At 36.9% G+C, this 72,089-nt stretch overlaps 2 long non-coding RNA genes across 2 annotated transcripts; both read right to left on the bottom strand.

Annotated features, from left to right (window-relative positions):
* Positions 1-31,551: 31,551 nt before the first annotated feature.
* On the bottom strand, positions 31,552-34,354 carry LOC148766998 (uncharacterized). Its single transcript, XR_016034253.1, has 2 exons — positions 34,062-34,354; positions 31,552-31,807 (listed from the first exon to the last, which is right to left on the bottom strand). It is a non-coding gene; the product is annotated as an uncharacterized LOC148766998 (long non-coding RNA).
* Positions 34,355-38,103: 3,749 nt separating this feature from the next.
* Positions 38,104-40,918, bottom strand: LOC148766997 (uncharacterized). Its single transcript, XR_016034252.1, has 2 exons — positions 40,614-40,918; positions 38,104-38,359 (listed from the first exon to the last, which is right to left on the bottom strand). It is a non-coding gene; the product is annotated as an uncharacterized LOC148766997 (long non-coding RNA).
* Positions 40,919-72,089: the final 31,171 nt, after the last annotated feature.

Raw genomic sequence — 72,089 nt, 5'->3', positions numbered from 1 at the left:
GACAATAAATTAAACTATATTACTTTTAAACACAGTAATATTAACTATACTACAATTTAACACAATAATATAACCATATTAATCTCTAGCACATTAATATTAACACAACAAAAGTCATTATAATTGTGTAATATAGTAATATTAAGGGCACATGACAAGTATGCCCATGACAAGGGCTCTTAATTCAAAAAGGGACATCAAACTTTTTTGTCTTTCAAATATTTCCAGCTCATTCAAACTTATTTGCAAATAAGGAAAACCCTTTTATACATACCAAAATTACCCCCAATTCATTGAAACCCAATTCAACTCAAATTTCATGATTTTCACCAAATTTAGTCTAAAATTACCAATTAACCAATTTTGACCCGCCACCACTGGAGACCGTTGGTCTCCGGCCTTGATTTTTTTTTTTCTGAATTTTTTTTTCCAGTAGGTCAACCGCCGTTGACCGCCGAGTCTCCGGCGTTGACTTTTTTATTATTTTTTTTAATTCAATTTTTTGTTTTGTGTTTTCTGAAAAAAAATATTTTAATTAATATTACTGTCTTAGCTGCTAAATTACTTTCTCCAGCAGTTATTTACTGTCGGAGACAGTAACTTAACTGTTAATTGACTTTTTTTTTTCTTAAAAAATATTTTAATTAATATTACTGTCTTGGCTGCTAAATTATTGTCTCAAGCAGTTATTTAACTGCCGGAGACAGTAATTTAACTGTTAAATAACTGTTGGAGACAGTAATTTAGCAACGAATACAGTAATATTAATTAAAAATATTTTTTTAAGAATAAAAAAGTCAATTAACAGTTAAATTACTGTCTCAGATAGTTAAATGACAGCTGGAGACATTAATTTAGCAACGAATACAGTAATATTAATTAAAAATATTTTTTTTAAGAATAAAAAAGTTAATTAACAGTCAAATTACTGGTTCCGACAGTTAAATAACTGCTGGATACAGTAATTTAGCAACGAATACAGTAATATTAATTAAAATATTTTTGAAGAAAAAAAAAGGTCACTTTACAGTTAAATTACTGTCTCCGACAGTTAAATAATTGCCGGAGACAGTAATTTAGCAGCCAAGACAGTAATATAATTAAAATATTTTTTTAGGAAAAAACATAATTATGAAAAAAAAAGTCAACGACGGAGACCCGGCAGTCAACGGCAGTTGACCGGCCGGAAAAAAATTCTAGAAAAAACAAATTTCAAAAAAAAAAAAAAAAGTCAACGCCGAAGACCGACGGTCAACGCCGGTCAACGGCGGCAGCCGGCGGTCTCCGGTGGTGGCGGGTCAAAATTGAAATTATGGTTAAAATTGGGTAATTGATGAAATTGGGCTAAATTGGGGTGTAAATCATGAAATTGGAGTTGAATTGGGTTTCAATGAATTAGGGGTAATTTTGGTATATATAAAGGGATTTTTCTTATTTGCAAATAAGTTTGAATTGGCAGGATTTATTTGAAAAACAAAAAAGTTGGATGTCCCTCTTTTAATTAAGTGCCCTTGTCATGGGCCTATTTGCCATTTGCCTTACCAATATTGATCTTATATCTTAATAATAATCATAATTCTTATATTAATATTAATACTAATACTAATACTAATACTAATACATATCCTACTCCTAATTCTAATTCTAATTCTAATTTTAATCCTAATTCCAATCCTTATAATTGTTAGAGTAGGTGACCAGCAAGCCAACCTGTGGCTGTGGTCTTTCGTATTTATTATTGTAATAAACGAACCTTTATTCGTATTAATGATAAAACACATTGGCATTCTATATCTTTGTCCCTTTGTCACAAGCATAGATATAGTCCTTACAGTTATTACAAGTACTAGTAATTGATCGTTAGGATCGTGAGATATTTACTTAAGTATTATAACTGTTAAACGTGTTCCTAGTCGAAGGGTTACGCCACTAATGAGGATATCGGCCTTTCCCATTAAGACTAGCACTTAGTGTATGTGTACTGCATCTCATCAGTAAACGGTATTGTGATATCGGCATGCATAAGTGGGTGCTCGTAAGTTGACGAGTTCACTGAACTCCCTCACCCTAGAAATCTCTAAGTGGTTCCCAATAATCGAGTAGAGATATCTATGGTATAGTTGTACACCATTAGTCCTTATGACCTAGACATCACCGTGACTTCACTAGAGGACCAGCTGTATCGTGACCTGTCCCTGAGTTCCACCGAGGACCATCCCAAGGGCCAGTGTTCGTGCAGTCCGAAATCTAGTGGGAGGTCTGTGCATTGTAGTCGGGGATTCGATCGCTAGAATAGTCTTGGATGTCCTGTGTGTTCTGAAAGTTTGTAATCATTCTAAGTCTCTGGCCAGAGCTGACTAAGTGATGATTAGAGAATTCGATTCTCTAAGTCATGCACGTAAGGATTACAACACTTAGAACGATCGCACCGTCATCGAACATATAAAGAGGTCTCGATGAACCAATGCCTCTAGTTCGATCGGGACATATGAATCGAAGGGACCGTACTGTACGTTAACTATATCTGAAGGTTCTTGCAGGCACTTCATTTGTATCTAGGGAATCATGACGCGTAGTTGCTAGACGCCAATCTTGATTCGTTGGGTGGTTAAGTTGAAACGAGTTTCATCTTAATCGTAACTCTAAGGGGACGAGTTTTGACCACAAAGGGTTGTGGGCCCACGGCTAGCTTACACCTGAACCATCGAGGGTCACACTGCTCGTGCACATGAGATCTTTGAATAAACGGTCAGAGATAAAATGGTTTATCTTTGCATGATTGGAAGTCAATATGATTGGGTCCAACATTCGTAATTTGGAATTATGAATGAGAATAAGAAAAGGAAAAGAATAGGCGAAAGTTGTAGTGAACTTTCTAAATCGGGAAGTTTCCAAATTTAGAAAGTGCACTGAACTAGGGTTTCCACTTTTGGAAAGTTGGAAAATGAAAGATGGCACTCGTAATGACGAGGACATTATAATGAATCCGAATATGTAATTGTTACGATTTTCCGATCATTGAATTGAGAGAGACGAGCAAGTGAGGGAACTAACGAGCTTAAGCTGTTGGGCCCGGTCCAACTTAAGCCCGTTAGGGTTTTATGCAAGGGACTATAAATACATGATTTATAGGTCTTGCACAAACACACAACACGTCCAAAAACCCTAGCCGCTCCCTCTCTCACGCTCGGCCATCTCCCCTCGGCCACCGCGCCATCGTCGCCGGAAAATCGCCGGAATCGGCCATCCGTTGGCCGATCTCTTTCGGTATTCCTTTCCTTCTTTCATTTCTTCCGTTATTCTGACTATTACGTGTCTAGTGCCACGTGTTTAGTAGATCGAAGTATACGAGGTGAAATCCAAGAGGAGGAAGATTGAAGAATCGAAGATGCGAGAAGGCAATTCTGAAAAACTGCTCTCGGATTTTCTGCGCTGTCCAGCGAGAAAATTCGCCATAAATCAACCGGTGATCGGATGGACGTGAAATTTTGACAGAAGCTTCACGACTCATAAATCTACCATCGTCCAGAAGGAATTATTCATCCAGTAAATACGCATGGAGATACGGAAGTCGGAGCAAGGCTGTAATTTCAGATCAGCAAACAGATTGGATCAATAGGAGTGGGAAGAGCAGCTAGCCATCTTCTCTGCGCGTGAGATTCACGCGCCGCCGTGGCCGTCTCGCCGCTCTTGCCGCTGCACCGCTGCTGCCCCGATTGTACGGATTGGTTTCCGTAGCAATCTCGACTTGCTAAGTGCGCCTACCTCACGCTTCAAGAGGTAATGTTTCGAATCTATTGTCATTCGATTCGGTTACGTTTAAATTAATATATGCATGTTCGTTTTAATAAGAAACTTGTATGACTTTATGTGTCTACATGAAATTGGTTTTATTATTGCGAGCATGATTATTTGATTTAAACGCGAGCATGCTAATTGATTTAATTTCGATTAAGTAATCAAGCATGTTGTTGTTTTAATTTCGCTGGAAGCGCAAAGGTACGCAATTAATTGATTTAATTTGTCGGGCATGTGCTTATGTGCTTTAAAGTCGTTTAAATCGCATAAAATTTTTGTTTTCCGCTGCGTACACGTGCCCGAAACCCAACAGTGGTATCAGAGCTCGTTGCGCAATTAATTGCGTTTCGTTTTAATATGCATGTTTGATTTATTAAAGTAGCGATTGTCGTATTATGCAATTGGGAGTTTTCGTAAGTTTAAAATATTTTTGAAATATTGTTTAGAGTTTTTCCAGCTTTAAAATTGTTTAAAATTGGAAAATCGGATCTGAAATTGTTTTAAAAATGTCGGATTTTTAATTGTTCGGATCGAACCGGTCGAATCGACCGGTTCGATGGTTGTGTGCGATTTAGTTGACCGAATCCACGTGGATTCGGGTCGGTCAGACCGGTTCTCGGTCCGACTGACCCGGCCCACTGATTTGGGTCAGCTGGACCGGACAGAACCGGACCGCTTCGGTCCGAACCGGTCAGACCGGTTGGGCCGAACCGGTTCACTGAAAAAAAAAAAAAAAAAAAAAAAAAAAAAATTCAGATTTCTAAAATTAAACTTAAAACAAATTGATTTTAATTTTTGGAAAATTATTTTCAATTAATCCCAATTAGATAATTGGATCGACAATCATCTATTTTAGTAAATAGGTGTTAGATTAATTAAATTGATTTAAATTGTTAAATTGATTTCAATTAATAGAACACATATATAATGTTGATTATATATTCAACTTAATTAGTAGTACCTTAACATTATTTGAATGATTTATGCTAGTTGAGGTTCTATAATTATTTTGAAAACTCGATAATTAATTAATGTAATTAATTATGAAATTAGGTCGTATGTTCCTCTTAGGACAATATGCGCTTCCATATACCTTTAGAGAACATAGATGTAGGAATCACATAGACCAATCCAAAACCTTCTGATGAGATAAAACTTTTAAATAAAATCCCTCATTCTTAATTCAATTAAGAATCATTTCAAGCTATAAAGAAAAACCCAATCTGTTGAGTTATTTCTTTCCTTCTGCCAACGGTTGGATTATGTGTAGCCCTTTACTATAGTGCAGTAAGCCGTGTTAGCGGGGAGTGCTATGGTAGAGTAAGCTGTAATTCAATTGACATAATGATGAAGGTAGCCATAGAAAAGGGTTATGTTGGATTAACGTGGTCGGCTAGATTAACTAGGGACTGCATTAGTTTGGCATAATCAAGTTCTATGAGCATCTTTGATTGGTAGGTTAGACTTGACACACGACGATTTTGATATTCGCGAGATTAACTTAGGTCATTATCAAGTGTGAGGAAAATTAATTTAGGGTCATATTGTGGATATGATTGATTGTGATCTACCTTTGGGCAAATATAATCGGGCTAGATTAACTACGGGTTATATTTGTCTATTGGACCTAAAGCCCATTAAGAAAAATCAGTTTTCTCGTTCGTCTACTAGAGGGAAGTGGAACTCGATAAAATTAGTGGGAGAACAATTAAATAACATAAGTCCAAACATTTAATTGTAACAATCATTTAACGCGAATCTCTAATAATCCTCTTCTCTATATGTCTCAGATAATTATGTCTAAGAATCCCATAATGTCAATCCTCGACAATAAACTCAATGGCCCTAATTACCTAGATTGGTTGCGTAGTCTTAAGCTTGTGCTAACTGTTGAGGGGCGTCTCTATGTTTTGAACGAGAGACTTCCCGCCACTATACCTGCTACAGCGACTGATGCTGAAAAGGAAACTTATGAAGTTTGGAAGAAAGATGACACTCATGCTAGGTGCTATATGATAGCCGCCATGGAGCCCGCGCTTGCGAGGAAATATGAGTCTCATTTGCATGCTTTCGATATAAAGGCTCATCTCGATAGCATGTATAGTGAGAATATTAGGGCATCGAGGTACGCTGCTACAAAGGAGTTGATCACGGCGAGACTGCGCGAAGGGACTTCGGTCCACGAGCACTGTCTCAAAATGATCACTCTCCTTGAAAAGCTAGTGAATCTCGATGTCACCCTCCCGGCCAAGCTCTCGTTGGATTTGATCCTGTTGTCTCTTCCTAGTTCCTATGAATCGTTCATAGTGAACTTCAACATGAACAAACTAGATCCTCCCTTGGATGAGTTAATGAACATGTTGGTCAGTTTCGAGTCCACCATTAAGAATGAGAAGTTTGTTCTCATTGCTGCTACTTTTGGAAAGAAGAGTTCTTCCCAAAAGAAGATAAAGGAAAGAGTTCCCTTCCCAAACAGCAAGTTCGAAGTTGGTGAAGGTAGTGGGGGCCCCTAAGGCGAAAATCAGCAAAACGTAAGGAGATAGATCAAAACCCCGCACAACTTTGGCACGCTAGATTAGGTCATGTCTCTTTAAGAAGGATGAACGATTTTGTCAGTGAAGGATTGTTCTCTTTGGAGGACGTGAAATCACTACAAACTTGTGAATCTTGCCTTAAAGGGAAAATGACCAAGTCACCCTACAAAGGGAAAATGGAACGAGCCGAGGGTCTTTTGGATTTGATCCATACAGACGTATGTGGTCCACTAAGTGTTAGTGCGAAGGGTGGATATAACTACTTCGCCACCTTTACCGACGATTATTCTAGGTATGGGTATGTGTACTTGATGAAGTACAAGTCTGAAACATTTGAAAGGTTCAAAGATTTTAGGCATGAAGTAGAAAAGCAACTCGGACGAAGTATTAAGAAGCTGCGATCCGATCGTGGTGGAGAGTACTTGAGCATCGAGTTCATTGACTATCTAAAAGAAAATGGGATACAGTCCCAATGGACTCCACCGGGAACTCCTCAACTTAATGGAGTATCCGAACGTCGGAATCGAACTTTATTAGATATGGTTCGATCAATGATGGGGTTCACAAACTTACCGGCATACTTGTGGGGTCATGCACTCCGTACTGCCGCGTATTTGCTGAATAGAGTTAACACCAAAGCAGTTAAATCCACACCTTATGAACTTTGGCATTCCCGGAAACCCAAGTACAAACATATTAGGATATGGGGTTGTCTCGCTTATGTGAAGCGATTAGTGGGAGATAAGTTGGATAGTAAATCCGACTTGTGCTATTTTGTGGGGTATCCCGAAGACTCGATGGGATACGAGTTCTACTATGTCAAAGAAGCAAAGACGTTTGTTTCAAGAAATGCCACCTTTTTGGAAAGGGAGTTTCTATCCGATAGAAAGGGCAGCATGATAGAACTTGAAGTAGTTCAAGAACCACAAAGTGAAGTTCAAACGCAAGAACAAGTAATCGAACCAATACAACAAACCACTAATATACCTCCTGAACCTACGGTACGTAGATCCGAAAGAGTTCGGAAAATGCCGGATAGGTTATTCCTCCTCGAAAATGATGAAGATCATGTTGATCTTGGACAAGATCCAAGAACATACAATGAGGCCGTATCGGATGCGGACATGGGACATTGGCTAACTGCCATGAAATCCGAAATGGACTCCATGTACTCCAACAAGGTGTGGACCTTGGTAGATCCACCTAAGGGAATTGTTCCTATAGGCTGCAAGTGGATCTATAAGAACAAAATTGGAGTGGATGGAAAGGTATCAACCTATAAAGCTAGATTGGTAGCGAAAGGTTACACTCAAAGGCAAGGCGTTGACTATGAGGAAACTTTTTCGCCAGTCGCGATGCTGAAGTCCATTAGGATTTTGCTGGCCATAGCTGCGTGGTACGACTACGAGATATGGCAAATGGATGTGAAGACCGCCTTCCTTAATGGAGATATTGAGGAAGAAATTTACATGGCGCAGCCGGAAGGCTTCATATCTTCTGGAAGTGAGCAAAAGGTTTGCAAGCTCCAGCGATCCATTTATGGATTGAAGCAAGCATCCCGTAGTTGGAACATTAGGTTCGACTCAACTATCAAAGAGTTTGATTTTGAGAAGAATCCGGAGGAACCTTGTGTATACAAGAAGGTTAGTGGGAGGGCAGTAATATTTCTAGTGCTTTACGTTGATGACATTCTACTCATTGGGAATGACGTAGGAATGTTACAGCAAACGAAAGCATGGTTGTCCACACGTTTCTCAATGAAGGATTTGGGAGAAGCATCTTATGTATTAGGAATACGCATCTATAGAGATAGAGCAAGAAAGATGCTTGGCTTATCCCAAAGCCTGTACATAGACACCGTTATGAAACGGTTTAGCATGGAAGAATCCAAGAAGGGATTCTTGCCAATGTCCCATGGGGTTCGTCTCTCGAAATCTATGTGTCCCCAAACACCTAGTGAAATCGAGGAGATGAAAAGGACGCCCTATGCTTCTGCCATAGGAAGCATAATGTATGGCATGCTATGTACGAGACCCGATATTGCGTATGCTGTGAGTGTCACAAGCAGATATCAGTCTAACCCCGGCCCGGCTCACTGGAAAGCCGTGAAAGATATCCTCAAGTACTTGCGAAGGACTAAGGATATATTTTTGGTCAATGGGGGTGCCGAGTTGAAATTAGAGGGTTTCACTGACTCTAGTTTTCAATCGGACGTGGACGACTCAAAGTCGAATTCTGGATTTATATTCACGCTTAATGGTGGTGCCGTGTGTTGGAAGAGTTCCAAGAAAAGCACGACGGCCGATTCCACTACCGAAGCGGAATACATTGCAGCGTCCGAAGCTGCAAAAGATGGGACTTGGATAAGGAAGTTCATCCAAGAGTTGGGTGTCATTCCTAATGCTAGTGATCCAGTACCGTTGTACTGTGATAACACCGGAGCCTTGGCGCAAGCTAAGGAGCCGAGATCTCATCAGAAGTTGAAGCATATTCTGAGAAAGTATCATATGATCCGAGAGATCATTGATAAAGGTGAAGTTAAGGTAGAACGAGTCACCTCGGAAGAGAACGTTGCAGACCCCTTCACGAAGCCTTTACCAAGATCGGTCCATGAGAAACATCGAGAGTCGATGGGATTGCGGTTTATGGGTAGTTGGCTTTAGGTCAAGTGGGAGATTGTTAGAGTAGGTGACCAGCAAGCCAACCTGTGGCTGTGGTCTTTCGTATTTATTATTGTAATAAACGAACCTTTATTCGTATTAATGATAAAACACATTGGCATTCTATATCTTTGTCCCTTTGTCACAAGCATAGATATAGTCCTTACAGTTATTACAAGTACTAGTAATTGATCGTTAGGATCGTGAGATATTTACTTAAGTATTATAACTGTTAAACGTGTTCCTAGTCGAAGGGTTACGCCACTAATGAGGATATCGGCCTTTCCCATTAAGACTAGCACTTAGTGTATGTGTACTGCATCTCATCAGTAAACGGTATTGTGATATCGGCATGCATAAGTGGGTGCTCGTAAGTTGACGAGTTCACTGAACTCCCTCACCCTAGAAATCTCTAAGTGGTTCCCAATAATCGAGTAGAGATATCTATGGTATAGTTGTACACCATTAGTCCTTATGACCTAGACATCACCGTGACTTCACTAGAGGACCAGCTGTATCGTGACCTGTCCCTGAGTTCCACCGAGGACCATCCCAAGGGCCAGTGTTCGTGCAGTCCGAAATCTAGTGGGAGGTCTGTGCATTGTAGTCGGGGATTCGATCGCTAGAATAGTCTTGGATGTCCTGTGTGTTCTGAAAGTTTGTAATCATTCTAAGTCTCTGGCCAGAGCTGACTAAGTGATGATTAGAGAATTCGATTCTCTAAGTCATGCACGTAAGGATTACAACACTTAGAACGATCGCACCGTCATCGAACATATAAAGAGGTCTCGATGAACCAATGCCTCTAGTTCGATCGGGACATATGAATCGAAGGGACCGTACTGTACGTTAACTATATCTGAAGGTTCTTGCAGGCACTTCATTTGTATCTAGGGAATCATGACGCGTAGTTGCTAGACGCCAATCTTGATTCGTTGGGTGGTTAAGTTGAAACGAGTTTCATCTTAATCGTAACTCTAAGGGGACGAGTTTTGACCACAAAGGGTTGTGGGCCCACGGCTAGCTTACACCTGAACCATCGAGGGTCACACTGCTCGTGCACATGAGATCTTTGAATAAACGGTCAGAGATAAAATGGTTTATCTTTGCATGATTGGAAGTCAATATGATTGGGTCCAACATTCGTAATTTGGAATTATGAATGAGAATAAGAAAAGGAAAAGAATAGGCGAAAGTTGTAGTGAACTTTCTAAATCGGGAAGTTTCCAAATTTAGAAAGTGCACTGAACTAGGGTTTCCACTTTTGGAAAGTTGGAAAATGAAAGATGGCACTCGTAATGACGAGGACATTATAATGAATCCGAATATGTAATTGTTACGATTTTCCGATCATTGAATTGAGAGAGACGAGCAAGTGAGGGAACTAACGAGCTTAAGCTGTTGGGCCCGGTCCAACTTAAGCCCGTTAGGGTTTTATGCAAGGGACTATAAATACATGATTTATAGGTCTTGCACAAACACACAACACGTCCAAAAACCCTAGCCGCTCCCTCTCTCACGCTCGGCCATCTCCCCTCGGCCACCGCGCCATCGTCGCCGGAAAATCGCCGGAATCGGCCATCCGTTGGCCGATCTCTTTCGGTATTCCTTTCCTTCTTTCATTTCTTCCGTTATTCTGACTATTACGTGTCTAGTGCCACGTGTTTAGTAGATCGAAGTATACGAGGTGAAATCCAAGAGGAGGAAGATTGAAGAATCGAAGATGCGAGAAGGCAATTCTGAAAAACTGCTCTCGGATTTTCTGCGCTGTCCAGCGAGAAAATTCGCCATAAATCAACCGGTGATCGGATGGACGTGAAATTTTGACAGAAGCTTCACGACTCATAAATCTACCATCGTCCAGAAGGAATTATTCATCCAGTAAATACGAATGGAGATACGGAAGTCGGAGCAAGGCTGTAATTTCAGATCAGCAAACAGATTGGATCAATAGGAGTGGGAAGAGCAGCTAGCCATCTTCTCTGCGCGTGAGATTCACGCGCCGCCGTGGCCGTCTCGCCGCTCTTGCCGCTGCACCGCTGCTGCCCCGATTGTACGGATTGGTTTCCGTAGCAATCTCGACTTGCTAAGTGCGCCTACCTCACGCTTCAAGAGGTAATGTTTCGAATCTATTGTCATTCGATTCGGTTACGTTTAAATTAATATATGCATGTTCGTTTTAATAAGAAACTTGTATGACTTTATGTGTCTACATGAAATTGGTTTTATTATTGCGAGCATGATTATTTGATTTAAACGCGAGCATGCTAATTGATTTAATTTCGATTAAGTAATCAAGCATGTTGTTGTTTTAATTTCGCTGGAAGCGCAAAGGTACGCAATTAATTGATTTAATTTGTCGGGCATGTGCTTATGTGCTTTAAAGTCGTTTAAATCGCATAAAATTTTTGTTTTCCGCTGCGTACACGTGCCCGAAACCCAACAATAATAATCCTAATCATAATACTAATATTATTCGGATTCATACACGTTAGAGTAGGTGACCAACAAGCTAACTTGTAGCTGTGGTCTTTCATATTTATTATGGTAATAAACAAACCTTTTTCGTATTAATGATAAAACACCTTGGCATTCTATATCTTTGTCCCTTTTTCACAAGTATAGATATAGTCCTTACAGTTATTACAAGTACTAGTAATTTATCGTCAGGATCGTGAGATATTTACTTAAGTATTATAACTATCAAACGTGTTCCTAGTCGAAGGGTTACGCCACCAATGAGGATATCGGCCTTTCCCATTAAGAGACTAGCACTTAGTGTATGTGTACTACATGTCATCAGTAAACGGTATTGTGATATCGACATGCATAAGTGGGTGCGCATAAGTTGACGAGTTCACTGAACTCCCTCACCCTAGAAATCTCTAAGTGGTTCTCAACAATCAGGTAGAGATATCTATGGTATAGTTGTACACCATTAGTCCTTATGACCTAGACATCACCGTGACTTCACTAGAGGACCAGATGTATCGTGACCTATCCCTGAGTTCCACCGAGGACCACCCCAAGGGCCAGTGTTCGTGCAGTCCGAAATTTAGTGGGAGGTCTGTGCATTGTAGTCGGGGATTCGATCGCTAGAGTAGTCTTGGATGTCTTGTGTGTTCTCATAGTTTGTAATCTCTCTAAGTCTTTGGCCAGAGCGGACTAAGTGATGATTAGAGATTTCGATTCTCTAAGTCATGCACGTAACAATTACAACACTTAGAACGATCGCACAGTCATTGAACTACTAAGGAGGTCTCGATGAACCAATGCCTCTAGTTCAATCGGGGCATATGAATCGAAGGGATCGTACAGTACGCTAACTATATCAAAAGATTCTTGCAGGCACTTCATTTGTATCTAGGGAATCATGACGCGTAGTTTCTAGACGCCAATCTTGAATCGTTGGGTGATTAAGGTAAAATGAGCTTCATCTTAATCGTAACTCTATGGGACCAGTTTTGACCACAAAGGGTTGTGGGCCCACGGCTAGCTTGCACCTGAACCATTGAGGGTCACACTACTCGTGCACATGAGATCTTTGAATGAACGGTCAAAGGTAAAAATGGTTTATCTTTGCATGATTCGAAGTCCATATGATTGGGTCCAACATTCGTAATTTGGAATTATGAATGAGAATAAGAAATGGAAAAGAAAAGGCGAACATCTTAGTGGACTTGCTAAATCGGGAAGTTTCCAAATTTAGAAAGTGCACTAAATTAGGGTTTCCACTTTTAGAAATTTGGAAATTGAGAATTGGCGCTTGTAATGACGAGGACATGATAATTATTCCGAAAATGTAATTGGTACCATTTTCCGATCATCAAATTGAGAGAGACGAGCAAGTAAAAGAACTAAAAAACTTAAGCTGTTGGGCCCGGTCTAAAACCTTATTTTGTAACAGATTTTTTTATGGGATTTCTTTCGAATTTTTTAATTGATTTCTTTATATATATATATATATATATATATATATATATATATATATATATATATATATATATATATATATATATATATATATATATATATATATATATATATATATATATATATATATATATATATATATATATATATATATATATATATATATATATATATATATATATATAACATTTTATTTTTCAGCATCAGTTGTAAATTTGTTTTCATTCCATAGCGTAGCAGATGATGATTATTAGCTGTAAAAGAATTCATATATGTATATAAACAATAATTAATTTAAAATTTAAAAAAATTATGTAGTGCAGAATTGAAAAAAATCTATTTTGTTTTTTTAATTAAAAAAAAAATAAGATATTGGTGTAGGGGTTTTTATTGAAAGAAAATGGGCAATATGGTTATTATCATGAATTTTAGCTTGCAAAACCTTCAACCACTTCAATTTTGGGCGAGTGAGATGCACTCTCCGTTAACTTTCACGGATTATTAGACGGCCGCTACAAACTGACAACCACAAAGGGGTTAAATGCTTAAATTGAAATCAGAGGGGGTGAAGTGCACAACGTGAAAACCACAGGGGTGTTAAGTGCTATTTACCCATTAAATAACATAAGACCAAACATTTAATTGTAAACTTCATTTAACGCGAATCTCTAATAATCCTCTTTTCTAAACCTCTCAGATAATCATGTCTAAGAATCCCATGATGTCAATCCTCGACAATAAACTCAATGGCCCTAACTACCTAGATTGGTTGCGTAGTCTTAAGCTTGTGCTAACCGTTGAAGGGCGTCTCTATGTTCTAAACGAGAGACTTCCTGCCACTATACCTGCCACAGTGACTGATGCTGAAAACGAAACTTATGAAGCATGGAAGAAAGATGACACTCATGCTGTGCGTATCTTTTGTAGCGAGTGTTTTAGTGCATGTTTTTTGAGGCGCATTCGGGTCCTCGAACTGTAGCACGTGTTTTCATGATCGCTTTTGGAATCCAATTTTGACCATGTTCGAGTCCGAATTAGCTTTCTAGTTGTAGCCAGCTGAAATAGCTTTCTAATGCCGCCAGAACCAGTTGATTTGGAGTCCGGATGAGAAACTTATGCTCGAATTCTTGGACACTACCGAAGATGTTGAGGGATCCTCTTTTCTAATTTGATTTTATTTTCCTAATTGCAACTCTTTTCTTACTCTTTGACCATTTTTGCTTCATGGACACCTAACTATCAATTTGTAGCTATAGAAAACTAAATCTACCAATTAAAAAAGAAATATAAATTAATCCATAAAAAAATCCACCTAAACGTAAACGTTGAGTGTTATTTCTACACTCCACTGTATCTTTTGTATCCAGTATTTTTGCTGTTGTTTGGTTATGCGTATTAAAGTCCTAGTGTTGTATTTCGTGTTTTTAAGAACGTTGTTGCGAATGCACTTTTGTGCATGTTTTTTTACATGTACGTTTGTGCATGTCTATTTGAGAGAGTGTGTTTGTGCATGTTTGTTGATTTGTATTAATGTCCTCGGATTGTAGTTTGTGTTTTCAGATTGTTTTGCGAATGCACTTTTGCGTGAGTACTTTTGTGCATGATTTTGTACTTTTACTTATGTGCGTATCTTTTGTAGCGAGTGTTTTGGTGCACGTTTCTTGATGCGCATTCGTGTCCTCGAACTGTAGCGGGTATTTTCATGATCGCTTTTGGAATCCAATTTTGACCATGTTCGATTCCGAATTTGGAAATTTGACATTAGACTGGAATTGTAGCCAGCTGAAATAGGTTTCTAACGCCGCAGGAACCAGTTGATTAGGTGTCCGGATGAGAAAGTTATGCTCGACTTCGTAGACACTACCAAAGATGTTGAGGGATCCTCTCTTCTAATTTGATTTTATTTTCCTAATTGCAACTCTTTTATTACTCTTTGATCATTTTTGCTTCATGGACACCTAATTATCAATTTGTACATATAGTATACTAAATCCACTAATTAAAACAGAAATATAAATTAATCCACAAAAAAATCCTCGTAAACGTAAACGTTGAGTGTTATTTCTACACTCCACTGTATCTTTTGTATCTTGTGTTTTTGCTGTTGTTTGGTTATGCGTATTACAGTCCTAGTGTTGTATTTCGTGTTTTTAAGAATGTTTTTGCGAATGCACTTTTGCGCATGTTTTTTTACATGTACGTTTGTGCATGTCGATTCGAGCGAGTGTGTTAGTGCATGTTTTTTGATTTCTATTAATATCCTAGGATTGTAGTTTGTGTTTTCATGATCCTTTTTGCGAATGCACTTTTGCGTGAGTACTTTTGTGCATGCTTTTGTACTTTTTCTTATGTGCGTATCTTTTCTAGCGAGTGTTTTTGTGCATGTTTTTTGATGCACATTCATGTCCTCGAACTGTAGAACGTATTTTCATGATCGCTCTTGGAATCCAAATTTGACCATGTTCAAGTCCGAATTTGGAAATTTGACATTAGGCAGGAATTGTAGCCAGTTGAAATAGCTTTCCAATCCCGCCGGAACCAGTTGATTTGGAGTCCGGATGAGAAAGTTATGCTCGAATTGGTGGACACTACCGAAGATGTTGAGGGATCCTCTTTTCTAATTTGATTTTATTTTCCTAATTGCAACTCTTTTCTAACTCTTTGACCATTTTTGCTTCATGGACACCTAATTATCAATTTGTACCTATAGAATACTAAATATACCAATTAAAAAATAAATATAAATTAATCCATAAAAAAATCCACGTAAACGTAAGTGTAGAGTGTTATTTCTACACTCCACTATATCTTTTGTATCCAGTGTTTCTGCTGTTGTTTGGTTTTGCGTATTAAAGTCCTAGTGTTGTATTTCGTGATTTTAAGAACGTTGTTGCGAATGCACTTTTGCGCATGTTTTTTTACATGTACGTTTGTGCATGTCTACTTGAGAGAGTGTGTTTGTGCATGTTTGTTGATTTGTATTAATGTCCTCGGATTGTAGTTTGTGTTTTCATGATCCTTTTTGCGAATGCACTTTTGTGTGAGTACTTTTGTGCATGATTTTGTACTTTTACTTATGTGCGTATCTTTTGTAGCGAGTGTTTTGCTGCACGTTTCTTGATGCGCATTCGTGTCCTCGAACAGTAGCGGGTATTTTCATGATCGCTTTTGGAATCCAATTTTGACCATGTTCGATTCCGAATTTGGAAATTTGACATAAGACAGGAATTGTAGCCAACTGAAATAGGTTTCTAATGGGTGGAACCAGTTGATTTGGTGTCCGGATGAGAAAGTTATGCTCGACTTCGTGGACACTACCGAAGATGTTGAGGGATCCTCTCTTCCAATTTGATTTTATTTTCCTAATTGCAACTCTTTTATTACTCTTTGACCATTTTTGCTTCATGGACACCTAATTATCAATTTGTACCTATAGAATACTAAATCTACCAATTAAAAAATAAATATAAATTAATCAAAAAAAAAATCCACGTAAACGTAAACGTGGAGTGTTATTTCTACACTCCACTGTATCTTTTGTATCCAGTGTTTCTGCTGTTGTTTGGTTATGCGTATTAAAGTCCTAATGTTGTATTTCGTGATTTTAAGAACGTTGTTGCCAATGCACTTTTGCGCATGTTTTTTTACATGTACGTTTGTGCATGTCTATTTGAGAGAGTGTGTTTGTGCATGTTTGTTGATTTGTATTCATGTCCTCGGATTGTAGTTTGTGTTTTCATGATCCTTTTTGCGAATGCACTTTTGCGTGAGTACTTTTGTGCATGATTTTGTACTTTTAATTATGTGCGTTTCTTTTGTAGCGAGTGTTTTGCTGCACGTTTCTTGATGCGCATTCGTGTCCTCGAACTGTAGCGGGTATTTTCATGATCGCTTTTGGAATCCAATTTTGACCATGTTCGATTCCGAATTTGGAAATTTGACATTAGACAGGAATTGTAGCCAGCTGAAATAGGTTTCTAATGGGTGGAACAGGTTGATTTGGTGTCCGGATGAGAAAGTTATGCTCGACTTCGTGGACACTACCGAAGATGTTGAGGGATCCTCTCTTCCAATTTGATATTATTTTCCTAATTGCAACTCTTTTATTACTCTTTGATCATTTTTGCTTCATGGACACCTAATAATCAATTTGTACATATAGAATACTAAATCCACTAATTAAAACAGAAATATAAATTAATCCACAAAAAAATCCTCGTAAACGTAAACGTTGAGTGTTATTTCTACACTGTATCTTTTGTATCCAGTGTTTTTGCTGTTGTTTGGTTATACGTATTAAAGTCCTAGTCTTGTATTTCGTGTTTTTAAGAACGTTGTTGCGAATGCACTTTTGCGCATGTTTTTTTACATGTACGTTTGTGCATGTCGATTTGAGCGAGTGCGTTAGTGCATGTTTGTTGATTTTTATTAATGTCCTAGGATTGTAGTTTGTGTTTTCATGATCCTTTTTGCGAATGCACTTTTGCGTGAGTACTTTTGTGCATGCTTTTATACTTTTTCTTATGTGCGTATCCTTTGTAGCGAGTGTTTTGTGCACGTTTCTTGATGCGCATTCGTGTCCTCGAACTGTAGCACGTATTTTCATGATCGCTTTTGAAATCCAATTTTGACCATGTTCGAGTCCGAATTTGGAAATTTGACTTTAGATAGAAATTGTAGCCAGTTGAAATAGCGTTCTAATGCCGCTTGAACCAGTTGATTTGGTGTCTGAATGAGAAAGTTATGCTCGACTTCGTGGACACTACCGAAGATGTTGAGGGATCCTCTCTTCTAATTTGATTTTATTTTCCTAATTGCAACTCTTTTATTACTCTTGGATCATTTTTGCTTCAAGGACACCTAATTATCAATTTGTACATACAGAATACTAAATCCACCAATTAAAACAAAAATATGAATTAATCCACAAAAAAATCCTCGTAAACGTAAACGTTGAGTGTTATTTCTGCACTCCACTGTATCTTTTGTATCCAGTATTTTTGCTGTTGTTTGGTGATGCGTATTAAAGTCCTAGTGTTGTATTTCGTGTTTTTAAGAACGTTGTTGCGAATGCACTTTTGCGCATGTTTTTTTACATGTACGTTTGTGCATGTCTATTTGAGAGAGTGTGTTTGTGCATGTTTGTTGATTTGTATTAATGTCCTCGGATTGTAGTTTGTGTTTTCATGATCCTTTTTGCGAATGCACTTTTGCGTGAGTACTTTTGTGCATGATTTTGTACTTTTACTTATGTGCGCATCTTTTGTAGCGAGTGTTTTGGTGCACGTTTCTTGATGCGCATTCGTGTCCTCGAACTGTAGCGGGTATTTTCATGATCGCTTTTGGAATCCAATTTTGACCATGTTCGATTCCGAATTTGGAAATTTGACATTAGACAGGAATTGTAGCCACCTGAAATAGGTTTCTAATGCCGCTGGAACCAGTTGATTTGGTGTCCGGATGAGAAAGTTATGCTCGACTTCGTGGACACTACCGAAGATGTTGAGGGATCCTCTCTTCTAATTTGATTTTATTTTCCTAATTGCAACTCTTTTATTACTCTTTGATCATTTTTGCTTCATGGACACCTAATTATCAATTTGTACATATAGTATACTAAATCCACTAATTAAAACAGAAATATAAATTAATCCACAAAAAAATCCGCGTAAACGTAAACGTTGAGTGTTATTTCTACACTCCACTGTATCTTTTGTATCTTGTGTTTTTGCTGTTGTTTGGTTATGCGTATTACAGTCCTAATGTTGTATTTCGTGTTTTTAAGAAAGATTTTGCGAATGCACTTTTGCGCATGTTTTTTTACATGTACGTTTGTCCCATGTCGATTCGAGCGAGTGTGTTAGTGCATGTTTTTTGATTTCTATTAATATCCTAGGATTGTAGTTTGTGTTTTCATGATCCTTTTTGCGAATGCACTTTTGCGTGAGTACTTTTGTGCATGCTTTTGTACTTTTTCTTATGTGCGTATCTTTTGTAGCGAATGTTTTTGTGCATGTTTTTTGATGCGCATTCGTGTCCTCGAACTGTAGCACGTATTTTCATGATCGCTCTTGGAATCCAAATTTGACCATGTTCAAGTCCGAATTTGGAAAATTGACATTAGGCAGGAATTGTAGCCAGTTGAAATAGCTTTGTAATCCCGCCGGAACCAGTTGATTTGGAGTCCGGATGAGAAAGTTATGCTCGAATTGGTGGACACTACCGAAGATGTTGAGGGATCCTCTTTTCTAATTTGATTTTATTTTCCTAATTGCAACTCTTTTCTAACTCTTTCACCATTTTTGCTTCATGGACACCTAATTATCAATTTGTACCTATAGAATACTAAATCTACCTATTAAAGAAATAAATATAAATTAATCCATAAAAAAATCCACGTAAACGTAAACGTAGAGTGTTATTTCTACACTCCACTGTATCTTTTGTATCCAGTGTTTCTGCTGTTGTTTGGTTATGCGTATTAAAGTCCTAGTGTTGTATTTCGTGGTTTTAAGAACGTTGTTGCGAATGCACTTTTGCGCATGTTTTTTTAAATGTACGTTTGTGCATGTCTATTTGAGAGAGTTTGTTTGTGCATGTTTGTTGATTTGTATTAATGTCCTCGGATTGTAGTTTGTGTTTTCATGATCCTTTTTGCGAATGCACTTTTGCGTGAGTACTTTTGTGCATGATTTTGTACTTTTACTTATGTGCGTATCTTTTGTAGCGAGTGTTTTGCTGCACGTTTCTTGATGCGCATTCGTGTCCTCGAACAGTAGCGGGTATTTTCATGACCGCTTTTGGAATACAATTTTGACCATGTTCGATTCTGAATTTGGAAATTTGACATTAGACAGGAATTGTAGCCAGGTGAAATAGGTTTCTAATGGCGGTGGAACCAGTTGATTTGGTGTCCGGATGAGAAAGTTATGCTCGACTTCGTGGACACTACCGAAGATGTTGAGGGATCCTCTTTTCTAATTTGATTTTATTTTCCTAATTGCAACTCTTTTATTACTCTTTGATCATTTTTGCTTCATGGACACCTAATTATCAATTTGTACATATAGAATACTAAATCCACCAATTAAAACAGAAATATAAATTAATCCACAAAAAAATCCTCGTAAACGTAAACGTTGAGTGTTATTTCTACACTCCACTGTATCGTTTGTATCCAGTGTTTTTGCTGTTGTTTGGTTATACGTATTAAAGTACTAGTCTTGTATTTCGTGTTTTTAAGAACGTTGTTGCGAATGTACTTTTGCGCATGTTTTTTTACATGTACGTTTGTGCATGTCGATTTGAGCGAGTGCGTTAGTGCATGTTTGTTGTTTTTTATTAATATCCTAGGATTGTAGTTTGTGTTTTCATGCTCCTTTTTTGCGAATGCACTTTTGCGTGAGTACTTTTGTGCATGCTTTTGTACTTTTTCTTATGTGCGTAACCTTTGTAGCGAGTGTTTTTGAGCACGTTTCTTGATGCGCATTCGTGTCCTCGAACTGTAGCACGTATTTTCATGATCGCTTTTGGAATCCAATTTTGACCATGTTCAAGTCCGAATTTGGAAATTTGACATTAGACAGGAATTGTAGCCAGTTGAAATAGCGTTCTAATGCTGCCGGAACCAGTTGATTTGGAGTCCGGAATAGAAAGTTATGCTCCACTTCGTGGACACTACCAAAGATGTTGAGGGATCCTCTCTTCTAATTTGATTTTAATTTCCTAATTGCAACTCTTTTCTTACTCTTTGATCATTTTTGCTTCATGGACACCTAATTAACAATTTGTACCTATAGAATACTAAATTCACCAATTAAAACAGAAATATAAATTAATCCATAAAAAAATCCACGTAAACGTAAACGGTGAGTGTTATTTCTACACTCCAATTTATCTTTTGTATCCAGTGCTTTTGCGGTTGTTTGGTTATGCGTATTAATGTCCTAGTGTTGTATTTCGTGTTTTAAAGAACGTTGTTTGGGAATGCACTTTTGCGCATGTTTTTTTACATGTACGTGTGTGAATGTCGATTTGAGCGATTGGGTTTGTGCATGTTTATTGATTTGTATTAATGTCCTAGGATTGTAGTTTGTGTTTTCATGATCCTTTTTGCGAATGCACTTTTTCGTGACTACTTTTGTGCATGCTTTTGTACTTTTTCTTATGTGCGTATCATTTGTAGCGAGTGTTTTTGTGCACGTTTCTTGATGAGTATTCGTGTCCTCGAACTTTAGCGGGTATTTTCATGATCGCTTTTGGAATCCAATTTTGACCATGTTCGAGTCTGAATTTGGAAATTTGACATTAGACAGGAATTGTAGCCAGCTGAAATAGCTTTCTAATGCCGCCGCAACCAGTTGATTAGGAGTCCGTATGAAAAAGATATGCTCGCCTTCGTGGACACTACCGAAGATGTTGAGGGATCCTCTATTCTAATTTGATTTTATTTTCCTAATTGCAACTCTTTTCTTATTCTTTTATCATTTTTGCTTCATGGACACCTAATTATCAATTTGTACCTATAGAATACTAAATCCACCAATTAAAACAGAAATATAAATTAATCCACAAAAAAATCCACGTTAACGTAAACGTTGAGTGTTCTTTCTACACTCCACTGTATCTTTTGTATCTAGTGTCTTTGATGTGGTTTGGTTATGCGTATTACAGTCCTAGTGTTGTATTTCGTGTTTTTAAGAACGTTGTTGGGAATGCACTTTTGCGCATGTTTTTTTACATGTACGTTTGTGCATGTCTATTTGAGAGAGTATGTTAATGCATGTTTGTTGATTTGTATTAAGGTCCTCGGATTGTAGTTTGTGTTTTCATGATGCTTTTTGCGAATGCACTTTTGCGTGAGTAATTTTGTGCATGATTTTGTACTTTTACTTATGTGCGTATCTTTTGTAGCGAGTGTTTTTGTGCACGTTTCTTGATGCGGATTCGTGTCCTCGAACTGTAGCGGGTATTTTCATGATCGCTTTTGGAATCCAATTTTGACCATGTTCGAATCCGAATATGGAAATTTGACATTAGACAGGAATTGTAGCCAGCTGAAATAGCTTTCTAAGGCCGCCGGAACCAGTTGATTTGGAGTCCGGATTAGAAAGTTATGCTTGACTTCGTGGACACTACCGAAGATGTTGAGGGATCCTCTCTTCTAATTTGATTTTATTTTCTTAATTGCAACTCTTTTCTAAATCATTGATCATTTTTGCTTCATGGACACCTAATTATCAATTTGTACCTATATAATACTAAATCCACCAATTAAAATAGAAATATAAATTAATCCATAAAAAAATCCACGTAAACGTAAACGTTGAGTGTTATTTCTACACTCCACTTTATCTTTTGTATCCAGTGTTTTTGTTGTTGTTTGGTTATGCGTATTAAAGTCCTAGTGTTGTATTTCGTGTTTTTAAGAACGTTGTTTGGGAATGCACTTTTGCGCATGTTTTTTTACATGTACGTTTGTGCATGTCTATTTGAGAGAGTGTGTTTGTGCATGTTTGTTGATTTATATGAATGTCCTCGGATTCTAGTTTGTGTTTTCATGATCCTTTTTGCGAATGCACTTTTGCCTGAGTACTTTTGTGCATGATTTTGTACTTTTATTTATGTGCGTATCTGTTGTAGCGAGTGTTTTTGTGCACGTTTCTTGATGCGCATTCGTGTCCTCGAACTGTAGCGGATATTTTCATGATCGCTTTTGGAATCCAATTTTGACCATGTTCGAGTCAGAATTTGGAAATTTCACATTAGACAGGAATTGTAGCCACCTAAAATAGCTTTCTAATGCCGCCAGAACCAGTTGATTTGGATTCCGGATGAGAAAGTTATGCTCGACGTCGTGGACACTACCGAAGATGTTGAGGGATTCTCTCTTCTAATTTGATTTTATGTTCCTAATTGCAACTCTTTTCTTACTCTTTGATCATTTTTGCTTCATGGACACCTAATTATCAATTTGTACCTATAGAATACTAAATCCACCAATTAAAACAGAAATATAAATTAATCCATAAAAAAATCCACGTAAACGTAAACGTTGAGTGTTATTTCTACACTCCACTTTATCTTTTGTATCCAGTGTTTTTGTTGTTGTTTGGTAATGCGTATTAAAGTCCTAGTGTTGTATTTCGTGTTTTTAAGAACGTTGTTTGGGAATGCACTTTTGCGCATGTTTTTTTACATGTACGTTAGTGCATGTCTATTTGAGAGAGTGTGTTTATGCATGTTTGTTGATTTATATTAATGTCCTCGGATTCTAGTTTGTGTTTTCATGATCCTTTTTGCGAATGCACTTTTGCCTGAGTACTTTTGTGCATGATTTTGTACTTTTATTTATGTGCGTATCTGTTGTAGCGATTGTTTTTGTGCACGTTTCTTGATGCGCATTCGTGTCCTCGAACTGTAGCGGATATTTTCATGATTGCTTTTGGAATCCAATTTTGACCATGTTCGAGTCAGAATTTGGAAATTTCACATTAGACAGGAATTCTAGCCACCTAAAATAGCTTTCAAATGCCGCAAGAACCAGTTGATTTGGATTCCGGATGAGAAAGTTATGCTCGACGTCGTGGACACTACCGAAGATGTTGAGGGATTCTCTCTTCTAATTTGATTTTATGTTCCTAATTGCAACTCTTTTCTTACTCTTTGATCATTTTTGCTTCATGGACACCTAATTATCAATTTGTACCTATAGAATACTAAATCCAGCAATTTAAACAAAAAAAAAAAAAAAATTAATCCACAAAAAAATCCACGTAAACGTCAACGTTGAGTGCTATTTCTACACTCCACTGTATCTTTTGCATCTTGTGTTTTTGTTGTTGTGTGGTTATGCGTATTAAAGTCCTAGTGTTGTATTTCGTGTTTTTAAGAACGTTTTTGCGAATACACTTTTGCGCATGTTTTTTTACATGTACGTTTTTGCATGTCGATTTGAGCGGGTGTGTTAGTGCATGTTTGTGATTTGTATTAATGTCATAGGATTGTAGTTTGTGTTTTCATGATCCTTTTTGCGAATGCACTTTTCTGTGAGTACTTTTGTGCATGCTTTTGTACTTTTTCTTATGTGCGTATCTTTTGTAGCGAGTGTTTTTGTGCACGTTTCTTGATGCGCATTCGTGTCCTCGAACTGTAGCGGGTATTTTCATGATCGCTTTTGGAATCCAATTTTGACCATGTTCGAGTCCGAATTTTGAAATTTGACATTAGATAGGAATTGTAGCCATTTGAAATAGCTTTCTTATGCCGCCGGAACCAGTTTATTTGGAGTCAGGATGAGAAAGTTATGCTCGACTTCGTGGACACTACTGAAGATGTTGAGGGATCCTCTCTTCTAATTTGATTTTATTTTCCTAATTGCAACTCTTTTCTTACTCTTTGATCATTTTTGCTTCATGGACACCTAATTATCAATTTGTACCTATAGAATACTAAATCCACCAATTAAAACAGAAATATAAATTAATCCATAAAAAAATCCACGTAAAAGTAAACGTTGAGTGTTATTTCTACACTCCACTTTATCTTTTGTATCCAGTGTTTTTGTTGTTGTTTGGTTATGCGTATTAAAGTCCTAGTGTTGTATTTCGTGTTTTTAAGAACGTTGTTTGGGAAGGCACTTTTGCGCATGTTTTTTTACATGTACGTTTGTGCATGTCTATTTGAGAGAGTGTGTTTATGCATGTTTGTTGATTTATATTAATGTCCTCGGATTCTAGTTTGTGTTTTCATGATCCTTTTTGCGAATGCACTTTTGCCTGAGTACTTTTGTGCATGATTTTGTACTTTTATTTATGTGCGTATCTGTTGTAGCGATTGTTTTTGTGCACTTTTCTTGATGCGCATTCGTGTCCTCGAACTGTAGCGGATATTTTCATGATCTCTTTTGGAATCCAATTTTGACCATGTTCGAGTCAGAATTTGGAAATTTCACATTAGACAGGAATTTTAGCCACCTAAAATAGCTTTCAAATGCCGCTAGAACCAGTTGATTTGGATTCCGGATGAGAAAGTTATGCTCGAATTCGTGGACACTACCAAAGATGTTGAGGGATTCTCTCTTCTAATTTGATTTTATTTTCCTAATTGCAACTCTTTTCTTACTCTTTGATCATTTTTGCTTCATGGACACCTAATTATCAATTTGTACCTATAGAATACTAAATCCACCAATTTAAACAAAAAAAAAAAATTAATCCACAAAAAAATCCACGTAAACGTCAACGTTGAGTGCTATTTCTACACTCCATTGTATCTTTTGCATCTTGTGTTTTTGTTGTTGTTTGGTTATGCGTATTTAAGTCCTAGTGTTGTATTTCGTGTTTTTAAGAACGTTTTTGCGAATGCACTTTTGCGCATGTTTTTTTACATGTACGTTTGTGCAGGTCGATTTGAGCGGGTGTGTTAGTGCATGTTTGTGATTTGTATTAATGTCATAGGATTGTGGTTTGTGTTTTCATGATCCCTTTTGCGAATGCACTTTTCTGTGAGTAATTTTGTGCATGCTTTTGTACTTTTTCTTATGTGCGTATCTTTTGTAGCGAGTTTTTTTGTGCACGTTTCTTGATACGCATTCGTGTCCTCGAACTGTAGCGGGTATTTTCATGATCGCTTTTGGTATCCAATTTTGACCATGTTCGAGTCCGAATTTGGAAATTTGACATTAGACAGGAATTGTAGCCAACTGAAATAGCTTTCTAATGCTGCCGGAACCAGTTGATTTGGAGTCCGGATGAGAAAGTTATGCTCGACTTCGTGGACACTACCGAAGATGGTGAGGGATCCTCTCTTCTAATTTGATTTTTTTTTCCTAATTGCAACTTTTTTCTTACTCTTTGATCATTTTTGCTTCATGGACAACTAATTATCAATTTGTACCTATAGAATACTAAATCCACCAATTTAAACAAAAAAAAAAAATTAATCCACAAAAAAATCCACGTAAACGTTAACGTTGAGTGCTATTTCTACACTCCACTGTATCTTTTGCATCTTGTGTTTTTGTTGTTGTTTGGTTATGCGTATTTAAGTCCTAGTGTTGTATTTCGTGTTTTTAAGAACGTTTTTGCGAATACACTTTTGCGCATGTTTTTTTACATGTACGTTTTTGCATGTCGATTTGAGCGGGTGTGTTAGTGCATGTTTGTGATTTGTATTAATGTCATAGGATTGTAGTTTGTGTTTTCATGATCCCTTTTGCGAATGCACTTTTCTGTGAGTACTTTTGTGCATGCTTTTGTACTTTTTCTTATGTGCGTATCTTTTGTAGCGAGTGTTTTTGTGCACGTTTCTTGATGCGCATTCGTGTCCTCGAACTGTAGCGGGTATTGTCATGATCGCTTTTGGAATCCAATTTTGACCATGTTCGAGTCCGAATTTTGAAATTAGACATTAGACAGGAATTGTAGCCAGCTGAAATAGCTTTCTTATGCCGCCGGAACCAGTTGATTTGGAGCCAGGATGAGAAAGTTATGCTCGACTTCGTGGACACTATCGAAGATGTTGAGGGATCCTCTCTTCTAATTTGATTTTATTTTCCTAATTGCAACTCTTTTCTTACTCTTTGATTATTTTTGCTTCATGGACACCTAATTATCAATTTGTACCTATAGAATACTAAATCCACCAATTAAAACAAAAATATAAATTAATCCACAAAAAAATCCACGTAAACGTAAACGTTGAGTGTTATTTTTCCACTCCACTTTATCTTTTGTATCTAGTGTTTTTGGTGATGTTTGGTTATGCGTATTAAAGTCCTAGTGTTGTATTTCGTGTTTTTAAGAACGTTGTTTGGGAATGCACTTTTGCGCATGTTTTTTCACATGTACGTTTGTGCAGTTCGATTTGAGCGATTGTGTTTGTGCATGTTTATTGGTTTGTATTAATGTCCTATGATTGTAGTGTGTGTTTTCATGATCTTTTTGGCGAATGCACTTTTGCGTGAGTTCTTTTGTGCATGATTTTGTACTTTTAGTTATGTGCGTATCTTTTGTAGCGAGTGTTTTTATGCACGTTTCTTGATGCGCATTCGTGTCCTCGAACTGTAGCGGGTATTTTCATGATCGCTTTTGGAATCCTATTTTGACCATGTTCGAGTCCGAATTTGGAAATTTGATATTTGACATGAATTGTAGCCAGCTGAAATAGCTTTCTAATGCCGCCGTAACCAGTTTATTTGGAGTTCAGATGAGAAAGTTATGTTCGACTTCGTGGACACTACCGAAGATGTTGAGGGATCCTCTCTTCTAATTTGATTTTATTTTCCTAATTGCATCTCTTTTCTTACTCTTTGATCATTTTTGCTTCATGGACACCTAATTAAAAATTTGTACCTATAGAATACTAAATCCACCAATTAAAACAGAAATATAAATTAATCCATAAAAAAATCCACGTAAACGTAAACGTTGAGTGTTATTTCTACACTCCACTGTATCTTTTGTATCCAGTGTTTTTGGTGTTGTTTGGTTATGCGTATTAAAGTCCTAGTATTGTATTTCATGTTTTTAAGAACGTTGTTTGGGAATGCACTTTTGCGCATGTTTTTTTACATGTACGTTTGTGCAGGTCGATTTGAGCGATTATGTTTGTGCATATTTATTGATTTGTATTAATGTCCTAGGATTGTGGTTTGTGTTTTCATGATCATTTTTGCGAATGCTCTTTTGCGTGAGTACTTTTGTGCATGCTTTTGTACTTTTTCTTATGTGCGTATCTTTTGTAGCGAGTTTTTTTGTGCACGTTTCTTGATACGCATTCGTGTCCTCGAACTGTAGCGGGTATTTTCATGATCGCTTTTGGTATCCAATTTTGACCATGTTCGAGTCCGAATTTGGAAATTTGACATTAGACAGGAATTGTAGCCAACTGAAATAGCTTTCTAATGCTGCCGGAACCAGTTGATTTGGAGTCCGGATGAGAAAGTTATGCTCGACTTCGTGGACACTACCGAAGATGGTGAGGGATCCTCTCTTCTAATTTGATTTTTTTTTCCTAATTGCAACTCTTTTCTTACTCTTTGATCATTTTTGCTTCATGGACAACTAATTATCAATTTGTACCTATACAATACTAAATCCACGAATTAATCCACAAAAAAATCCACGTAAACATAAACGTTGAGTATTATTTCTACACTCCACTGTATCTTTTGTATCCACTGTCTTTGCTGTTGTTTGGTTATGCGTATTAAAGTCTTAGTGTTGTATTTCGTGTTTTTAAGAACGTTGTTGCGAATGCACTTTTGCGCATGCTTTTTTACATGTACTTTTGTGCATGTCTATTTGAGAGAGTGTGTTAGTGCATGTTTGTTGATTTGTATTAATGTCCTCGGATTGTTGTTTGTGTTTTCACGATCCTTTTTGCGAATGCACTTTTGCGTGAGTACTTTTGTACATGATTTTGTAATTTTACTTATGTGCGTATCTTTTGTAGCGAGTGTGTTCACGTTTTTTGATGCGGATTCGTGTCCTCGAACTGTAGCGGGTATTTTCATGATCGCTTTTGGAATCCAATTTTGACCATGTTCGAGTCCGAATTTGAAAATTTGACATTAGACAGGAATTGTAGCCACCTGAAGTAGCTTTCTAATGCCGCTGGAACCAGTTGATTTGGAGTCCGAATGAGAAAGTTATGCTCGACTTCGTGGACACTACCGAAGATGTTGAGGGATCCTCTCTTCTAACTTGATTTTATTTTCCTTATTGCAACTCTTTTCTTACTCTTTGATCATTTTTGCTACATGGACACCTAATTATCAATTTGTACCTATAGAATACTAAATCCCCAATTAAAACAGAAATATAAATTATTCCACAAAAAAATCTACGTAAAGGTAAACGTTGAGTATTATTTCTACACTCCACTGTATCTTTTGTATCTAGTGTTTTTGCTGTTGTTTGGTTTTGCGTATTAAAGTCCTAGTGTTTCATATCGTGTTATTAAGAACGTTGTTTGGGATGGCACTTTTGCGCATGTTCTTTTACATGTACGTTTGTGCATGTCTATTTGAGAGAGTGTGTCAGTGTATGTTTGTTGATTTGTATTAATGTCCTCGGATTGTAGTTTGTGTTTTCATGATCCTTTTTGCGAATGCACTTTTGCGTGAGTAATTTTGTGCATGATTTTGTACTTTTACTTATGTGCGTATCTTTTGTAGCGAGTGTTTTTGTGCACGTTTCTTGATGCGCATTCGTGTCCTCGAACTGTAGCGGGTATTTTCATGATCGCTTTCGGAATCCAATTTTGACCATGTTCGAGTCCGAATTTGGAAATTTGACATTAGACCGGAATTGTAGCCAGCTGAAATAGCTTTCTAATGCCGCCCGAACCAGTTGATTTGGAGTCCGGATGAGAAAGTTATGCTCGACCTCGTGGACACTACCGAAGATGTTGAGGGATCCTCTCTTCTAATTTTATTTTATTTTCCTAATTGCAACTCTTTTCTTACTCTTTGATCATTTTTGCTTCATGGACACCTAATTATCAATTTGTACCCATAGAATACTAAATCCACCAATTAAAACAGAAATATAAATTAATCCACAAAAAAATCCACGTAAACGTAAACATTGAGTGTTATTTCTACACTCCACTTTATCTTTTGTATCCAGTGTTTTTGGTGTTGTTTGGTTATGCGTATTAAAGTCCTAGTGTTGTATTTCGTGTTTTTAAGAACGTTGTTTGGGAATGCACTTTTGCGCATGTTTTTTTACATGTACGTTTGTGCATGTTGATTTGAGCGATTGTGTTTGTGCATGTTTATTGATTTGTATTAATGTCCTAGGATTGTAGTTTGTGTTTTCATGATCCTTTTTGCGAATGCACTTTTGCGTGAGTACTTTTGTACATGATTTTGTAATTTTACTTATGTGCGTATCTTTTGTAGCGAGTGTTTATGTGCACATTTCTTGATGCGCATTCGTGTCCTCGAACTGTAGCGGGTATTTTCATGATCGCTTTTGGTATCCAATTTTGACCATGTTCGAGTCCGAATTTGGAAATTTGATATTTGACATGAATTGTAGCCAGCTGAAATAGCTTTCTAATGCCGCCGGAACCAGTTTATTTGGAGTCCGGATGAGAAAGTTATGCTCGACTTCGTGGACACTACCGAAGATGTTGAGGGATCCTCTCTTCTAATTTGATTTTATTTTCCTAATTGCATCTCTTTTCTTACTCTTTGATCATTTTTGCTTCATGGACACCTAATTAAAAATTTGTACCTATAGAATACTAAATCCACCAATTAAAATAGAAATATAAATTAATCCATAAAAAAATCCACGTAAACGTAAACGTTGAGTGTTATTTCTACATTCCATTGTATCTTTTGTATCTAGTGTTTTTGGTGTTGATTGGTTATGCGTATTAAAGTCCTAGTATTGTATTTCGTGTTTTTAAGAACGTTGTTTGGGAATGCACTTTTGCGCATGTTCTTTTACATGTACGTTTGTGCAGGTCGATTTGAGCGATTATGTTTGTGCATATTTATTGATTTGTATTAATGTCCTAGGATTGTGGTTTGTGTTTTCATGATCATTTTTGCGAATGCTCTTTTGCGTGAGTACTTTTGTGCATGCTTTTGTACTTTTTCTTATGTGCGTATCTTTTGTAGCGAGTTTTTTTGTGCACGTTTCTTGATACGCATTCGTGTCCTCGAACTGTAGCGGGTATTTTCATGATCGCTTTTGGTATCCAATTTTGACCATGTTCGAGTCCGAATTTGGAAATTTGACATTAGACAGGAATTGTAGCCAACTGAAATAGCTTTCTAATGCTGCCAGAACCAGTTGATTTGGAGTCCGGATGAGAAAGTTATGCTCGACTTCGTGGACACTACCGAAGATGGTCAGGGATCCTCTCTTCTAATTTGATTTTTTTTTTTCCTAATTGCAACTCTTTTCTTACTCTTTGATCATTTTTGCTTCATGGACAACTAATTATCAATTTGTACCTATACAATACTAAATCCACGAATTAATCCACAAAAAAATCCACGTGAACATAAACGTTGAGTATTATTTCTACACTCCACTGTATCTTTTGTATCCACTGTCTTTGCTGTTGTTTGGTTATGCGTATTAAAGTCTTAGTGTTGTATTTCGTGTTTTTGAGGACGTTTTGCGAATGCACTTTTGCGCATGCAGTTTTACATGTACTTTTGTGCATGCCTATTTGAGAGAGTGTGTTAGTGCATGTTTGTTGATTTGTATTAATGTCCTCGGATTGTAGTTTGTGTTTTCATGATCCTTTTTGCGAATGCACTTTTGCGTGAGTACTTTTGTACATGATTTTGTAATTTTACTTATGTGCGTATCTTTTGTAGCGAGTGTGTGCACGTTTCTTGATGCGGATTCGTGTCCTCGAACTGTAGCGGGTATTTTCATGATCGCTTTTTGTAGCACCCTCAATGATTTAAAAGAAATTTTAGAAAACACGGACTTTATTAAAAACTTTTGGAACAAATTTGAACTTTGAGAAAAACCACTTTAAAATTTAAGAACCATGTCCCTTTACTTCAAATCTAACCCACAATCGGAAAATAAGGTTTTTCATAGAGAGTGTACCATAACATGAACGGGATTTTGAAAATAATCTCGAGGTGGCGGAATAATCCACATAAAACATTATCGGGGTTTAGAAAACATTCGTGAGACAGCGGAAGGAAATAAACTTTATTTAAGATACCCCCGTTTAATAGACTGGGTTCCCAAATCAGAGTACAAAATGAAATCATACTATGTTGATTAGTTTTTCGATAAATCGTTGACGTGGTAAATACGAGTAAAATAATCTAGGCACCAAAGCTCGTGATTTCTCGAACTCCTCTCCGTCGGCCTCCTACATAGCTTGGAGAACCTGAAAAGATAATTTGCATAAAAGCATGAGCCCAAACACTGGCTCAGTAAGGACATTAGTCTTAGTCTGACGAACTCACGCCTCTCTCGACGCATCTCTCACGACCTATGGGAGTCCTAAAGTATTCGTCTATGTTCTTTTCCGTCTATGTTATTTTACGTCATAATTATATTATGCTATATTATTTCGTATGCAAGTATGCACTTGTTGGGATCCCTAACGTAAGCATCGGCAATAGACGTTTATATGCTGAGTCCGGTCATTCGGCGGGAGCTAACCACCCTGTTGTTCTATAGTAACTGTTGTTGGGATACCGGCCCCCCGTATCCCGTGTCTATTCAACCGTAGCAACGTTACAATTTTGACTCTTCTATAGTAGACCATGCAATACCAATTAATGACTCGATGAATGCACGCAAGCCAAATATCTTAATAGCAACACAATAATAATTCCAATTATATCATTCACGTAATTCGAAGGAATTAAATCACATAATTCGGAAGTAATTTCCGAGGATATAGTAAGTACATATAGATTAAACATTAGTAATAAAGACACATATACTTTTACACGTATATACACGTAGGCACTTATCCGTATTTATATACTTATACATATACGTATATACTCTAATTTATAACTATGGGTTACAAGTTTCCTCAACCCGAGGGGAGTACGCCTATGACATCATAGATCTAAACTATCGATATACATATACATATACTTATATATATACATACTTATACCTCACAAGAGTAAACCACATAATTCAAATACACATAATGAAATCACACTTCTTAATTAAGGAACCATCGGAAATCTAATTCATTATAAGCACTAGCACATAGTAATTTCGAAGAACAACCTATTGTTCTAATCATAGATTAGTCTAAACATATGTCTTAGATGTAGCTCAATACTCATAGGTAACTTCATCTACGTTCAATTATTATGTTAAGTTATGCCTCAAGAGTTTAAACCATGCTCACAAAGGACCTTTTGATTCAAGTAGTTTACTCATAGGAAAATCGGACAGTTTTGACACTTTAACTTCAAAAATACATTTCTCTTAGACCATAACTTCAAAAACTCTGAAACTTTGACACAATACTCCTGTATGAGTGTAAAAGACTCCTTTAAAACAGTTTTCCAAACTAACTAGTAGACTAAGAGAAATGAGTAAAACAGTGCAGGAGTGTGGTCACACTTTCAGAAACAGAACCAACCACTTTGAAAATCCCCAATAAATCACCCTTTTGTTAAAACAATGTAAGACTTTTCATAAAACTGGTTTGATAAGTTATAAATATATTCCAAGTAGAATCAAGGAAATCAAACTATGAAAACATCGATTTTAAAAGCAAATCCTCAGCTGACTCAAAAACTGTGCAGGTTTAGTAAATAATTCATATCTTAATCATCTGAAATCCGATGGATGATTAAAATATATCAATTTAAAGAAGACAGAAAGATCTAGTTACCCATGAAATTTAGTGATTTTATGAAAACAGGGCATCTGTGAAACATGCAGTAAACTCCGAGGCTGAAAACCTGAAAATTCATTAGTGATCTATATCTACATCTTTGATCAAAACAGATCTGGCAGTTTAGGCACTATAACTTCAGAAATTTATATCTCCTAAACCGTAGATCCAAACCTGATGAAATTTGGAGCACATGTTCATATCTAAGTCTAGTTTATAGGGTTAAAACAGTTTATGAAGAAACTCATCTATGTAAGAGATATAATCAATTTAGTGCAGTAACATAAGCAGAAATTCAGAACAGATCTACTAACTTTAAAAATACCAAATAATTCATCACTTAATCCAAAAATTACCACATTTCGTAGAATATTAGTTTCATAAGTACATAATCATATTCGAGTGAAATCACTTCAATAAGAGTAGTATAAAAAGCTATTTAACACATAATTCGTGGATGACTCCGAAACTGTGCAGATTCAGAAAACGATTCATAACTCACTCAATACTAATCCAATTTATTCATAATTTATATCCACATGAAGCTAACCGAAAGATCTAGACTACCATAAAATTTCATAATTTTATCTTAGGGATTACCCGATGAGACATGCAATACAATCAGAAGCTACGAAACTGAAATTCAAGTAGTGTTCATCAAGAACTTTATCTTCTAAAGCCCAAAATTAAACCACAACATATAATTCATTAAATCCCATATAATTTATGTTAATTAAGTTATTATTTCAGTAAAGACCAAGGTCCTTACCCAAGAGCAAGAAATCGAAGATGAAGGTGTAAGAAAACCAAAGCTCGGTGAATTTTCGGCGGGTTTGGCTTGGATGTTCTTGGATGGATTTGGGGCTGAGGTTTGAAGGATGTGAAGGGGTTGTTTCTTGAAGATGTTTAGCAGAAATGAAGAAGAGGGAGCTTCTCTTTTCGAGAGGGATTGAAGAGAGAAGAGGAAGGGGCTTTGAGAGGAGCTTCTTGAAGTGGAAGAAGAGAATTCTTCTTGGGGCTTTTGATCGATGAAGAAGGAAAGAGGAGAGAGCCTTTTTGGCTGATGTTTGGTGTCAAGAAAATATGAAGAGGAGGGGTTTATTTATAGGGGAGATGAGGCCCTTATTTGCAATATAAAAGACATTGGGGTTCTATTAGCAATTTGGGAGAACATACCTTGGGGGCTTCTTAGGAATATAGAAGAGAAGAGGGGAGTCCTTTCTAATTAATACATTTAGGGAATAATTCACACACACAAAACATACGGTCACATAACTATTAATTATTAGCATTTACCCATATAATTCACATAAATTCAATATGAGGCCAAATAGAAATTAGTTATCATGTCACAACTTATTAAATCTCATATTATCCTAATAGATTAATTATCAATTAAAGCACATCATTAAAATTCATGGACATAATTCCTTTAATCATATAATCATAATTATTATAAACATTTGAACAAGCAACCACATTATAACATCTAATAAACATTATAATTCACATAGACACTTATGAAGCACTTAATCAGATAATTGCTAATCATATATTAGATTAATTAACTATAAGCGCATAATTCATTACATCACATAATTAGAATCGACTACTCAATTAATAATAATGTCTACTTCTAAAAATACTATAATGTATCTAAATCACATAAACACATAGATAACGTATAAATTGCTACTCGATTCATGAAATGCACGTATATTCGTAGTTACCATATGTTCAATATAATCATATATAAATGCGTATGAAAATGCGGGCTGTTACAATCTTCCCCCCTTAAATAAATTTTGTCCTCAAAATTTGAAAAGTTCCCCGTAAAAGACGATGAGGCCAAGTTACAAAATAGCGTTTCTTGAATAGGGGGTTAACAATAATTAGGAAAACGTCTTCCTACCTTTTTAAAAGTTCGCCTTGATTCCAAAATATTTTGTAAATAAATAGGAAAACATGCTTCTTGTAAAAATTCCGGTAAGAGTTTTAGCACGACTATGATAGCTTTTAGGGAAAATAGTAACCGAGTCGAGTTGAAAATTCTAATTTTCATAAAAACAAAACTAAATTTTGAAATATTTTAAAAATTTCTCTTACCTTCTTTTGAATGTTTTGAACGCCTCTGGGCTGCATGATATGAATGCGTTGTCCGATATGCAACACTGATCTTATCTAGTCCTTATATGCACATAAGTTTCACACAAGATACATATCATCAACTTTAATACATGGCATCGCATATATCCACATAGATTCTACCAAAAATGTTAGATGTAAACTATACTCTAAAATGCGCACACACGATTCATATAGTAAGAATTTAACTTTCAAACTTTCGAAAATCATCCCTTCTAAGTATTTCATTAATCTCCCCAATTTATTTTACTTAATATCAAAAGTGGCATGGTTGAAGTATTTGGAATTCCATTTGGGTACATAAAGATACCAATATTCCACAACAACCCATAAGTAATTCGAAACACCACAAGGCATCACAAATATCAGTCAAGTGACAAACAACCACATAACACACAAGAAATTAACCATCATCACACATCAAATTATGCATTCATGAATATTTACCCACATATAACCAAAATTCCCAACAAGACTAGTAGAGATTCATTTAATTTCCTATATTTTCCTTAAGCTACTAGATCCCAAAATTCTTTAATAGCAAAATTAGGATCAAGGAAACAGATTAGCTTAGAAGATTTCGGGTATTCAGCACAATGCCCCTAAATCTCTGGAAATTACAGTTTTGACCCCAAAAGTTTCAAAACTCACACATGCAATTAAGCTAAAAGTTCCTAATTCAAATTTTCATGGAAATCAACCCTTAATCCATCTGAAGTTTAATGCAGAAAAATCCAGTTAGAAGTTATTTTATGCAGATTTTTCGGAAATTACATATTTCACCCTAGACTCTCTAGATCTATACATGCATGACCCTTAGAAATTCCCAAAAATCCTTTTTCTTACAAAACTTCTTAGGAACTGAAATTGTCCTTTACTAAGTGCTGAAAAACATATTTGGAAAACCATTCAAAATTAATTTCTCAAAAATTGCAGGTTTGCCCCAAAAATCTTTCGGATTACACATGCAACCACACTACAATTTCAAAATCCATTTTTTCATGAAAAACCCCTAAAAATCCGAAAACCTTTATTCAATATATGCAGAAAAATGAAGTTAAAGATTTAATTTATGCAACAATTTCGAAAATTCTATTTTCCACCCCAAAATCCTTTAGATCCATACACGTAGAAAAATCATAATTCATATATATCAATTTTAAATTGCACACAAATACTTAATTTGTAACAAGAGTCGATCATACTTTTTCACATACATGTCACATAATATTAATAGCACACTTAGTCAATTATTTCAGCAAATCGATCATATAATAATCGAACACATAGATTAATCAAGAAATGGACATATGACAAGAACTTAGTGAGAAATCTATAGCATATCACGTAATTCTTTACCGTTGAAATTCACGAAGTTGTAAAGTGATCTTAAAATAATTTGAATTAGACATCATCGAGGGACAGCATTCTTAATTCTTATATTGTTCAAGTAAACCAGGATTAATGTGATCTAATCTTATATATTTCAATACAAGTAGACTACCACAAAATTAGACTCTACCAATTGGGCGCATAAGTAAGAATGTGGTACAATATCCACGATTTATCACTTAACATATGAGGTGCACATAAAAGATTTATTTATACACCCATTAATTCAATTGCTATACTCCTAGATCATCAAGTCCATTCAAAATAAGTTAGAGACAACAATTCATACCACCACTTCATTCAAGCAAATTCAAGGAAAAATTCAAGAAAAACGAGTTTCTCCTATGAAGAAAATTTCTTTTTAATTTAAGAATCCGACTTAGTAAAAGTATGAAAGTTTTATTGAAAATTTCGGACTTGGTTGAAACATGCGCTCTATTCCTTAAACATCGAAAACAATCTTTTTCTTTCATAATTCTTATAAATTCGAAAATTTTATAATTACACCATCATCATGACTTTAGATCTTCAAGTTAAACAAACATGCAAGATCAACAAGCATAAAGGTAGAGCATGAATCAATTAACAAAATATCAAATACTTCCCAAAATTATCTTATGGGAACAAATATTTTTCAATACACTAAATAGTTTCACATGCAAATCTCAATCAACGATATTATAGCATGGAATACTCAAAGACAGTTCGAATCACATAAGATTTAATTCTAAGTCAGGAAGTAAAATACCAAACATTTCGGGGTACTTATCTCAAATATTCGATCAATATGGCATACACCAAATTACATAAAACTTCAAAACCACATAAATTATCTACACCTCATTATTAGTAATCAGGAGATTGTAAATCTTACTAAGATCAACTCGAGATATAGTTAATGAGTATAGTGACAAGATCACATAGAATTGTAAGTTCTCCAATTCGAATTAGTCAAAACTAAATATGAATCATACCTCATGACTTAGGCCGGGAATCGGAGGAGGAATCACATGTCCCTTGAGCCATAACGAGGAACCCAGTGTATTAAACACTGCTCTGATACCATGATGTAGCACCCTCAATGATTTAAAAGAAATTTTAGAAAACACGGACTTTATTAAAAACTTTTGGAACAAATTTGAACTTTGAGAAAAACCACTTTAAAATTTAAGAACCATGTCCCTTTACTTCAAATCTAACCCACAATCGGAAAATAAGGTTTTTCATAGAGAGTGTACCATAACATGAACGGGATTTTGAAAATAATCTCGAGGTGGCGGAATAATCCACATAAAACATTATCGGGGTTTAGAAAACATTCGTGAGACAGCGGAAGGAAATAAACTTTATTTAAGATACCCCCGTTTAATAGACTGGGTTCCCAAATCAGAGTACAAAATGAAATCATACTATGTTGATTAGTTTTTCGATAAATCGTTGACGTGGTAAATACGAGTAAAATAATCTAGGCACCAAAGCTCGTGATTTCTCGAACTCCTCTCCGCCGGCCTCCTACATAGCTTGGAGAACCTGAAAAGATAATTTGCATAAAAGCATGAGCCCAAACACTGGCTCAGTAAGGACATTAGTCTTAGTCTGACGAACTCACGCCTCTCTCAACGCATCTCTCACGACCTATGGGAGTCCTAAAGTATTCGTCTATGTTCTTTTCCGTCTATGTTATTTTACGTCATAATTATATTATGCTATATTATTTCGTATGCAAGTATGCACTTGTTGGGATCCCTAACGTAAGCATCGGCAATAGACGTTTATATGCTGAGTCCGGTCATTCGGCGGGAGCTAACCACCCTGTTGTTCTATAGTAACTGTTGTTGGGATACCGGCCCCCCGTATCCCGTGTCTATTCAACCGTAGCAACGTTACAATTTTGACTCTTCTATAGTAGACCATGCAATACCAATTAATGACTCGATGAATGCACGCAAGCCAAATATCTTAATAGCAACACAATAATAATTCCAATTATATCATTCACGTAATTCGAAGGAATTAAATCACATAATTCGGAAGTAATTTCCGAGGATATAGTAAGTACATATAGATTAAACATTAGTAATAAAGACACATATACTTTTACACGTATATACACGTAGGCACTTATCCGTATTTATATACTTATACATATACGTATATACTCTAATTTATAACTATGGGTTACAAGTTTCCTCAACCCGAGGGGAGTACGCCTATGACATCATAGATCTAAACTATCGATATACATATACATATACTTATATATATACATACTTATACCTCACAAGAGTAAACCACATAATTCAAATACACATAATGAAATCACACTTCTTAATTAAGGAACCATCGGAAATCTAATTCATTATAAGCACTAGCACATAGTAATTTCGAAGAACAACCTATTGTTCTAATCATAGATTAGTCTAAACATATGTCTTAGATGTAGCTCAATACTCATAGGTAACTTCATCTACGTTCAATTATTATGTTAAGTTATGCCTCAAGAGTTTAAACCATGCTCACAAAGGACCTTTTGATTCAAGTAGTTTACTCATAGGAAAATCGGACAGTTTTGACACTTTAACTTCAAAAATACATTTCTCTTAGACCATAACTTCAAAAACTCTGAAACTTTGACACAATACTCCTGTATGAGTGTAAAAGACTCCTTTAAAACAGTTTTCCAAACTAACTAGTAGACTAAGAGAAATGAGTAAAACAGTGCAGGAGTGTGGTCACACTTTCAGAAACAGAACCAACCACTTTGAAAATCCCCAATAAATCACCCTTTTGTTAAAACAATGTAAGACTTTTCATAAAACTGGTTTGATAAGTTATAAATATATTCCAAGTAGAATCAAGGAAATCAAACTATGAAAACATCGATTTTAAAAGCAAATCCTCAGCTGACTCAAAAACTGTGCAGGTTTAGTAAATAATTCATATCTTAATCATCTGAAATCCGATTGATGATTAAAATATATCAATTTAAAGAAGACAGAAAGATCTAGTTACCCATGAAATTTAGTGATTTTATGAAAACAGGGCATCTGTGAAACATGCAGTAAACTCCGAGGCTGAAAACCTGAAAATTCATTAGTGATCTATATCTACATCTTTGATCAAAACAGATCTGGCAGTTTAGGCACTATAACTTCAGAAATTTATATCTCCTAAACCGTAGATTCAAACCTGATGAAATTTGGAACACATGTTCATATCTAAGTCTAGTTTATAGGGTTAAAACAGTTTATGAAGAAACTCATCTATGTAAGAGATATAATCAATTTAGTGCAGTAACATAAGCAGAAATTCAGAACAGATCTACTAACTTTAAAAATACCAAATAATTCATCACTTAATCCAAAAATTACCACATTTCGTAGAATATTAGTTTCATAAGTACATAATCATATTCGAGTGAAATCACTTCAATAAGAGTAGTATAAAAAGCTATTTAACACATAATTCGTGGATGACTCCGAAACTGTGCAGATTCAGAAAACGATTCATAACTCACTCAATACTAATCCAATTTATTCATAATTTATATCCACATGAAGCTAACCGAAAGATCTAGACTACCATAAAATTTCATAATTTTATCTTAGGGATTACCCGATGAGACATGCAATACAATCAGAAGCTACGAAACTGAAATTCAAGTAGTGTTCATCAAGAACTTTATCTTCTAAAGCCCAAAATTAAACCACAACATATAATTCATTAAATCCCATATAATTTATGTTAATTAAGTTATTATTTCAGTAAAGACCAAGGTCCTTACCCAAGAGCAAGAAATCGAAGATGAAGGTGTAAGAAAACCAAAGCTCGGTGAATTTTCGGCGGGTTTGGCTTGGATGTTCTTGGATGGATTTGGGGCTGAGGTTTGAAGGATGTGAAGGGGTTGTTTCTTGAAGATTTTTAGCAGAAATGAAGAAGAGGGAGCTTCTCTTTTCGAGAGGGATTGAAGAGAGAAGAGGAAGGGGCTTTGAGAGGAGCTTCTTGAAGTGGAAGAAGAGAATTCTTCTTGGGGCTTTTGATCGATGAAGAAGGAAAGAGGAGAGAGCCTTTTTGGCTGATGTTTGGTGTAAATATGAAGAGGAGGGGTTTATTTATAGGGGAGATGAGGCCCTTATTTGCAATATAAAAGACATTGGGGTTCTATTAGCAATTTGGGAGAACATACCTTGGGGGCTTCTTAGCAATATAGAAGAGAAGAGGGGAGTCCTTTCTAATTAATACATTTAGGGAATAATTCACACACACAAAACATACGGTCACATAACTATTAATTATTAGCATTTACCCATATAATTCACATAAATTCAATATGAGGCCAAATAGAAATTAGTTATCATGTCACAACTTATTAAATCTCATATTATCCTAATAGATTAATTATCAATTAAAGCACATCATTAAAATTCATGGACATAATTCCTTTAATCATATAATCATAATTATTATAAACATTTGAACAAGCAACCACATTATAACATCTAATAAACATTATAATTCACATAGACACTTATGAAGCACTTAATCAGATAATTGCTAATCATATATTAGATTAATTAACTATAAGCGCATAATTCATTACATCACATAATTAGAATCGACTACTCAATTAATAATAATGTCTACTTCTAAAAATACTATAATGTATCTAAATCACATAAACACATAGATAACGTATAAATTGCTACTCGATTCATGAAATGCACGTATATTCGTAGTTACCATATGTTCAATATAATCATATATAAATGCGTATGAAAATGCGGGCTGTTACACTTTTGGAATCCAATTTTGACCATATTCGAGTCCGAATTTGAAAATTTGACATTAGACAGGAATTGTAGCCACCTGAAGTAGCTTTCTAATGCCGCCGGAACTAGTTGATTTGGAGTCCAAATGAGAAAGTTATGCTCGACTTCGTGGACACTACCGAAGATGTTGAGGGATCCTCTCTTCTAACTTGATTTTATTTTCCTTATTGCAACTCTTTTCTTACTCTTTGATCATTTTTGCTACATGGACACCTAATTATCAATTTGTACCTATAGAATACTAAATCCCCAATTAAAACAGAAATATAAATTATTCCATAAAAAAATCCACGTAAAGGTAAACGTTGAGTATTATTTCTACACTCCACTGTATCTTTTGTATCTAGTGTTTTTGCTGTTGTTTGGTTATGCGTATTAAAGTCCTAGTGTTGCATATCGTGTTATTAAGAACGTTGTTTGGGATGGCACTGTTGCGCATGTTCTTTTACATGTACGTTTGTGCATGTCTATTTGAGAGAGTGTGTTAGTGTATGTTTGTTGATTTGTATTAATGTCCTCGGATTGTAGTTTGTGTTTTCATGATCCTTTTTGCGAATGCACTTTTGCGTGAGTACTTTTGTGCATGATTTTGTACTTTTACTTATGTGCGTATCTTTTGTAGCGAGTGTTTTTGTGCACGTTTCTTGATGCGCATTCGTGTCCTCGAACTGTAGCGGGTATTTTCATGATCGCTTTTGGAATCCAATTTTGACCATGTTCGAGTCCGAATTTGGAAATTTGACATTAGACCGGAATTGTAGCCAGCTGAAATAGCTTTCTAATGCCGCCCGAACCAGTTGATTTGGAGTCCGGATAAAAAAGTTATGCTCGACCTCGTGGACACTACCGAAGATGTTGAGGGATCCTCTCTTCTAACTTGATTTTATTTTCCTAATTGCAACTCTTTTCTTACTCTTTGATCATTTTTGCTTCATGGACATCTAATTATCAATTTGTACCCATTGAATACTAAATCCACCAATTAAAACAGAAATATAAATTAATCCACAAAAAAATCCACGCAAACGTAAACATTGAGTGTTATTTCTACACTCCACTTTATCTTTTGTATCCTGTGTTTTTGGTGTTGTTTGGTTATGCGTATTAAAGTCCTAGTGTTGTGTTTCGTGTTTTTAAGAACGTTGTTTGGGAATGCACTTTTGCGCATGTTTTTTTACATGTACGTTTGTGCATGTCGATTTGAGCGATTGTGTTTGTGCATGTTTATTGATTTGTATTAATGTCCTAGGATTGTAGTTTGTGTTTTCATGATCCTTTTTGCGAATGCACTTTTGCGTGAGTACTTTTGTGCATGATTTTGTACTTTTACTTATGTGCGTATCTTTTGTAGCGAGTGTTTTTGTGCACGTTTCTTGATGCGCATTCGTGTCCTCGAACTCTAGCGGGTATTTTCATGATCGCTTTTGGAATCCAATTTTGACCATGTTCGAGTCCGAATTTGGAAATTTGACATTAGACCGGAATTGTAGCCAGCTGAAATAGGTTTCTAATGCCGCCTGAACCAGTTGATTTGGAGTCCGGATGAGAAAGTTATGCTCGACCTCGTGGACACTACCGAAGATGTTGAGGGATCCTCTCTTCTAACTTGATTTTATTTTCCTAATTGCAACTCTTTTCTTACTCTTTGATCACTTTTGCTTCATGGACACCTAATTATCAATTTGTACCTATAGAATACTAAATCCACCAATTAAAACAGAAATATAAATTAATCGACAAAAAAATCCACGCAAACGTAAACATTGAGTGTTATTTCTACACTCCACTTTATCTTTTGTATCCAGTGTTTTTGGTGTTGTTTGGTTATGCGTATTAAAGTCCTAGTGTTGTATTTCGTGTTTTTAAGGACGTTGTTGCGAATGCACTTTTGCGCATGCTGTTTTACATGTACTTTTGTGCATGTCTATTTGAGAGAGTGTGTTAGTGCATGTTTGTTGATTTGTATTAATGTCCTCGGATTGTAGTTAGTGTTTTCATGATCCTTTTTGCGAATGCACTTTTGCGTGAGTACTTTTGTACATGATTTTGTAATTTTACTTATGTGCGTATCTTTTGTAGCGAGTGTGTGCACGTTTCTTGATGCGGATTCGTGTCCTCGAACTGTAGCGGGTATTTTCATGATCGCTTTTGGAATCCAATTTTGACCATGTTCGAGTCCGAATTTGAAAATTTGACATTAGACAGGAATTGTAGCCACCTGAAGTAGCTTTCTAATGCCGCCGGAACCAGTTGATTTGAAGTCCGAATGAGAAAGTTATGCTCGACTTCGTGGACACTACCGAAGATGTTGAGGGATCCTCTCTTCTAACTTGATTTTATTTTCCTTATTGCAACTCTTTTCTTACTCTTTGATCATTTTTGCTACATGGACACCTAATTATCAATTTGTACCTATAGAATACTAAATCCCCAATTAAAACAGAAATATAAATTATTCCATAAAAAAATCCACGTAAAGGTAAACGTTGAGTATTATTTCTACACTCCACTGTATCTTTTGTATCTAGTGTTTTTGCTGTTGTTTGGTTATGCGTATTAAAGTCCTAGTGTTGCATATCGTGTTATTAAGAACGTTGTTTGGGATGGCACTTTTGCGCATGTTCTTTTACATGTACGTTTGTGCATGTCTATTTGAGAGAGTGTGTTAGTGTATGTTTGTTGATTTGTATTAATGTCCTCGGATTGTAGTTTGTGTTTTCATGATCCTTTTTGCGAATGCTCTTTTGCGTGAGTACTTTTGTGCATGATTTTGTACTTTTACTTATGTGCGTATCTTTTGTAGCGAGTGTTTTTGTGCACGTTTCTTGATGCGCATTCGTGTCCTCGAACTGTAGCGGGTATTTTCATGATCGCTTTTGGAATCCAATTTTGACCATGTTCGAGTCCGAATTTGGAAATTTGACATTAGACCGGAATTGTAGCCAGCTGAAATAGCTTTCTAATGCCGCCTGAACCAGTTGATTTGGAGTCCGGATGAAAAAGTTATGCTCGACCTCGTGGACACTACCGAAGATGTTGAGGGATCCTCTCTTCTAACTTGATTTTATTTTCCTAATTGCAACTCTTTTCTTACTCTTTGATCACTTTTGCTTCATGGACACCTAATTATCAATTTGTACCCATAGAATACTAAATCCACCAATTAAAACAGAAATATAAATTAATCGACAAAAAAATCCACGCAAACGTAAACATTGAGTGTAATTTCTACACTCCACTTTATCTTTTGTATCCAGTGTTTTTGGTGTTGTTTGGTTATGCGTATTAAAGTCCTAGTGTTGTATTTCGTGTTTTTAAGAACGTTGTTTGGGAATGCACTTTTGCGCATGTTTTTTTACATGTGCGTTTTTGCATGTCGATTTGAGCGATTGTGTTTGTGCATGTTTATTGATTTGTATTAATGTCCTAGGATTGTAGTTTGTGTTTTCATGATCCTTTTTGCGAATGCACTTTTGCGTGAGTACTTTTGTACATGATTTTGTAATTTTACTTATGTGCGTATCTTTTGTAGCACATTTCTTGATGCGCATTCGTGTCCTCGAACTGTAGCGGGTATTTTCATGATCGCTTTTGGAATCCAATTTTGACCATGTTCGAGTCCGAATTTGAAAATTTGACATTAGACAGGAATTGTTGCCAGCTGAAATAGCTTTCTAATGCTGCCGGAACCAGTTGATTTGGAGTCCGGATGAGAAAGTTATGATCGACTTCGCCGACACTACCGAAGATGTTGAGGGATCCTCTCTTCCAATTTGATTTTATTTTCCTTATTGCAACTCTTTTCTTACTCTTTGATCATTTTTGCTTCATGGACACCTAATTATCAATTTTTACCTATAGAATACTAAATCCACCAATTAAAACAGAAATATAAATTAATCCACAAAAAAATCCACGTAAACGTAAACGTTCAGTGTTATTTCTACACTCCACTTTATCTTTTGTATCCAGTGTTTTTGGTGATGTTTGGTTATGCGTATTAAAGTCCTAGTGTTGTATTTCGTGTTTTCAAGAACGTTGTTTGGGAATGCACTTTTGCGCATGTTTTTTCACATGTACGTTTGTGCAGTTCGATTTGAGCGATTGTGTTTGTGCATGTTTATTGGTTTGTATTAATGTCCTAGGATTGTAGTTTGTGTTTTCATGATCATTTTGGCGAATGCACTTTTGCGTGAGTTCTTTTGTGCATGATTTTGTACTTTTAGTTATGTGCGTATCTTTTGTAGCGAGTGTTTTGGTACACGTTTCTTGATACACATTCGTGTCCTCGAACTGGAGCGGGTATTTTCATGATCGCTTTTGGAATCCACCTTTGACCATATTCGAGTCCGAATTTGAAAATTTGACATTAGACAGGAATTGTAGCCACCTGAAGTAGCTTTCTAATGCCGCCAGAACCAGTTGATTTGGAGTCCGAATGAGAAAGTTATGCTCGACTTCGTGGACACTACCGAAGATGTTGAGGGATCCTCTCTTCTAACTTGATTTTATTTTCCTTATTGCAACTCTTTTCTTACTCTTTGATCATTTTTGCTACATGGACACCTAATTATCAATTTGTACCTATAGAATACTAAATCCCCAATTAAAACAGAAATATAAATTATTCCATAAAAAAATCCACGTAAAGGTAAACGTTGAGTATTATTTCTACACTCCACTGTATCTTTTGTATCTAGTGTTTTTGCTATTGTTTGGTTATGCGTATTAAAGTCCTAGTGTTGCATATCGTGTTATTAAGAACGTTGTTTGGGATGGCACTTTTGCGCATGTTCTTTTACATGTACGTTTGTGCATGTCAATTTGAGAGAGTGTGTTAGTGTATGTTTGTTGATTTGTATTAATGTCCTCGGATTGTAGTTTGTGTTTTCATGATCCTTTTTGCGAATGCACTTTTGCGTGAGTACTTTTGTGCATGATTTTGTACTTTTACTTATGTGCGTATCTTTTGTAGCGAGTGTTTTTGTGCACGTTTCTTGACGCGCATTCGTGTCCTCGAACTGTAGCGGGTATTTTCATGATCGCTTTTGGAATCCAATTTTGACCATGTTCGAGTCCGAATTTGGAAATTTGACATTAGACCGGAATTGTAGCCAGCTGAAATAGCTTTCTAATGCCGCCCGAACCAGTTGATTTGGAGTCCGGATAAAAAAGTTATGCTCGACCTCGTGGACACTACCGAAGATGTTGAGGGATCCTCTCTTCTAACTTGATTTTATTTTCCTAATTGCAACTCTTTTCTTACTCTTTGATCATTTTTGCTTCATGGACATCTAATTATAAATTTGTACCCATTGAATACTAAATCCACCAATTAAAACAGAAATATAAATTAATCCACAAAAAAATCCACGCAAACGTAAACATTGAGTGTTATTTCTACACTCCACTTTATCTTTTGTATCCTGTGTTTTTGGTGTTGTTTGGTTATGCGTATTAAAGTCCTAGTGTTGTATTTCGTGTTTTTAAGAACATTGTTTGGGAATGCACTTTTGCGCATGTTTTTTTACATGTACGTTTGTGCATGTCGATTTGAGCGATTGTGTTTGTGCATGTTTATTGATTTGTATTAATGTCCTAGGATTGTAGTTTGTGTTTTCATGATCCTTTTTGCGAATGCACTTTTGCGTGAGTACTTTTGTGCATGATTTTGTACTTTTACTTATGTGCGTATCTTTTGTAGCGAGTGTTTTTGTGCACGTTTCTTGATGCGCATTCGTGTCCTCGAACTGTAGCGGGTATTTTCATGATCGCTTTTGGAATCCAATTTTGACCATGTTCGAGTCCGAATTTGGAAATTTGACATTAGACCGGAATTGTAGCCAGCTGAAATAGCTTTCTAATGCCGCCCGAACCAGTTGATTTGGAGTCCGGATGAAAAAGTTATGCTCGACCTCGTGGACACTACCGAAGATGTTGAGGGATCCTCTCTTCTAACTTGATTTTATTTTCCTAATTGCAACTCTTTTCTTACTCTTTGATCACTTTTGCTTCATGGACACCTAATTATCAATTTGTACCCATAGAATACTAAATCCACCAATTAAAAACAGAAATATAAATTAATCGACAAAAAAATCCACGCAAACGTAAACATTGAGTGTTATTTCTACACTCCACTTTATCTTTTGTATCCAGTGTTTTTGGTGTTGTTTGGTTATGCGTATTAAAGTCCTAGTGTTGTATTTCGTGTTTTTAAGAACGTTGTTTGGGAATGCACTTTTGCGCATGTTTTTTTACATGTGCGTTTGTGCATGTCGATTTGAGCGATTGTGTTTGTGCATGTTTATTGATTTGTATTAATGTCCTAGGATTGTAGTTTGTGTTTTCATGATCCTTTTTGCGAATGCACTTTTGCGTGAGTACTTTTGTACATGATTTTGTAATTTTACTTATGTGCGTATCTTTTGTAGCACATTTCTTGATGCGCATTCGTGTCCTCGAACTGTAGCGGGTATTTTCATGATCGCTTTTGGAATCCAATTTTGACCATGTTCGAGACCGAATTTGAAAATTTGACATTAGACAGGAATTGTTGCCAGCTGAAATAGCTTTCTAATGCTGCCGGAACCAGTTGATTTGGAGTCCGGATGAGATAGTTATGATCGACTTCGCCGACACTACCGAAGATGTTGAGGGATCCTCTCTTCCAATTTGATTTTATTTTCCTTATTGCAACTCTTTTGTTACTCTTTGATCATTTTTGCTTCATGGACACCTAATTATCAATTTTTACCTTTAGAATACTAAATCCACCAATTAAAACAGAAATATAAATTAATCCACAAAAAAATCCACGTAAACGTAAACGTTGAGTGTTATTTCTACACTCCACTTTATCTTTTGTATCCAGTGTTTTTGGTGATGTTTGGTTATGCGTATTAAAGTCCTAGTGTTGTATTTCGTGTTTTTAAGAACGTTGTTTGGGAATGCACTTTTGCGCATGTTTTTTCACATGAACGTTTGTGCAGTTCGATTTGAGCGATTGTGTTTGTGCATGTTTATTGGTTTGTATTAATGTCCTAGGATTGTAGTTTGTGTTTTCATGATCATTTTGGCGAATGCACTTTTGCGTGAGTTCTTTTGTGCATGATTTTGTACTTTTAGTTATGTGCGTATCTTTTGTAGCGAGTGTTTTGGTACACGTTTCTTGATACACATTCGTGTCCTCGAACTGTAGCGGGTATTTTCATGATCGCTTTTGGAATCCAATTTTGACCATATTCGAGTCTGAATTTGGAAATTTGATATTAGACATGACTTGTAGCCAGCTAAAATAGCTTTCTAATGTTGCCGGAACCAGTTTATTTGGAGTCCGGATGAGAAAGTGATGCTCGACTTCGTGGACACTACCGAAGATGTTGAGGGATCCTCTCTTCTAATTTGATTTTATTTTCCTAATTGCATCTCTTTTCTTACTCTTTGATCATTTTTGCTTCATGGACACCTAATTATCAATTTGTACCCATAGAATACTAAATCCACCAATTAAAACAGAAATATAAATTAATCCACAAAAAAATCCACGTAAACGTAAACATTGAGTGTTATTTCTACACTCCACTTTATCTTTTGTATATAGTGTTTTTGGTGTTGTTTGGTTATGCGTATTAAAGTCCTAGTGTTGTATTTCGTGTTTTTAAGAACGTTGTTTGGGAATGCACTTTTGCGCATGTTTTTTTACATGTACGTTTGTGCAGGTCGATTTGAGCGATTATGTTTGTGCATATTTATTGATTTGTATTAATGTCCTAGGATTGTGGTTTGTGCTTTCATGATCATTTTTGCGAATGCTCTTTTGCGTGAGTACTTTTGTGCATGCTTTTGTACTTTTTCTTATGTGCGTATCTTTTGTAACGAGTTTTTTTGTGCACGTTTCTTGATACGCATTCGTGTCCTCGAACTGTAGCGGGTATTTTCATGATCGCTTTTGGTATCCAATTTTGACCATGTTCGAGTCCGAATTTGGAAATTTGACATTAGACAGGAATTGTAGCCAACTGAAATAGCTTTCTAATGCTGCCGGAACCAGTTGATTTGGAGTCCGGATGAGAATGTTATGCTCGACTTCGTGGACACTACCGAAGATGGTGAGGGATCCTCTCTTCTAATTTGAATTTTTTTTTCATAATTGCAACTCTTTTCTTACTCTTTGATCATTTTTGCTTCATGGACAACTAATTATCAATTTGTACCTATACAATACTAAATCCACGAATTAATCCACAAAAAAATCCACGTAAACATAAACGTTGAGTATTATTTCTACACTCCACTGTATCTTTTGTATCCACTGTCTTTGCTGTTGTTTGGTTATGCGTATTAAAGTCTTAGTGTTGTATTTCGTGTTTTTAAGGACGTTGTTGCGAATGCTTTTTTGCGCATGCTTTTTTACATGTACTTTTGTGCATGTCTATTTGAGAGAGTGTGTTAGTGCATGTTTGTTGATTTGTATTAATGTCCTCGGATTGTAGTTTGTGTTTTCATGATCCTTTTTGCGAATGCACTTTTGCGTGAGTACTTTTGTACATGATTTTGTAATTTTACTTATGTGCGTATCTTTTGTAGCAAGTGTGTGCACGTTTCTTGATGCGGATTCGTGTCCTCGAACTGTAGCGGGTATTTTCATGATCGCTTTTGGAATCCAATTTTGACCATGTTCGAGTCCGAATTTGAAAATTTGACATTAGACAGGAATTGAAGCCACCTGAAGTAGCTTTCTAATGCCGCCGGAACCGGTTGATTTGGAGTCCGAATGAGAAAGTTATGCTCGACTTCGTGGACACTACCGAAGATGTTGAGGGATCCTCTCTTCCAACTTGATTTTATTTTCCTTATTGCAACTCTTTTCTTACTCTTTGATCATTTTTGCTACATGGACACCTAATTATCAATTTGTACCTATAGAATACTAAATCCCCAATTAAAACAGAAATATAAATTATTCCATAAAAAAATCCACGTAAAGGTAAACGTTGAGTATTATTTCTACACTCCACTGTATCTTTTGTATCTAGTGTTTTTGCTGTTGTTTGGTTATGCGTATTAAAGTCCTAGTGTTGCATATCGTGTTATTAAGAACGTTGTTTGGGATGGCACTTTTGCGCATGTTCTTTTACACGTACGTTTGTGCATGTCTATTTGAGAGAGTGTGTTAGTGTATGTTTGTTGATTTGTATTAATGTCCTCGGATTGTAGTTTGTGTTTTCATGATCCTTTTTGCGAATGCACTTTTGCGTGAGTACTTTTGTGCATGATTTTGTACTTTTACTTATGTGCGTATCTTTTGTAGCGAGTGTTTTTGTGCACGTTTCTTGATGCGCATTCGTGTCCTCGAACTGTAGCGGGTATTTTCATGATCGCTTTTGGAATCCAATTTTGACCATGTTCGAGTCCGAATTTGGAAATTTGACATTAGACCGGAATTTAAGCCAGCTGAAATAGCTTTATAATGCCGCCCGAACCAGTGGATTTGGAGTCCGGATGAAAAAGTTATGCTCGACCTCGTGGACACTACCGAAGATGTTGAGGGATCCTCTCTTCTAACTTTATTTTATTTTCCTAATTGCAACTCTTTTCTTACTCTTTGATCATTTTTGCTTCATGGACACCTAATTATCATTTTGTACCCATAGAATACTAAATCCACCAATTAAAACAGAAATATAAATTAATCCACAAAAAAATCCACGCAAACGTAAACATTGAGTGTTATTTCTACACTCCACTTTATCTTTTGTATCCAATGTTTTTGGTGTTGTTTGGTTATGCGTATTAAAGTCCTAGTGTTGTATTTCGTGTTTTTAAGAACGTTGTTTGGGAATGCACTTTTGCGCATGTTTTTTTACATGTACGTTTGTGCATGTCGATTTGAGCGATTGTGTTTGTGCATGTTTGTTGATTTGTATTAATGTCCTAGGATTGTAGTTTGTGTTTTCATGATCCTTTTTGCGAATGCACTTTTGCGTGAGTAGTTTTGTGCATGATTTTGTACTTTTACTTATGTGCGTATCTTTTGTAGCGAGTGTTTTTGTGCACGTTTCTTGATGCGCATTCGTGTCCTCGAACTGTAGCGGGTATTTTCATGATCGCTTTTGGAATCCAATTTTGAGCATGTTCGAGTCCGAATTTGGAAATTTGACATTAGACCGGAATTGTAGCCAGCTGAAATAGCTTTCTAATGCCGCCCGAACCAGTTGATTTGGAGTCCGGATGAGAAAGTTATGCTCGACCTCGTGGACACTACCGAAGATGTTGAGGGATCCTCTCTTCTAACTTGATTTTATTTTCCTAATTGCAACTCTTTTCTTACTCTTTGATCATTTTTTCTTCATGGACACCTAATTATCAATTTGTACCCATAGAATACTAAATCCACCAATTAAAACAGAAATATAAATTAATCCACAAAAAAATCCACGCAAACGTAAAGATTGAGTGTTATTTCTACACTCCACTTTATCTTTTGTATCCAGTGTTTTTGGTGTTGTTTGGTTATGCGTATTAAAGTCCTAGTGTTGTATTTCGTGTTTTTAAGAACGTTGTTTGGGAATGCACTTTTGCGCATGTTTTTTTACATGTACGTTTGTGCATGTCGATTTGAGCGATTGTGTTTGTGCATGTTTATTGATTTGTATTAATGTCCTAGGATTGTAGTTTGTGTTTTCATGATCCTTTTTGCGAATGCACTTTTGCGTGAGTACTTTTGTACATGATTTTGTAATTTTACTTATGTGCGTATCTTTTGTAGCGAGTGTTTATGTGCACATTTCTTGATGCGCATTCGTGTCCTCGAACTGTAGCGGGTATTTTCATGATCGCTTTTGGAATCCAATTTTGACCATGTTCGAGTCCGAATTTGAAAATTTGACATTAGACAAGAAGTGTTGCCAGCTGAAATAGCTTTCTAATGCTGCCGGAACCAGTTGATTTGGAGTCCGGATGAGAAAGTTATGCTCGACTTCGCCGACACTACCGAAGATGTTGAGGGATCCTCTCTTCTAATTTGATTTTATTTTCCTTATTGCAACTCTTTTCTTACTCTTTGATCATTTTTGCTTCATGGACACCTAATTATCAATTTGTACCCATAGAATACTAAATCCACCAATTAAAACAGAAATATAAATTAATCCACCAAAAAATCCACGCAAACGTAAACATTGAGTGTTATTTCTACACTCCACTTTATCTTTTGTATCCAGTGTTTTTGGTGTTGTTTGGTTATGCGTATTAAAGTCCTAGTGTTGTATTTCGTGTTTTTAAGAACGTTGTTTGGGAATGCACTTTTGCGCATGTTTTTTTACATGTACGTTTGTGCATGTCGATTTGAGCGATTGTGTTTGTGCATGTTTATTGATTTGTATTAATGTCCTAGGATTGTAGTTTGTGTTTTCATGATCCTTTTTGCGAATGCACTTTTGCGTGAGTACTTTTGTACATGATTTTGTAATTTTACTTATGTGCGTATCTTTTGTAGCGAGTGTTTATGTGCACATTTCTTGATGCGCATTCGTGTCCTCGAACTGTAGCGGGTATTTTCATGATCGCTTTTGGAATCCAATTTTGACCATGTTCGAGTCCGAATTTGAAAATTTGACATTAGACAAGAATTGTTGCCAGCTGAAATAGCTTTCTGTTGCTGCCGGAACCAGTTGATTTGGAGTCCGGATGAGAAAGTTATGCTCGACTTCGCCGACACTACCGAAGATGTTGAGGGATCCTCTCTTCTAATTTGATTTTATTTCCTTATTGCAACTCTTTTCTTACTCTTTGATAATTTTTGCTTCATGGACACCTAATTATCAATTTTTACCTATAGAATACTAAATCCACCAATTAAAACAGAAATAAAAATTAATCCACAAAAAAATCCACGTAAACGTAAACGTTGAGTGTTATTTCTACACTCCACTTTATCTTTTGTATCCAGTGTTTTTGGTGATGTTTGGTTATGCGTATTAAAGTCCTAGTGTTGTATTTCGTGTTTTTAAGAACGTTGTTTGGGAATGCACTTTTGCGCATGTTTTTTCACATGTACGTTTGTGCAGTTCGATTTGAGCGATTGTGTTTGTGCATGTTTATTGGTTTGTATTAATGTCCTAGGATTGTAGTTTGTGTTTTTATGATCCTTTTTGCGAATGCACTTTTGCGTGAGTACTTTTGTACATGATTTTGTAATTTTACTTATGTGCGTATCTTTTGTAGCGAGTGTTTATGTGCACATTTCTTGATGCGCATTCGTGTCCTCGAACTGTAGCGGGTATTTTCATGATCGCTTTTGGAATCCAATTTTTACCATGTTCGAGTCCGAATTTGAAAATTTGACATTAGACAAGAATTGTTGCCAGCTGAAATAGCTTTCTAATATTGCCGGAACCAGTTGATTTGGAGTCCGGATGAGAAAGTTATGCTCGACTTCGCCGACACTACCGAAGATGTTGAGGGATCCTCTCTTCTAATTTGATTTTATTTTCCTTATTGCAACTCTTTTCTTACTCTTTGATCATTTTTGCTTCATGGACACCTAATTATCAATTTTTACCTATAGAATACTAAATCCACCAATTAAAACAGAAATATAAATTAATCCACAAAAAAATCCACGTAAACGTAAACGTTGAGTGTTATTTCTACACTCCACTTTATCTTTTGTATCCAGTGTTTTTGGTGATGTTTGGTTATGCGTATTAAAGTCCTAGTGTTGTATTTCGTGTTTTTAAGAACGTTGTTTGGGAATGCACTTTTGCGCATGTTTTTTCACATGTACGTTTGTGCAGTTCGATTTGAGCGATTGTGTTTGTGCATGTTTATTGGTTTGTATTAATGTCCTAGGATTGTAGTTTGTGTTTTCATGATCATTTTGGCGAATGCACTTTTGCGTGAGTTCTTGTGTGCATGATTTTGTACTTTTAGTTATGTGCGTATCTTTTGTAGCGAGGGTTTTGGTACACGTTTCTTGATACACATTCGTGTCCTCGAACTGTAGCGGGTATTTTCGTGATCGCTTTTGGAATCCAATTTTGACCATGTTCGAGTCTGAATTTGGAAATTTGATATTAGACATGAATTGTAGCCAGCTGAAATAGCTTTCTAATGCCGGCGGAACCAGTTTATTTGGAGTCCGGATGAGAAAGTTATGCTCGACTTCGTGGACACTACCGAAGATGTTGAGGGATCCTCTCTTCTAATTTGATTTTATTTTCCTAATTGCATCTCTTTTCTTACTCTTTGATCATTTTTGCTTCATGGACACCTAATTAAAAATTTGTACCTATAGAATACTAAATCCACCAATTAAAACAGAAATATAAATTAATCCATAAAAAAATCCACGTAAATGTAAACGTTGAGTGTTATTTCTACATTCCACTGTATCTTTTGTATCAAGTGTTTTTGGTGATGTTTGGTTATGCGTATTAAAGTCCTAGTGTTGTATTTCGTGTTTTTAAGAACGTTGTTTGGGAATACACTTTTGCACATGTTTTTTTTACATGTACGTTTGTGCATGTCTATTTGAGAGAGTGTGTTTGTGCATGTTTGTTGATTTATATTAATGTCGTGGGATTGTAGTTTGTGTTTTCATGATCCTTTTTGCGAATGCACTTTTGCGTGAGTACTTTTGTGCATGATTTTGTACTTTTACTTATGTGCGTATCTTTTGTAGCGAGTGTTTTTGTGCACGTTTCTTGATGCGCATTCGTGTCCTTGTACTGTAGCGGGTATTTTCATGATCGCTTTTGGAATCCAATTTTGACCATGTTGAGTCTGAATTTGGAAATTTGACATTAGACAGGAATTGTAGCCAGCTGAAACAGCTTTCTAATGCCTCCAGAACCAGTTGATTTGGAGTCCGGATGAGAAAGTTATGCTCGACTTCGTGGACACTACCGAAGATGTTGAGGGATCCTCTCTTCTAATTTGATTTTATTTTCCTAATTGCATCTCTTTTCTTACTCTTTGATCATTTTTGCTTCATGGACACCTAATTAAAAATTTGTACCTATAGAATACTAAATCCACCAATTAAAACAGAAATATAAATTAATCCATAAAAAAATCTACGTAAATGTAAACGTTGAGTGTTATTTCTACATTCCACTGTATCTTTTGTATCAAGTGTTTTTGGTGATGTTTGGTTATGCGTATTAAAGTCCTAGTGTTGTATTTCGTGTTTTTAAGAACGTTGTTTGGGAATACACTTTTGCACATGTTTTTTTTACATGTACGTTTGTGCATGTCTATTTGAGAGAGTTTGTTTGTGCATGTTTGTTGATTTATATTAATGTCGTGGGATTGTAGTTTGTGTTTTCATGATCCTTTTTGCGAATGCACTTTTGCGTGAGTACTTTTGTGCATGATTTTGTACTTTTACTTATGTGCGTATCTTTTGTAGCGAGTGTTTTTGTGCACGTTTCTTGATGCGCATTCGTGTCCTTGTACTGTAGCGGGTATTTTCATGATCGCTTTTGGAATCAAATTTTGACCATGTTGAGTCTGAATTTGGAAATTTGACATTAGACAGGAATTGTAGCCAGCTGAAATAGCTTTCTAATGCCTCCAGAACCAGTTGATTTGGAGTCCGGATGAGAAAGTTATGCTCGACTTCGTGGACACTACCGAAGATATTGAGGGATCCTCTCTTCTAATTTGATTTTATTTTCCAAATTGCAACTCTTTTCTTACTCTTTGATCATTTTTGCTTCATGGACACCTTGTTGGGTTTCAGGCACGTGTACGCAGCGGAAAACAAAAATTTTATGCGATTTAAACAACTTAAAAGCACATAAACATATACCCGATAAATTAAATCAATCAATTGCGTACCTTTGCGCTTCCAGCGAATTTAAAAACAACATACATGGTAAATTGTTTAACTGAATTTAAATCAATTAACATGCTTGCTTTTAAATCAAATAACATGCTCGCAATAAAAATACGATTTCACATAAGCTCATAAAATCATACAAAACGAACATGTATTATCAATTTAAACCTAATCGAATCTAACGATAACGGTTTCGAAACTTTACCTCTTGAAGCGTGTGGTTGGCGCCCTTAGCAAGACGAGATTACTACGGAAACCAATCCGTACAATCAGGGCAGCAGCGGTGGAGCGGCAGCAATGGCGAGACGGGCCGTGGCGGCGCGTGTAACTCACGCGCGGTCTTCGGGCGGTGCGTGGGGATGCGTGCGGCTTCGGCTCGTATGCTGCTCCTCGATTCGTCGATCTTCGATCTTCCTCATCTCGGATTTCACCTTGTATACTTCGATCTACTAAACACGTGGCAGTAGACACGTGATAGTCAGAAAAACGGAAGAAAAGAAAGAAGGAAAGGAATACCGAAAAGAATCGACCAACGGATGGCCGATTCCGGCGAATTTCCGGTGACGACGCGGTGGTGGCCGCGGGATGAGATTGGCCATGAGAGAGGTGTGAGCGGCTAGGGTTTTGTTAGGTCTTGTATATTTGTGCAAGGCCTATAAATCTTGTATTTATAGTGCCTTGCATAAAACCCTAGCGGGCTTAAGTTGGACTGGGCCCAACAGCTTAAGTTCGCTAGTACTTTTACTTGCTCGTCTCTCTCAATTCAATGACTGAAAAATTGCAACGATTACATTTTCGGAATCATTATAAAGTCCTCGTCATTATGAGTGCCAACTCTCAATTTCCAACTTTCCAAAAGTGGAAACCCTAAATCAGTGCACTTTCTAAATTTGGAAACTTCCCGATTTAGAAAGTCCACTAAGATGTTCGCCTATTCTTTTCCTTTTCTTATTCTCATTCATAATTCCAAATTACGAATGTTGGACCCAATCATATTGACTTCCAATCATGCAAAGATAAACTATTTTATCTCTGACCGTTTATTCAAAGATCTCATGTGCACGAGCAGTGTGACCCTCGATGGTTCAGGTGTAAGCTAGTTGTGGGCCCACAACCCTTTGTGGTCAAAACTTGTCCCTTAGAGTTACGATTAAGATGAAGCTCGTTTGACCTTAATCACCCAACGAATCAAGATTGGTGTCTAGCAACTACGCGTCATGATTCCCTAGATACAAATGAAGTGCCTGCAAGAACCTTCAGATATAGTTAACGTACAGTACGGTCCCTTCGATACATATGTCTCGATTGAACTACAGTCATTGGTTCGTCGAGACCTCTTTATATGTTCAGTGACGGTGCGATCGTTCTAAGTGTTGTAATCGTCACGTGCATGACTTAGAGAATCGAATTCTCTAATCATCACTTAGTCAGCTCTGGTCAGAGACTTAGAATGATTACAAACTTTCAGAACACACATGACATCCAAGACTATTCTAGCGATCGAATCCCCGACTACAATGCACAGACCTCCCACTAGATTTCGAACTGCACGAATACTGGCCCTTGGGATGGTCCTCGGTGGAACTCAGGGACAGGTCACGATACAGCTGGTCCTCTAGTGAAGTCACGGTGATGTCTAGGTCATAAGAACTAATGGTGTACAACTATACCATAAATATCTCTACTCGATTATTGGGAACCACTTAGAGATTTGTAGAGTGAGGGAGTTCAGTGAACTCGTCAACTTACGAGCACCCACTTATGCATGCCGATATCACAATACCGTTTACTGATGAGATGCAGTACACATACACTAAGTGCTAGTCTCTTAATGGGAAAGGCCGATATCCTCATTGCTGGCGTAACCCTTCGAATAGGAACACGTTTAACAGTTATAATACTTAAGTAAATATCTCACAATCCTAACGATCAATTACTAGTACTTGTAATAACTGTAAGGACTATATCTATGCTTGTGACAAAGGGACAAAGATATAGAATGCCAAGTTGTTTTACCATTAATACGAATAAAGGTTCGTTTATTACAATAATAAATACGAAAGACCACAGCCACATGTTGGCTTGTTGGTCACCTACTCTAACACACCTAATTATCAATTTGTACCTATAGAATACTAAATCCACCAATTAAAAAAGAAATATAAATTAATCCATAAAAAAATCCACGTAAACGTAATCGTTGAGTGTTATTTCTACACTCCACTGTATCTTTTGTATCCAGTGTTTTTGCTGTTGTTTGGTTATGCGTATTAAAGTCCTAGTGTTGTATATCGTGTTTTTAAGAACGTTGTTTGGGAATGCACTTTTGCGCATTTTCTTTTACATGTACGTTTGTGCATGTCTGATACGAACCCCGTAGAACTTGTTACGGGACCCAATAATCTTATGCGGAAGCAAGAACGGAACGTCCAAAAAATAAAGGATTCGATTGGCGGAATTCAGAATATTGACCCCGTAGCTATAGAGAGCTAGAAACCAATATTATCAAGGTGGAAGTATTGAACACGTGATTATAATGAATCAGAAACCAATACTATAGTTCTAAGAATAATTCACAAGTATCCACTCGCAAAATATCCCGAAGACTTGTTGAAGAACAACGAAGGAGAATTTTAATCTCTCTAAATAATACTTAAAAACGTCCAAATAATAATGACCTAAAACAACCTATTTACAAGTATCAAAGAGACCTAATCTAACAAGGAAAATAAATCCTAACTTATCCATTATAAGGAAATAACGAAATAAACTAAATCTAGTCAAAATCAGACTCTAAATAACAATAAATAAATTGTCCAATAATAAAATACGAAAATTAATAATAATCATCCTTTCCATGTCACGTCTTCTTCGGCTGGATGACTAGACGGGCTCAAGTCCTTGAGCTCGGCTTGCTTCACAATCTGGCCCGATAATTCGCTCCAATTAAGCTCAGCTGAGATCAAACTAGACTTCGTCAATTCTTCCTTTTGGAGCTCGTGTTCTACTAAGTTAAGCATGGCTGCTTCAATGCGCTTGGCCCGAGCTCGGGTAATCGGTCCTCTTGGAACATGCAGCTCATCCAAGTCATCAACTCCTTCATCCAGCTCGGCACTACCTCGCGTAATTGGATGGATCGTATCATCCTCCCCCTCTTGAAAATGATTCGTCCTCGAATCTGAACCTACATCAAACGGAGATAGGTCAGAAACATTAAATGTCGAACTAACTTGATACTCACTTGGAAGGTCGATCTTATAGGCATTATCGTTAATCTTTTCCAGCACCTGGAAAGGTCCATCTCCCCGTGGCTTAAGTTTTGAACTTCGCTGATTGGGAAACCTTTCATTTCGAAAATGAACCCAAACCCAATCTCCTTGCTGAAAGGTAAGGTGCTTTCGCCCCTTATTAGCTCGGTTCGCAACTTGGTCATTCCTTCTCACAATGTGCTCGCATGCTTCTTCATGGATTTTCTTCACTAACTGAGCCTTACGGTTCCCATCTAGACTAGAAATCTCATTAACAGGTAAAGGCAACAAATCCAAAGGAGTTAGCGGATTAAAACCATAAACAATCTCAAAAGGTGAAAACTTCGTAGAAGAATGCACAGATCTATTTTACGCGAACTCAATAAAAGGAATACATTCCTCCCATGACTTTAGGTTTCTTTTAAGAACAGCTCGCAATAACATACCTAAAGTTCGATTAACTACCTCGGTTTGACCATCGGTTTATGGATGACAAGTAGTAGAAAAGAGTAAAGTCGTACCTAACTTACCCCACAAAACACGCCAAAAATGACTAAGGAATTTAACATCCCAATCACTAACAATAGTACGAGGTATCCCATGCAATCGCACTACTTCGCTAAAGAATAAATTTGTTACATGCGTAGCATCATCAGTTTTATGACATGGAATGAAGTGTGCCATTTTAGAAAAACGATCTACCACTACCAAAACAGCATCTTGACCTTTACTAGACCTCGGGAACCCTCAAACAAAATCCATTGATACATCGGTCCAAGGGTGAGTAGGAACAGGTAATGGCATATATAATCCATGTGGTTTAACCCTAGATTTAGCTCGCCTACATGTTAGACACTTCGAACAAATCCTCTCAACATCTCGCTTCATACGCGCCCAAAAGAAATGTTCTTTTAAAATATTTAATGTTTTAGAAACACCAAAATGTCCCATTAAACCACCTCCATGTGATTCTCGCACAAGTAATTCACGAAGCGAACAATTAGGCATGCAAAGTTTGTTTTCCCTAAACAAATAATCATCATGCTTGTACAATTTTTCAAAAGTTCCTTTTTGACATGCAGCAAATATAGTAGCAAAATCATGATCGTTCACGTACAGCTCCTTAACATGCTCAAAACCTAAGAATTTAGAACTAAGGGTCGACACGAGAACATACTTGCGAGATAGTGCATCAACTACGACATTATCTTTACCTTGTCTGTACTGTATCACAAAAGGAAACATCTCGACAAACTCCACCCACCGAGCATGTCTTCGGTTCAGCTTGCCTTGGCCCTTAAGATGCTTTAGCGATTTGTGATTTGTGTGTATAACAAATTCCTTAGACCACAAGTAATGTTGCCAAGTCTCCAAAGCTCGCACCAACGCGTAGAGCTCTTTGTCATAGGTCGAGTATTTCAAGGCTGCGCCATTGAGCTTCTCGCTGAAATAAGCGATAGGTCACTTTTCTTGCATAAGCACTGCACCAATACCAATTCCAGAAGCATCACATTTGATTTCAAAAGTTTTAGAAAAGTCTGGTAAAAGTAATTAAGGAGCGGAACTTAGCTTATCTTTCAAAGTGTGAAATGCATTCTCTTGCGCCTCGCCCCACTTGAAGCCAACCACCTCTTGATCACCTCGGTCAAAGGGGCTGCAATTGTGCTGAAGTTCGGTACGAATCTCCTATAGAATCCCGCTAGGCCATGGAAGCTTCGCAGCTCGGATGCGTTCTTGGGTGTTCGCCATTCACGAATTGCCTTAACCTTTTCCTCGTCCACTTCAACGCCCCTAGAACTCACAACAAAACCAAGGAAAACTGTCCTATCTAGGCAGAAATCCCATTTCTTTAAATTAGCATATAATTGTTCTCGCCGTAAGGACTCCAAGACACTCCTTAAATGCTCAACATTATCATGAAAATTATTGCTATATACTAAGATATCATCAAAGTAAACAACAACAAACTTTCCTATGTAAGATCGCGGAACATGATTCATAAGTCGCATAAACGTTCTTGGTGCATTAGTTAAACCAAAAGGCATCACTAACCATTCATACAATCCGTGGTTAGTTTTAAATGCAGTTTTCCACTCATCTCCCTCTTTCATGCGAATTTGGTGATAACCACTTTTCAAATCAATTTTAGAGAAGATAATGGAACCATGTAGTTCATCTAACATGTCATCTAATCGAGGAATGGGGTGTCGATACTTTACCGTAATTTTGTTGATGGCTCGACAATCAACACACATTCTCCAACTCCCATCCTTCTTTGGTACTAGTAAAACCGGCACTGCACAAGGACTCATGCTTTCTCGAACATGTCCTTTAGCTAACATGTCGTCCACTTGCCGTTGTAACTCCTTCATCTCCTCGGGACTACTTCGGTAAGCTGGTCTATTTGGAATTTGGGACCCTGGAATAAAATCAATTTGGTGCTCGATCCCTCGAATTGGTGGCAACCCCGTTGGCATCTCGTTCGGAAAGACATCATCAAACTCCTGCAAAAGAGAAATAACAATACTAGGCAAAGAAGAATTAAGGTTAGCATTAGAAAAATAGGACTCCCTAAACACTAACAATATCATTGTACTTTCACCCTTACATGCACTCTTAATCTCTCTTTCTTTTGCATAAAAGCTCACTTTTCTCTCATCTCTCTTTATTAAGTCTGCACTCTCCTTTTCTTTTCTCACTTCGGCTAAACTCTCTTGTTTTACCTCTCCACTACTACTAACACGTTCATTCTCATTTTTTTTTTGAACTTGCAGCGATGGACTTCTTAATATGATTTTGCTCCTCAAACACCTGACGAGGTGGTAAAGGTGCAAGTGTGATTGGCCTGCCATCCTTAGTAAAAGTGTAGCGATTTTTGTAACCACCATGGACTGTTCGTCGATCAAATTGCCAAGGTCGCCCAAGTAAGATATGACTTGCTTGCATGGGCACAACATCACACATCACCTCATCTTTGTATTGTCCAATACTAAAGGAAATCAGTACTTGTTTCGCCACTCTCAACTCGCCACTTTCATTCAGCCACTGAAGTTTGTAAGGTCTCGGATGTTTGGTGACTTGCAGCCCTAGCTTGTCTACCATTAGCTTGCTCGCTACATTCACGCAACTTCCTCCATCAATTATCAATCCACATACTCGGTTTTGAACATGGCAGCGTGTATAGAAGATGTTCTCTCGCTGTATTACATCACCATCTTCTTCAGCTTGCACGTGAAGAGTTCGAAGTACAACAAGTGCGAGCCCATCAACATCTTGTATCACGTCACCTTCAAGAGGTGTTGTTTTTGAAGCTGACTCTTCCTCTTCCTCGGACTCCAGCTCACCATTATCCAATAAAATCATTGCTCGCCGGTTAGGGCATTCCATGGCGATATGACCTGCTCCATGACATCTATGGCATTTAATATCACGTGTTCGTTGTGGTTGTGACGAATTACTACCTCTCTCAAGTGGTGCTCGGTTGATTGGATTTTCATTAGAAGGTTTTGTTGTCGATTTCTCCTCGGGTTTCGAAGTAGGATTCCATCGCGGTTTCTAGCTTGATACCTCGGCTCGAGCTGTAGTTCTCCCTCCTCGCTTAAGCTGCCTCTCAACTTTCATGGCCATATGAACAACCTCCTAAATCTCAACGTAGTGCTGCAACTCCACTACATTAGCGATCTCCTGGTTCAGCCCGCAAATAAGTCTTGCCATCGTGGCCTCTCGGTCCTCCTCAATATTGGCTCGAATCATTGCAATCTCCATCTCCTTATGGTACTCCTCGACTGATTTAGTACCTTGCTTCAAGCTTTGCAATTTTAGATGTAAGTCTCTATAATAATGTGAGGGCACGAACCTCCGTCTCATAAGTGCCTTCATAGACTCCCAATCGACAATTGGTGGTTCGCCGGTTCTGTGTCTAGTCACTACCAATTGATCCCACCAAATGATAGCATAATCGGTGCATGCTACAGCTGCAAGCTTCACCTTCTTTTCCTCGGAATAATTGTGGCAATCGAAAACGAGCTCAACCTTTCTTTCCCATTCTATGTATGCCTCGGGATCACTCTTCCCTTGGAAAGACGGTATACTCAATTTGATCGAGCTGAGGTTTCGATCAACTTCATCTATTTCTTGTCCCACATTACCTCGCCTTGGTATGTCAAATCTGCCACCTCTGTTCCCTCGTCCTCTATGCCATCATCTAGAAGTATTAGACTCTGCCTCAGATTCTTCATCGAAGAATTGTTCATCGAACTCCAATTCGTCACGTTGGCGAACAACAGGTTGACGAATAGGTGGCCGCAGTTGTGGCACCGGTGCAGGTCTTACCCTACTCAACTCATCAATTTGATTTCGCATCCTTTGAAGGGTTATATGCAGACGTTGGAAGTGCTGCTCCGTGGTTTCGCCCTTTTCATCACCACTCCCATTCCTTGACATGATGTTTGAACTGCAAAATATTGTTAAAGAAAAAACAAAAAAAAAAAAAAAGATTTTCCTCTCCACTCCCTCACGTGTATCACTCAATATGATGTTCATTCAATTCACTCGTGTTTCACACAATTAGGATTTTACCCTCTTTTGATCTCACACTCTCTTGCCTTTTTCCACTCGTAAACTCCCTTCGAAGTTCTAAATAAACTAATCGAGAAAATATTAAGTGAATTTTCGTTTTTTTATTCAAAGCAAAATAGTATTTTATCAATTTAGAAATTATGTGTAGGCAAATAAAAGGAATTTCGAATTTAATGGTAAAAGGAAACAAACGGAATAGGAAACAAAGAAACAACGTGGAATTGAATTAGGAGAAAGGTACACATGGAAACAAGAAATTCAAGGAGTTGCCAAGTCTATTAAAACTCTATTTGTGTTGCCCAAATCTATTAAAACTCCTTACAAGGAATTTTCCTTGGTTGGATTTCGAATTTTGCTTCTTCTTCTTGTTTTCTTTTTTTTTTTTTTTTTTTTTACCAACAAAACCTAACGTGGGCTGGAAGTAACTTTAAAGAAAAGCAAAATTCGAATTTTGTTTTATTTTTTTTTGACGAAAACTCTAGACAACACAATTCAACAAAAGATGAGATAGAGAAGACGAGAATAATCGAAGAACGAAAACAAAACAAAGACACTAAAAAAAAGGATAGGTGAAACCTTTTCTTGGAAATTGGCTCTGGTTACCAACTGATACGAACCCCGTAAAACTTGTTACGGGACCCAATAATCTTATGCGGAAGCAAGAACGGAACGTCCAAAAAATAAGGATTCGATTGGCGGAATTCGGAATATTGACCCCGTAGCTATAGAGAGCTAGAAACCAATATAATCAAGGGTGAAGTATTGACCCCGTGATTATAATGAATCAGAAACCAATACTATAGTGCTAAGAATAATTCACAAGAATCCACTCGCAAAATATCCCGAAGAGTTGTTGAAGAACAACGAAGGAGAATTTTAATCTCTCAAAATAATACTTAAAAACGTCGAAACAACAATGACCTAAAACAACCTATTTATAAGTGTCAAAGAGACCTAATCTAACAAGGAAAATAAATCCTAACTTATATATTATAAGGAAATAACGAAATAAACTAAATCTAGTCCAAATCAGACTCTAAATAACAAGAAATAAATTGTCCAATAATAAAATACGAAAATTAATAATAATCATCCTTTCCAAGTCACGTCTTCTTCGGCTGGATGACTAGACGGGCTCAAGTCCTTGAGCTCGGCTTGCTTCACAATCTGGCCCGATAATTCGCTCCAATTAAGCTCAGCTGGGATCAAACTAGACTTCGTCAATTCTTCCTTTTGGAGCTCGTGTTCTACTAACATAAGCATGGCTGCTTCAATGAGCTAAGCCCGAGCTCGGGTAATCGGTCCTCTTGGCACATGCAGCTCGTCCAAGTCATCAACTCCTTCATCCAGCTCGGCACTACCTCGCGTAATTGGATGGATCGTATCAATGTCCATTTGAGAGAGTGTGTTTGTTGATTTATATTAATGTCCTCGGATTGTAGTTTCTGTTTTCATGATCCTTTTTGCGAATGCAGTTTCGCGTGAGTACTTTTCTGCATGATTTTGTACTTTTAGTTATGTGCGTATCTTTTGTAGCGAGTGTTTTTGTACACGTTTCTTGATGCGCATTCGTGTCCTCGGACTGTAGCGGGTATTTTTATGATCGCTTTTGGAATCCAATTTTGACCATGTTCGAGTTCGAATGTAGAAATTTGACATTGGACACGAATTGTAGCCATCTGAAAGAGCTTTCTTATGCCGCCGGAACCAGTTCATTTGGAGACCGGATGACAAAGTTATGCTCGATTTCGTGGACACTACCGAAGATGTTGAGGGATCCTCTCTTCTAATTTGATTTTATTTTCCTAATTGCAACTCTTTTCTTACTCTTTGATCATTTTTGCTTCATGGACACCTAATCATCAATTTGTACCTATAGAATACTAAATCCACCAATTAAAATAGAAATATAAATTAATCCATAAAAAAATCCACTTAAACGTAAACCTTGAGTGTTATTTCTACACTCCACTGTATCTTTTGTATCCAGTGTTTTTGTTGTTGTTTGATTATGCGTATTAAACTCCTAGTGTTGTATTTCATGTTTTTAAGAACGTTGTTGCGAATGCACTTGTGCGCATGTTTTTTTACATATACGTTTGTGTATGTCCATTTGAGCGAGTGTGTTTTTGCATGTTTGGTTATTTGTATTAATGTCCTAGGATTGTAGTTTGTGTTTTCATGATCCTTTTTGCCAATGCACATTTGCGTGAGAACTTTTGTGCATGATTTTGTGCACGTTTCTTGATGCACATTCGTGTCCTCGAACTGTAGCGGGTATTTTCATGATCGCTTTTGGAATCCAATTTTGACCATGTTCGAGTCCGAATTTGGAAATTTGACATGAGACATGAATTGTAGCTAGCGGAAATAGCTTTCTAATGCCGCCGGAACCAGTTGATATGGATTCCGGATGAGAAAGTTATGCTCGACTTCGTGGACACTACTGAAGATGTTGAGGGATCCTCTTTTCTAATTTGATTTTATTTTCCTAATTGCAACACTTTTCTTACTCTTTGATCATTTTTGCTTCATGGACACCTAATTAACAATTTGTAGCTATGGAATACTAAATCCACCAATTAAAACAGAAATATAAATTAATCCACAAAATAATCCACGTAAACGTAAACATTGAGTGTTATTTGTACACTCCACTTTCTCTTTTGTATCCAGTGTTTTTGGTGTTGTTTGGTTATGCGTATGAAAGTCCTAGTGTTGTATTTCGTGTTTTTAAGAACGTTGTTTGGGAATGCACTTTTGCGCATGTTTTTTTACATGTACATTTGTGCATGTCGATTTGAGCGATTGTGTTTGTGCATGTTTATTGATTTGTATTAATGTCCAAGGATTGTAGTTTGTGTTTTCATGATCCTTTTTGCGAATGCACTTTTGCGTGAGTACTTTTGTGCATGATTTTGTACTTTTAGTTATGTGTGTATCTTTTGTAGCGAGTGTTTTTGTGCACTTTTCTTGATGCGCATTCGTGTCCTCGAACTGTAGCGGGTATTTTCATGATCGCTTTTGGAATCCAATTTTGATTATGTTCGAGTCCGAATTCGGAAATTTGACATTAGACCGGATTTTTAGCCAGCTGAAATAGTTTTTGTTGTGGTTTGGTTATGCCTATTAAAGTCCTAGTGTTGTATATCGTGTTTTTAAGAACGTTGTTTGGGATGGCACTTTTGCGCATGTTCTTTTACATGTACGTTTGTGCATGTCTATTTGAGAGAGAGTGTTAGTGCCTGTTTGTTGATTTGTATTAATGTCCTCGGATTGTAGTTTGTGTTTTCTGTTAGAGTAGGTGACCAACAAGCCAACTTGTGGCTGTGGTCTTTCGTATTTATTATGGTAATAAACGAACCTTTATTCGTATTAATGATAAAACACCTTGGCATTCTATATCTTTGTCCCTTTGTCACAAGCATAGATATAGTCCTTACAGTTATTACAAGTACTAGTAATTGATCGTTAGGATCGTGAGATATTTACTTAAGTATTATAACTGTTAAACGTGTTCCTAGTCGAAGGGTTACGCCACCAATGAGGATATCGGCCTTTCCCATTAGAAGACTAGCACTTAGTGTCTGTGTACTGCATCTCATCAGTAAACGGTATTGTGATATCGGCATGCATAAGTGGGTGCTCGTAAGTTGACGAGTTCACTGAACTCCCTCACCCTAGAAATCTCTAAGTGGTTCCTAATAATCGAGTAGAGATATCTATGGTATAGTTGTACACCATTAGTCCTTATGACCTAGACATCACCGTGACTTCACTAGAGGACCAGCTGTATCGTGACCTGTCTCTGAGTTCCACCGAGGACCATCCCAAGGGCCAGTGTTCGTGCAATCCGAAATCTAGTGGGAGGTCTGTGCATTGTAGTCGGGGATTCGATCGCTAGAATAGTCTTGGATGTCCTGTGTGTTCTGATAGTTTGTAATCATTCTAAGTCTCTGGCCAGAGCTGACTAAGTGATGATTAGAGAATTCGATTCTCTAAGTCTTGCACGTGACGATTACAACACTTGGAACGATCGCACCGTCATCGAACATATAAAGAGGTCTCGATGAACCAATGCCTCTAGTTCGATCGGGACATATGAATCGAAGGGACCGTACTGTACGTTAACTATATCTGAAGGTTCTTGCAGGCACTTCATTTGTATCTAGGGAATCATGACGCGTAGTTGCTAGACGCCAATCTTGATTCGTTGGGTGATTAAGGTGAAACGAGCTTCATCTTAATCGTAACTCTAAGGGACGAGTTTTGACCACAAAGAGTTGTGGGCCCACGGCTAGCTTACACCTGAACCATCGAGGGTCACACTGCTCGTGCACATGAGATCTTTGAATAAACGGTCAGAGATAAAATAGTTTATCTTTGCATAATTGGAAGTCAATACGATTGAATCCAACATTCATAATTTGGAATTACAAATGAGAATAAGAAAAGGAAAAGAATAGGCGAACGTGTTAGTGAACTTTCTAAATCGGGAAGTTTCCAAATTTAGAAAGTCCATTGAACTAGGGTTTCCACTTTTGGAAAGTTGGAAAATGAGAGATGGCACTCGTAATGACGAGGAAATTATAATGATTCCGAAAATGTAATCGTTGCAGTTTTTCGATCATTGAATTAAGAGAGACGAGCAAGTAAAAGTACTAACGGACTTAAGCTGTTGGGCCCGGTCCAACTTAAGCCCGTTAGGGTTTTATGCAAGGGACTATAAATACTTGATTTATAGGCCTTGCACAAAGATACAAGACCTAACCCTAACCCTAGCCGTCCACCTCTCTCTCTTGGCCACTCTCCCCGCGGCCACCACCGCGCCGTCGCCGCTCCTCCGTCGCCGGAATCGGCCATCCATTGGCCGATCCCTTTCGGTACTCTTTTCTTCTTTCTTTTTCTTCCGTTAATTCTAACTATTACGTGTCTAGTGCCACGTGTTTAGTAGATCGAAGTATACGAGGTGAAATCCGAGAGGAGGAAGACCGAAGATCGAAGAATCGAGGAGCAGCGCACGAGCCGAAGCCACACGCTGCCCCACGCGCCGCCCCGGAAGACCGCGCGTGAAATTCACGCGCCGCCGTGGCCATCTCACCGCCGCTGCCGCTGCACCGCTGCTGCCCCGATTGTACGGATTGGTTTCCATAGCAATCTCGACTTGCTAAACGCTCCTACCTCACGCTTCAAGAGGTAAATACACGAAACCCTAGTTTCGATTCGTTTACGTTTAAACTATATTTTTCATGTTTGCTTTCGTATGATTTTATGTGATTATGTGTAATCGTTTTAATCGTTGCAAGCATGTTAATTGGTTTAAACGCGAGCATGTTAATTGATTTAAATTCGGTTAAATTATTTAGCATGTATGTTGTTTTAATTTCGCTGGAAGCGCAAAGGTACGCAATTAATTGATTTAATTTATCGGGCGTGTGCTTATGTGCTTTAAAGTCGTTTAAATCGCACAAAATTTTTGTTTTCCGCTGCGTACACGTGCCCGAAACCCAACAGTGGTATCAGAGCTCGTTGCGCAATTAATTGCGTTATAATATTCTATGATTTTATGCATGTTCGATTTATTAAAGTAGTGATTGTTGTATTATGTAATTGGGAGTTTTCGTAAGTTTAAAATATTTTTGAAATATTGTTTAGAATTTTTCCAGCTTTAAAATTGTTTAAAAATGGAAAATCGGATCTGAAATTATTTTTAAAACATCGGTTTTTAATTGTTCGGATCGAACCGGTCGAACCGGCCGGTTCGATGGTTGTGTGCGATTTAGTTGACCGAATCCACGTGGATTCGGGTCGGTCAGACCGGTTCCCGGTCCGACTGACCCGGCCCACTGATTTGGGTCAGCTGGACCGGACAGAACCGGACCGTTTCGGTCCGAACCGGTCAGACCGGTCGGCCGAACCGGTTCACTGAAAAAAAAAAAAATAAAAAAAAAAAAATAAAAAAAAATTTCAGATTTCTAAAATTAAACTTAAAACAAATTGATTTTAATTTTTGGAAAATTATTTTCAATTAATCCCAATTAGATAATTGGATCGACAATCATCTATTTTAGTAAATATGTGTTAGATTAATTAATTAATTTAAATTGTTAAATTGATTTCAATTAATAGAACACACGTATAATATTGATTATACTTCAAATTAATTAATAGTACCTCAACATTATTTGATTGATTTATGTTAGTTGAGGTTCTATAATTATTTTGAAAACTCGATAATTAATTAATGTAATTAATTATGAAATTAGGTCGTATGTTCCTCTTAGGACAATATGCGCTTCCATATACCTTTAGAGAACATAGATGTAGGAATCACATAGACCAATCCGAACCTTCTGATGAGATAAAACATTTTAATAAAAATCCCTCATTCTTAATTTAATTAAGAATCATTTCAAGCTATAAAGAAAAACCCAATCTGTTGAGTTATTTCTTTCCTTCTGCCAACGGTTGGATTATGTGTAGCCCTTTACTATAGTGCAGTAAGCCGTGTTAGCGGGGAGTGCTGTGGTAGAGTAAGCTGTAATTCAATTGCCATAACGATGAAGGTAGCCATAGAAAAGGGTTATGTTGGATTAACGTGGTCGGCTAGATTAACTAGGGACTGCATTAGTTTGGCATAATCAAGTTCTATGAGCATCTTTGATTGGTAGGTTAGACTTGACACACGACGATTTTGATATTCGCGAGATTAACTTAGGTCATTATCAAGTGTGAGGAAAATTAATTTAGGGTCATATTGTGGATATGATTGATTGTGATATACCTTTGGGCAAATATAATCGGGCTAGATTAACTACGGGTTATATTTGTCTATTGGACCTAAAGCCCATTAAGAAAAATCAGTTTTCTCGTTTGTCTACTAGAGGGAAGTGGAACTCGATAAAATTAGTGGGAGAACAATTAAATAACACAAGGCCAAACATTTAATTGTAACAATCATTTAACGCGAATCTCTAATAATCCTCTTCTCTATACCTCTCAGATAATCATGTCTAAGAATCCCATAATGTCAATCCTCGACAATAAACTCAATGGCCCTAATTACCTAGATTGGTTGCGTAGTCTTAAGCTTGTGCTAACCGTTGAGGGGCGTCTCTATGTTTTGAACGAGAGACTTCCCGCCACTATACCCTGCCACAGCGACTGATGCTGAAAAGGAAACTTATGAAGCATGGAAGAAAGATGACACACATGCTAGGTGCTATATGATAGCCGCCATGGAGCCCGCGCTTGCGAGGAAATATGAGTCTCACATGCATGCTTTCGATATAAAGGCTCATCTCGATAGCATGTATAGTGAGAATATTAGGGCATCGAGGTACGCTGCTACAAAGGAGTTGATCACAGCGAGACTGCGCGAAGGGACTTCGGTCCACGAGCACTGTCTCAAAATGATCACTCTCCTTGAAAAGCTAGTGCATCTCGATGTCACCCTCCCGGCCGAGCTCTCGTTGGATTTGATCCTATTGTCTCTTCCTAGTTCCTATGAATTGTTCATAGTGAACTTCAACATGAACAAACTAGATCCTCCCTTGGATTAGTTAATGAACATGTTGGTCAGTTTCGAGTCCACCATTAAGAAAGAGAAGTCTGTTCTCATTGCTGTTACTTCTGGAAAGAATAGTTCTCCCCAAAAGAAGAGAAAGGAAAGAGTTCCCTTTCCAAACAGCAAGATCGAAGTGGGTGAAGGTAGTGGGGTCCCCTAAGGCGAAATTCAGCAAAACGTTGTGAGATAT

The sequence above is a fragment of the Erythranthe guttata genome, chromosome 11 (genome assembly GCF_056151865.1).
Source record: "Erythranthe guttata isolate IM_541 chromosome 11, IM_541, whole genome shotgun sequence".
NCBI classification, from domain to species: Eukaryota; Viridiplantae; Streptophyta; class Magnoliopsida; order Lamiales; family Phrymaceae; genus Erythranthe; species Erythranthe guttata.
This window is presented reverse-complemented; position numbering and strand designations above follow the sequence as displayed.